The sequence below is a fragment of the Artemia sp. Qi Xiang Cuo genome, chromosome 18 (assembly GCF_049724085.1).
Source record: "Artemia sp. Qi Xiang Cuo chromosome 18, ASM4972408v1, whole genome shotgun sequence".
NCBI classification, from domain to species: Eukaryota; Metazoa; Arthropoda; class Branchiopoda; order Anostraca; family Artemiidae; genus Artemia; species Artemia sp. Qi Xiang Cuo.
In genome coordinates, this window is record NC_142811.1 from 23,831,957 (window position 1) to 23,897,216 (window position 65,260).

General features: G+C 37.7%; 1 protein-coding gene across 1 annotated transcript; it reads left to right on the forward strand.

Annotated features, from left to right (window-relative positions):
* Positions 1-9,300: 9,300 nt before the first annotated feature.
* LOC148941346 (uncharacterized) lies at positions 9,301-13,870 on the forward strand. The gene is made up of 2 exons (XM_089104300.1): positions 9,301-9,469; positions 12,930-13,870. The coding sequence occupies exons 1-2, from the start codon at positions 9,439-9,441 to the stop codon at positions 13,523-13,525; spliced, it is 627 nt and encodes a 208-aa protein (XP_088960426.1). The 5' UTR covers positions 9,301-9,438; the 3' UTR covers positions 13,526-13,870.
* Positions 13,871-65,260: the final 51,390 nt, after the last annotated feature.

The window sequence follows — 65,260 nt, forward strand, 5'->3', positions numbered from 1 at the left end:
GTAAAAAAATCAAATACTTAGCTAAAATTAAACTAAACCAGAACTCTAACAAAAAAACTTCTAAGCTAAAATTCTAAAATCTTAACCAAAACTAAACTAAACTAGAACTCAAATTAAAACTCTAAGCTGGAACTCTAAGGTAAAACACCAAACTCTTAACTAAAACTACTAAGACTCTAAGCTAAAAACTCTAAATTCTTAACTAAAACTAAAATAAACTAGAACTCTAACTGAAACTCAATGGTAAAACATAAAACTATTAACTAAAATTAAACTAAACTAGAACTCTAACAAAAACTCTAAGCTAAGACTCTAAGCTAAATCTCTAAACTATTAACTTAAACTAAACTAAACTAGAACTTCAATAAAAACTCTAAGCTAAAAACTCTAAACTCTTAACTAAAACTAAACTAGAAATCTAACTGAAAATCATAGGTAAAAAAATCAAACTCTTAGCTAAAATTAAACTAAACTAGAACTCTAACAAAAAAACTCTAAGCTAAAATTCTAAAATCTTAACTAAAACTAAACTAAACTAGAACTCAAATTAAAACTCTAATCTAAGACTCTAAGGTAAAACACCAAACTCTTAACTAAAACTAAAATAAAACTATAACTTAAACTCAAAGTTAAAAAAATCAAACTCTTAACTAAAATTAAACTAAACTAGAACTATAACAAAAAAACTCTAAGCTAAAATTCTAAAATCTTAACTAAAAATAAACTAAACTAGAACTAACATTAAAACTCTAAGCTAATAATATAATGTAAAACACAAAACTCTTAACTAAAAATAAACTAAAATTCTAACTGAAACTCAAAGGTAAAAAAATCAAACTCTTAACTAAAATTAAACTAAACTAGAACTCAAACAAAAAAACTTTAAGCTAAGACTAAGCTAAAACTCTAAACTCTAAAATTAAATTAATATAAACTAGAACTCTAACAAAAACTATAAGATACGACTCTAAGCTAAAATTCTAAACTCTTAACTAAAACTAAACTAAACTAGAATTTCATCAAAAACTCTAAGCTAAGACTCTAAGCTAAAAACTCTAAATTCTTAACTAAAACTAAACTAAACTAGAACTCTAACTGAAACTCAAAGGTAAAACATCAAACTCTTAACTATAACTAAACTAAACTAGAACTCTAACAAAAACTCTAAGCTAAGACTCTAAGCTAAAACTCTAAACTATTAACTAAAACTAAACTTAACTAGAACTTCAACAAAAACTCTAAGCTAAAAACTCTAAACTCTTAACTAAAACTAAACAAGAACTCTAACTGAAACTAAAAGGTAAAACATCAAACTCTTAACTAAAATTAAAGTAAACTAGAACTCTAACAAAAAGCGGCGCATCCCTGCGGCGCATCCCTGCGACGCATCCCTGCGGCGCATCCCTGTGGTGCATCCCCTGCGGCGCTTCCCCCGACCCGCGGCGCATCCCCCTGCGGCGCATCCCCATGGGGCGCATTCCGGGCCCGCGGCGCGGCGCGGGCCCGGGGGACCTTGGAGGACGGGGGGAAGGTCTCTGGGGTCCGGGGGGGGCCCTTTGAGGACCAGAGGAGGGCCTTTGAGAGTCTGAGGAGGGCGTGTGGGGGGCTGGGGCTCTTGGGGAGCTGGGGGGACCTTTGCGGTCCGAGCGCTTCCTTCGGGGTTGGGGTGGGGGATCGGAACCCTTTGGGGTTGGACCTCACGACACTGTTCAAATGAAACTTGTGTATTATAACGACCACAGAGTTTCACCCTCAAATTCTCTTCTATAATCTTCTTTTAGAATGTCTCTAACTGTTTCGCCGAAATAATTCCATAACCTGTCTAAAACAGTTTCGCCCAAATAATCCCTAAACGTAATTTCAGCGTGTTCCTTTTGTTTTTGGCATCTCTGCGCTAACGCATTTCAAATTAATAAGAAACCTGATTCCCGCGCTAAAACAATTCATCGCTAAGATGTTTCTTGGAGAACTGTTTCCATGGCGTTTGGTTATTAATATCTTTGGAGTTCGACCAAAAGAGTTGTTTCCGAGGCAAAGACATTAATGACTTGGATCTATTTCTGGAGAAGTGTTGACAGTACCTATCAGACATTATTAAACTTTGCCTGGAAACAATTTGATTAATGACTGACAGCACAGGTGTTCTAAATTCCCAATCGATTACGCAATCAATTTCCCAGGGGATTCCATGCCCATATTTGGTGCCCCGTCAGCATTAAAAATGCTGACAGGACCACGTGGTTCATGGTTTTCTCAGTGAGAAAGTTCCTGTTTTTTCAAATTCTCACTGACAAAAACCATAAAAACATACAAAAATGTGAGAAAGTTCCTGTTTTTCAAATTCTCACTGACAAAATCCATAAAAACATCAAATAAATTGATCAACACACATAACCATCCATGAAAACAGACATAAATGTGAGAAAATTCCTGTTTTTCCAAGTGAGAAAATTCCTTATTTTTCATTCTCAGTGAGAAAACCATAAACCACGTGGTTCTGTTCGGATTCAATAAGGCCCTACTACTTATATTTTCATCGTATTTTGCTTAATTTCATTAGCATTAACCAAACTTCACTTCTCGATTGTGTATTAAATAACCGACAAGTACTGCATTGCAAACAATCTTATTATACTTCTTTTTTACCCTCATCTCAATTTAAGACATATAATTAGGGTATCTAAACTACTTATTTATAATTATAAAACTATCGTCTAGTATTCTTACCATAAATTGAAAAATAAGTTCTAAAATGAGTCAAAATTATCCTAAAATCGCACTGGCGCTTCATCTATGTATCGCTTCATCTAATCGAGTTCATATCTATTTCGGTAACTCATCTTTATAAATTATGCTGGCAGTGTAATAAGATTACACTGATGCTCGAATGTGGCACTATGAGGGGCAATTTGAAAAAAATACAAACGTTCATAGGAGTCAACATTAGCTTCCACAAGAGTCATTATTCGTCTATACGAATTTAAGTTTATCTACGGTATTATATTTTAGTTCCTTGTGGCATTGCCTCATCCAGGCTTATCTATGCATTCAATCGAGATTATCCCTACTTCAGCAGTTTCCTTAATAACACTTTTTTAAGAGGGGCTAACCAGTTCTTTAACCCTTACCGTTTAGGTAACGTCACTTTTTGTTACAAAATGGGGGCACAAACATGGTGTTATAACAGCGCATTTACAAGACACATAGAATTAATATTAGCTAGTACAGTCAAAATACGATTAGACCTTCAACAAATTGCAACAAAAATGATTTGAATACCACTCAATAGAGAAAAACGAGCTTATTAACGTACCCAAAATTTGCATCATTACCCCGAGGCGAAATGGATAAAATTTGTTCTTAAAGTACGGAAGAGGGGGCAAAAGCTAAAAAATTTATTGCGTGGCGGAAAATGGAAAGTGATGTCTTCTATGGGGCAATTGAGGTCATAGAAAACGAAAATGAAGGTAAAAAGGGTCATCACCAGTATCACAGGAATATTTGAAAATTCCCCCTTAGAGTTTGAACTGAGAGGGATTAAGTCTGGAAATCAACGAAATATCCTATTTTAGTGAACAAGGAGTCCTTTGTAGGGTTTTCTTGACTGTAGATACCGAAAATAGAAAAGAAAAAGACTTCTAACCTGCAAAACACCCGCAATTGAAACATCACGGAATATAAACTACATGTGTCTTCTGTTCATTCGACCACCTTTTGCTGAAACCCTAAGAAAGGTCTTTTTTTAAGAATGAATAGACGGAACTAAGGCATAGGAAACAACTTAATCCAATACCTTTCTCAAGAGAAAAAAAAACCAAGACTTCAAGATATAAAAGGTATGGCCCATTTAATAATGTAGCAAAATCGATTAATATAAAGATTAGAGAATGAACTAGATAACTTTGGTTTCAATTATTTTCACTTTGTCAAACATTAAAAGAGAAAGCTTCGGAAAATCATTGGCAGTAAAGACAATGTCATCATCTTCAGGTTACAAGATATTCTGGCAGAAGATCCCTCTGCATGACTTACAAGCTATAGAGCAATCCAGACGCAACTTGAGCATCTTTCTGGGTCACAGTTATTCGGCTTACAGGAGTAATTCACAACTTTCAGAAGCTGCAATGGAGCCGGAGATAAATTAGTCATCGTAGGAACCAAGACTGTTTCTTTGCACCTAAGCTCCCACTGAAGAGGGCCTTATGAGACTGCTATTTTCACTCCAGTTTTGGACCTGATGATAGACACGCAACGAGTGAAACATCGCAGATACACTTGTGGGTGGCAAGTTTTGAGGATACACATATCTTGAGGATATCGAGATCTTCTTTTGGAAGATACGATAGCGAGCTGAATATAGGTCCTCATTCCTCTTGTATGCATAGATGTACAGTAAAGCACGTTCTCCAGCACTGACTATCTTCTCCTTTGTGCTCGCCTTTAAGAAAACTGGAGAACTTCTTCGGAACGCCTCGTTTTCCTTAAATATGCCTATAACCTTTCCTTCTCCAACACCATGTATATGGAAGTGGTGTTGAAGCCAAGTAGTGCATGGCGAAAAAGTATGAAATTGCAGAACTAGCATTCCCAAGCTAGTTTTCGGCATTTGTGTGTCCCATGCATTGCTTATACCGCCTTGTTTCGCTTCTGGAGAATAATATATCCTGGTGGAATCGCAATTGCCATGACACAATAAAAGAACGAGCAAGTCAGTATCATCACTAACTAGCACAGTAGGAAGAAGACCAGACTTCTCAATAGCAGTTTAAACGATCTTCCCATCCGCGTCGCCTTCTTTATCATAACCTGATAAAGTTTCACATAAATTTTCACCGAGGACGTGGATGAGGCTCGCCTTATTGTTTTTATTAGATAGAAGTCTGTAAGTATTTTAATTTCATTTGAATGAATTGTTCTCTGTCCACTTCGTTTGGAGTACCAGTCCTGATTGAACTTCCTTGAAGTAATGATATTTGGGCTGTTTTAAAACATTTTTTAAAAAAACTTTTCAGTCTTAATTACCGAATTTTGATGTGAGTTTTGTTTTTATTGTTTTTTTCTTAGTGTGTTTTGTTTAGGGCGGCCCTTTGATATAGGGTCGAAATATTCATTTAAAGTTGCGTTCCACTGTCTTGTATGAAAATTTCCCTGTTGTTTCTACTTATTTGTTTATGATGAAAAGGCAGTGTGGTCTTTGTCGCTATTTGCATCCATTATTATAAACTCCGTTCCTTTAATATGCAGATTTGGAGTGCTAAAAATATGATCATATTTCCGGGCAAAGCACGAGTTAATGCTTTCCCCGTCAATAAATGAGGTACTGTTTGTTCAGCATAAACGATTTCAAGAATTTCTTTCCGACTTGATTCTTGCATGATATTTCATATGCAGTCGAGAAAGCTCACGAGACGATGGAATCCTCCTAGTTTCATGACAATCTTTTTCACTATGCTTCCCGGTTTAATTTACTTTCTATCATTTTATAGACATATACCACAGATGCTAGTTAAACATTACGATATGCACGAATTCGTGTTTCTCCCCTTGCTTGGCCACAAACATCAAGGCAGAATAAAAGCAGGACTCACTACTCGAAGGAAGATCGATATCGGGTAGAAACAAAGCGCCTGCTTTTGCAGATGGTCCCCGAAATATTGCTTGCATGAAGCCATTCCATGCAGGCCATGGAAATTTTAGGTACCAATAAGTGATCCACAACAATTCAAGCTGACGATAAGGACCGAACTTTGAGATTCGCAGAAGACTCTCGTTTTTTATAGTTGAAAGAACTGCGTCGTTTCTGTTGTAATTCAACTGTATAATTGCAGAGCATCGGTAAATATCAGTTCCTACTATTTATAGGCTTGGAAAACTAAAATTCAGGCTGGAGTTACTGCTGCAATGATTGTTAAGGCATGGAAAGTGCCCTTGCCATCTAAAGCGCAAATATCATGATGCGCTTTATCAGCCACATGATGGACAAACTTGTTTCTACTGAATTGGGTTTCTGCTTGTTGGTGGCATGCTGTAAACTTTTTGAACTTTTGCACTTCAGTGTATGAGGAACAGAAACCTTGTTCATTAGACTATCAATAACAAAACGTGACTTCAGAGGGTGGTCTAGTTGCAAAGGAAGGCCGAGCTACAAAGGTAAAAGTAGAGCGCGGTGACGTGCTACTTGGACAACAGTACGTAAAATCGATAAAATCTTCATTGAAATAATCTTTCTAGCAAAAAGCGTCTGAAGAAACAGTTCCAAGGTTTCTGGTATATACTTATGCAACTTTCCTTCAGAGGAGATATCTTCGAGGATTGTATAGGTCTCTTTTTGCGAGGGAGCTTCTTGATATCACTCTTAATTAGTTCAGCGGCTGCAAGAATTTTTCTCAGTTTTAGTTCTTCGTTGGGTCCTTTCTTCTCAGTGTCAAAGCATTCATGAAGGATGCGAGAAGTCATCTTACTAGAAGTAACTACGTCGGATTTTCTGTCAATATTGGCAATAACAAGCTCATCCCTCAAGTGTTCTTGCAGCGTTTTCTTTAAAAATGTCTCATGCTTTTCTGCATCGTCGGGTTTTTCAGGTGTCTTCTTTTTAATAACATGGACGTCACTGGAAAACTTCGAGGGTGCTTTACGATACGTTCGAAAAGCAGCTGAGCACGACACGTGATATACAGCATCAAGGGACATAGAGGTCTGCAAATGAACGGTTTTTACCACAGGTCGTTTCTTTCTTTGCAGACAGAAAGCAGTATTTCACGAGTTTCTTTTCTTCTGATCCTTTTCTCGCCGATGAGGCTTATGGTGTCATAGCTATCTACGCTTTTAAAGTATATTTTACAGACGGCAGATTCCATCTGAAAAAGGTTCATCTAAAATGACGCTTGTTGTGCCATAGCTATCTACGCTTTTAAAGCTTATTGGACAGAGGGCGGATTCCATCTAAAAAAATTCAACTTCAGAAATAGAAATAATTCTGTTATCGACAAAGACTCTTATCTTTTTCTGGGAATAGTCGTAAAATAACAAATAAAGTTAAAATAATAAATAACAAGTAGTAAAGTTCCTCCAGCTATAAAAGATCCAGCTCTTCTACCATGACCGAACAGAAATAAGAAGAGTGATGGACAAGGAATCATCGTGCAAAAGAAATATCGTCATAAGAGAAAAAGAAATGGAAAAAAATGGAAATAGAGAATAGCTTTAAAAAAAGAATATGGTAGAAGGTCCTTAAATAAAGGTTGAAGGAGAAAATTCTAAACTGCTATCCTTTCTAAAAGCCAGAATATAATTTGTACTTTACTGAAAAAATTATTTTTAAATGTTTTCATTTTTATAGCTTTAAGAAATCAAAAATTAATTTAGATTTTAAGGAATAAACATCAGCATATGTATATTAAACAGACAATGCTCATTTTTTTCAGTAAAGTATAAATTCTGGCTTTTAGAAAGCATTGGGGCTTAGAACCCAACTCATATTAATTTCTGCTCGCTTTGAGTTTGACTCTGTTATTTATTTTAATTTCTGTTTGTTTTTGGTTTCATTTATTTATTGATACCGTTCTGTGGTAGTTGTATGCTAGGTAGATTATTTGATTCTATTTTTGTTCATTTTTGGTATAATCGAGTTCTTTACTTTTTTTTGAAAAACCTATCTTGTGGGAAAAGTTTTTTTTAAGTAATATATTACGTGAGATAATCCCTCTCACTTCAAACACTAAAGATGAAGTCCAAAATATCCCTTTTATACTGGTGATGGACCATTATTACATTGATTTTCTTGATCTACGGCCCCAATTACCCCATAGAAGACGTCTTTTTCTATGCGTTATCGCATAATGAGCTTTTAGCCTTTTGCCCCTGTGAATTTGTCCCATTTCACCCAAGAGTAGTGATGCCGATTTTGGATATGCTAATAAGCGTGTTTTTCTCTATCAAATGGTATAAAAATCATTTTTATTGCACTTTGTTGAAGTTCTACCCCTTCTTTGTCGTATTTTTATTGTGCAAAGCTTTCTAATGAGCCCATATTCATCTCTCCATGTATCTTTACGATGAACCCTGGAAAAAAAAGAATAAAAAAAGAGAAATATCAATCCTACCCATGTAAACATGTTATTTTCCTGGATTTCCAAATTCTGAGACACTAAATATCTTTTGAAGGGTTTTGACACATGGTTTTAGAAATATTTCAATGGTGTACTTTTATTTTGATTTAATGTCACATTTGATGGATATCGGGCTCTTTTTCGGAATTCTCAAAATTTTGATTTCTAAATTTATAATAACTGCTTGGATAAAGTTTGCCATTTCACAAATCAGTGCTAGTTGTGTTTTTTCGCAGTTGGAAGTTTGACAACGTTTCCTATAAATTTCGATTACTATTGGGCAAGATTCGCTCTTTACTAGGGTGCTTATACTGTTGCAACGATAGCTTAAAACTGTAACAAAAACAACTACAAGATACTAGCTCTTCCTGGCTGCGAACTAGTATTTCTAGGATAGAGGAGTTTTGCCAGGGGTGGAGGGATGGGGTTTGAAATGTACAAATTAATGTTTAGGTCACCTTTTTTCATTAGGAAAACCCTTAGGACCGATTTCATGAAAAGAAAGTTCTCTCTTCGTATACCCCCTGCGTTAGGGTTGTAAAATTTGTGTTCCCCCTGGTTATTTACTCATTGGTAAGAAGGTTTCTCAATGTCACCCACCAATCCACCTATACTCTCAAGTGTTTCTAAAGCTAAAAGTAAATTACTTCTTAATACTTTTATTGTCCATCAGGCTATACAGCAATGGAGGCTTCAATATACATATAAAAAAAAACAAGTCCAGTTTATATAATTTCCAAATATTAGTACCCCGAGTCAGCCGACACTCAGCTGAAATTGAATATTTCTCAGTAAATTCATGAATCAGGTTGCAATTCATAAAACTAATGCCCGTTATTAAGCCAGTTATTAAAAGACTCTAAAAATTGTTGATTTATTTAATGCAGTGGCGAACTTTACTCTTGCTTGATTTTATTGGTTACCATGCTCTATGTTTTAGTGGAAAGACGGTCTGATCATATTTTATCATTCTTTACGGATTCTGTAAAATTACAACTACAATTAATCTTAGTAATTAATCTTAGTCACTTAAGTCTTAAGTCACTTTGCAGTATTTAATTTTAAAGTTACTTTCCTGGACTTTGTTCACTTTCATACCCAGCTTTTCATTTGCACTTTTGGTAGTGTTAACTTTGTTTTTGGAAATTCCACTCTCATTTAGGCGGTTATGATTCAAGCGTTATTAAGAGTCTAATAATTTATTAAATCTAATTGCAGGCATATTCCAACTATCTTCACAAAAAGTGGAACTATTAAGCTTAGAAGTGACTAGGAAAGTGTTTTTAGAAATTAGAAATCCGCCAAACTGTTTGGATCATTTTTAAGCCAGATGGGCTCAGTTTCGTACCAAGTTATGCCAAGTAAGTGTGCCTTTAACTTCCTGTCTATCAGAAAAAAATCTGTCGAATTTGTCATAATTTTCTTGAAACAGGCCATCATTTATGCATTAAAATAGAGAGGTCTAAATTTAGAGACCTTTTTTCATCATAATTCCTTTTAATACATACATTTTTTAGAAGGGGAAAATTACTTAAAAAGGTTTTTTTTTTAATTCACTTATACCGAAGAAAAATCAAAACTTCGCAAAACCTTTCATGGGTTACAGACTTTTCCTGTAAAGCGTAAGATTGTAAACAATTAAAAGGCGATCCTAGGATTTAGTAAGAAGTCATTCTTGCCTAAGAAGAGCTTAAGGGTTAACTCTTGTTCAAAATTTAAGTACCAGAGGATTAATTTCCAACCCCAGGGTCATTCAGCGGGTAGAGACTCTTGGGCTTCTGTAAACTCAGTAAATTTTAAATTTGAAGATAAATATAGTTCAAAAATGTGATATACGGATGTGTATGTAGGTCAAGTATTTAAGCTTGCAAACTTGCCCCTCCCCCCATAACGCTTCCTGAAAGTTTTGATTCGATTCCCCAAGCAATTCCCAAGGTATCGCAGATAACATATTCTGCAAAATCCGGTAATTTAAAAATTTAGGTCCGTTGCCCTTAGGGCTGTGCTGGTCATATTGACCCGTAGTCTAACTTATAAGGCTTTTTAACATTTTTGAATAAAAGGACTATCTCAAATATTGGTCTGATACAAGAGGGGCAAAAAAGGGCTTGGAAGGGGGGCTGGTTGCCCTCGATTCATCTTAGTTCCTTAAAAGGGAACTAGGACTTTTAATTTCCGATCTAATAATCCATCCCGAATATCCGCGACGGTGCCTTCCATAAGGAGGGTTCAGAAAAAATAACACATTGAAGGCTCATGTCTCTTTACTAAGGCAAATTTGAGCATTGCTTATGATTTGAAGAAACTTGTTTTTTTACTTAAGTAGTTCATTAAAGCGCAAATTAAACTTTAGGCTAAAGAGCATAAACTTTAGTGTTGATGAGCGGTTGTGACCTTACATCATGAATAATTTCTTTTCCTTTTAAGTTTACACCGCTCTTTACTTCAAATTAAAAGCAATTTGTTTAAAGAAAATATTTAACGATGGCTGCAGGAATGGCCGCAATCTAGTAACACGTAACGGCTCACAGTAAGTGAAATTTAAGTGTAGACATTCCATGTGAATTCTGACAAAAATTTGCCTCCATTTTCTGAGATTCTATTAAATTTAATATATGTCAAAATGCAGGACAGTATTAGAGCCCTTAAATCGTACTGTTTTGTACAAAATACTGACATTAATACTCGCCCAAGAGTATTGGCCCATATCCAGAAACTGTAAATCCTGGACCGAGATACAGGCTGACAAAGACAGCTACTTGGGCATATACATGCCCATTCGAGTGTTATTTTGCCAAAATATTAAAAGTTGCTCTATGATTGGAAAGTATTGAGATAAACTTATGTTAGTTTAATTTAACAGATATTGTTTTCCTGAATTATATTAAATATATTTGTGGTAACTAGTCCTAGTTTGTGTTACAATATTTGAAGCTTTTTGCTACGTAAAACAGCAATCACAAAAAACCATATTTTTTAGTTTTGATCCCCATCACACAGTATCAATATCATACCAGCTAGATAAAGTTTAGCTTTTGAGTTTTCGATTTTTGACTCCAACTTCCGAGTTTTGTGCCATTTCGTAAGTGAGATTTTTAGTAAAGTGATGATACTGCTCTATACCTGGAAAGGTTCCAGATAATTCGATACCTTTTTTTATTTGACAGGTATAACTACTGCTACCATTACTAACAACTGACTGAAGCACCACGGTGCCTGAGGCCAAAACAGCTAAGCATGCTCCTCCTCCACCCCAATATATTTAAAGCCTCCCTCTTTACACCCTTCCAAGAAGTTTTAATTTCACTTAAACTTTGTGACTTCCTCCCACCCAATTCGGGGACGACCTGATTTTAGTTTGGCCCTAGATGGCTGGCAGGAATTACGATCTTGGACAGTCTGTCATCTTTCATCCACAGAACGTGTCCTAGACATCTCAACCTTTCTCTAAGTATAGCCCTAGAAAGCAGGATATACCCACATTTCTCCTACTGCTGGAAATTATTAGATTCTATTTGAGGGAAAGCCTCTAATAAATTCTCCTCCGTCTTTCGGACCACTCGCGTTTCAGAACCATACTTGACCACTGTCCTCACTGTAGCTTTCAAGATTCTAATCTTGGTTCGCAGACTAATCTTCCAAACTTTTTTTCAACTGTTATATCAACTTTTGGCATCGTCGTTGCATCCATCACCTTTAGAATAAGCCAGTCAGATAAGCATTAAGTTTCTGAAGAAACTGGTATTCTCTGTTTGGAAATATGTCCTCAAGTCCTTCTACTCTCTTATTTCACAAAAATCTTTGGACTACTGAAATTTTACAAATTGTCCTTTTTTTTATGTCAGTTATAAGTATTTACATTTTGTCTCACTATTTATCAGTATCATATCGTAATTATCAGTATCAGTATCAGTTCTCATTGTATTAATCGAGAATCGGTCTCAATTTTCTATATTTCAAGTTTATGAACACCATTACATATGAAGAAAAGAAAAAAAAACATAAACACGCATACAAATTCATCTTTAACTGTCAATGTTAAGGTAAACACAATATATTAATAAGCAACCCCTAAAAATAAGCTTTAAAATAATCGTCTATAAAAACTCTTAGAAAAAAAACCATTCATTTTAAATAAAACGTTGGCATGATCAAGAACGAAATTGCCACCCCATAGCACTATGTCTTTGGAAACTGAGAGACTATATACATATTGATTGGTATAAAATCATTGGTTTTCCCAAACATTTTACCGTATGGCGTTTTGTCTGTATTCGGGCTAATTTTAGCGGCACATACTGGCCCAAATTGGCATTTTTTCGTAGGATAGCCTCTTTTGTTAATAAAAAAAAAGACTAAAACTGAAAATTTTCTCTTGAATGGGTGCTCCTTCAATCCACTAAAACCGTTGGTACAGAATGTTCGTCTTTTGAAACGAAAACACTTATCTGTAACAATCCTCAAACAAAAACTGAAATTCTGTTTGATAGAAGACTCGCACTTCTGCTTCAAGGTTATCAGAGAAGCTGATGTTAAAGTCGTAATTTTCATTAAGATTGTAACCCTGACAAGTTGGTTTCCTCCTTTTTTTGTATAATGATTCAAATACTCTCATACTAATCTAATCTTCATAGGTAATAGCAAGTAAAACTAATTATATATATTTCGAGGTACTGTTTCAATTACATGTATATATTGTTTTGGCGCTTCGTTTTTAGACATCTGTTGACTGTGGACGAGCATAGGTCCTTAGTTAGTGTTCATCACCGTGAACTGTCTAGTTTGGTATATTTATATTCTTATACGTTCTATCGGTTTCAGGTTCAGGAAATAGTGCTGGAAAAAGGATGCTGAATGGCATGATTTTTCGACTTTTTCCACTTCTGTTCCTAGTCGGATCAGTCGCATTTCTCGTATTTGCTGACCCATTGAATTTATTTAGTAAAGAGGCTCAGGTGGTCACTATATCCCCTGTCACATTGCTTGAAGAGCAGCTCACTAATTCAATAGAGAATATGCGTAATCAGTTTCAAAGCGAGCTCAACGCCAAAGTAGCTCCAATAAAAGATGACATGTCAGTACTGGAGCAGAAACTGGTAGAAAAATTAGCACAGAGTATTGACGAAGCAGAGAAAAGGATAGTTGAGAACACAAAAGATAGTGAAGAAATAAAGAAACTGGTTCAAGATGAAGTTAAAAATCAGCTGACAGATTTGGTGAAAACAGTCGATCAGATTAAAGAGCAGCTTAAGAAAATTGAAGAAAAAGTGACAAATTATTCAGCGACTGAGATTGCTGGTAAAGATGAAGAAGATGAAAAGGCTAAAGAAGAAACAGTCGAAGCTGAAAAGCTAGAAGAAGAACAACAAGAAAGAACAGCCGAAGAAGAGAAGCAAGAAGGAGATGCTTCTCAGTAGTCATTAAATCTCGTACCGTCTATTGAGTTGATGATTCTGATTTCAAGAACTAAGAAAAGTCGTATGTTGTCAAACTGGCACTTTTCTGTTAAGTTTCTTATAACTTTTTTCTGCTAAAACGTGGGCAATATTCGTATCCATTAATTAGGAATTTGTTACAAATTAAAAAAGTTCGCTTGTATTTGCTAATTAAAGTGTTTAAGTGGCTAGTTTTTCCGTATTATCATCTGTGTGGAGGATTGTGATATGGGTGGATAGTCTGTAAAAAATTAAATCAATGTTAGATTTCATATTGTATTTAAGATTTTATGACTGTGTTTAATAAACCTTGCTTTCATAGAATAATGGCTGATTTGTTTATAGCTCATTCTCATTTTTCATATGTAATTCAGGTGGGAGTTACGATTGTAAAGTTACTCTGTGTAAAGAGAAAGGGAAAAAAGGAGTCTAACCTTCTCTAAGTTTTGACCTAAGTCTAGCTGCTCAGTATTAGACAGGAGCTGAATGAAAGTTGGCTTTCATTCATGTAAAGAGAAATTTCATGTAAAGAGATTCATGTAAAGAGATTTCATGTAAAGAGAAAGGGAAAAAAGGAGTCTAACCTTCTCTAAGTTTTGACCTAAGTCTAGCTGCTCAGTATTAGACAGGAGCTGAATGAAAGTTGGCTTTCATTCATGTAAAGAGAAATTTCATGTAAAGAGATTCATGTAAAGAGATTTCATGTAAAGAGAAAGGGAAAAAAGGAGTCTAACCTTCTCTAAGTTTTGACCTAAGTCTAGCTGCTCAGTATTAGACAGGAGCTGAATGAAAGTTGGCTTTCATTCATGTAAAGAGAAATTTCATGTAAAGAGATTCATGTAAAGAGATTTCATGTAAAGAGAAAGGGAAAAAAGGAGTCTAACCTTCTCTAAGTTTTGACCTAAGTCTAGCTGCTCAGTATTAGACAGGAGCTGAATGAAAGTTGGCTTTCATTCATGTAAAGAGAAATTTCATGTAAAGAGATTCATGTAAAGAGATTTCATGTAAAGAGAAAGGGAAAAAAGGAGTCTAACCTTCTCTAAGTTTTGACCTAAGTCTAGCTGCTCAGTATTAGACAGGAGCTGAATGAAAGTTGGCTTTGAAAATCAAACATATGAATAGAAATACAACAGTGTAACGCTCAGCTTGTTTATCTTTAGGGCAGAATACTTTCTGTCTGAAATAAAAACTAATGTCTATTATACCGTAGCAAACTGTCATTTTATGTACTATCTTTTTTTTTCTGGCTCGTCATATTAACATAAATTTGTGTCCCCGCCCTCAGGGCTGTGCATATCATGTTGCCCATGTGTAAAAATTTTTATGCATTTCAGAAATTTCAATTAAAATGACTATCTGGAAATTCTGGTACGGAGCTGTGTGGGGCTTCACGGACACAAGAAGGTGGCTGGGTCTTCCATTTTATGAAGACCACTAAATCTTAGGATTCTTTAGCCCTCTCTCAAATGACCCTGACAATAACTTACGAACTCTTGCCCTTCAAATAACCATAACAACCAAAAAGATGGGAGTGTTGCACTTTGTTGATATCATTGTCATACCAAGATCGGTAATTTTACGTTTGAGGTTTGGAACTAACATCTGTAAGTCCCTGGGATAAGGGGGGCCTAATGCAAAAAAGGATAAGATGGAAGCTTGGGCTAGAAAATGGACAAAAAAAAACATTATTTTTATCAGCTTGGAACAAATCTGGAAGTCCTTGGGCCAAGCCCTCCCCCCCCATGCACAAAAAATTGGTTGCAGTCACAGGCAATTGGATTTGTTTTTTGTTTTTTTTTTTAGTTCGGAATGATATCAATATTCGTAACTGTTCAGGACCCCAATGAATAAAAAAAAATTATTCGCTCAAAAATGGGGCCAGAAAAAATGTTAAAAAATGCTTTTCTTCTAAACACATGAAATTTAAATTTATAAGTCCTTGACCCAGGTGGACCTTAACTTAATAAGGCCTACCTATTGTAGGTGGACCTATTAAGGTGGACCTATTGTCCACCTATAAAGGTGGACCTATTGTAATAAGGCCTAAAAGTAAGGCCTGGAAATGAGTCTAAGAGAAGTTTTCTCTAGTCTCTGTTTTCTTCATCTGTCCCATTTTTGACGGATAAGGTTTATTTGAATAACTCTGAAGCAAAGAAAATCTTTATATCATGGTATAACCATAATTGTGCTTGCTCCCAGTTGTCCTGAATTCATTCCTTCCATTAACTTTTTACGCTATTTTGTAATTACCGTCCCAGGCCTTTAAACTACCTAATTCCTGTTTCATCAGTATTCCATATTTAATCAAAGCTAAATTGATAGCTTCTAGTATAGGCTCTAAGTTATAACAAGTATCTGTATTGTGTTTATTAAATTTCTTATTTTGACTAATACTTCAACTTCTGTAGCTACGACAAGAAATTCAGGGATGGTGGTGCATAAACTTGGCTAGTCAGTACGTTCACTATTTTTTTACTATCTCTTATTTGTTTATTATTATTTTGTTCACTATTATTTGTTTACTATTATTGTTTATTATTGTTTTATTATTATTATTTACTATGTGTTTCTTATTATTTGTTTACTATCTCTTTTCTGAGATATTGTGTAATTTATTAGTAGTAGCGAAAATTCCTAGCTAAACTCCGTGATTCAGAAGAACAGAAATTTCATTAATACCAGATTTTCAACAGTCGGCTCGGCCAACCTTAAAGTATATGTATCACAAGATTTTTTGATTAGTGATCATCCCCACTTAGAACTGTCTTGCTCTATTCCAGCGTCTTTGACGGGGGATCAGGGGGAGGAAACGATTTACCAAGAAGCCTTGGAATAAAATTGACTTAGGGTTATATCATACTAATTTTAACTATATGTTGAATAAAATTAAAGTACCATATCGCCATCTGTGTCCTACATTTCGGGGGGACGCCCTGGATGTAGATTACTACCTTGCAGAAATATTACATTCTCTAAAGATTGCTGCTGCAAATATTGTGGTCCCAACCGTATCTGTAAAAACTAATACGCGTAAATGGGGATGGTCTAATTTCCCTGAGTTAAATGAAGCTAAACTCTGTCATCGCTTTTGGTATAAAATATGGAAGGACTGTGATAGACCTTGTTCAGGTGTAGTTTTTGATTTAGTTAAATAGACAAAGTATAATTTTCAGAAAGTTGTGAAAAATTGGAAAAAATGTCAATTTGATAATCACTCACAGTTAATACAGAATAATCCGCAGCTTTTGTGTAAAGAGATTAAAAAACATACACGTTCCACTTCAACTATGTCAAATAATATTACCACCACTGAATGGCATTCTCACTTTTCGCCAATATTTGCTTGTGACCCACCACCAATTGACACAAATTTTCATGCTATACAGCAGAAACAACTGTCAAAGCTGAATCCTCATAAAAATTACATTACTATTACACTCTCTATGTTATTTAATCACATTTGTCTTCTGAAAATAGGGAAAGCCCCTGGGGTAGATGGTCTGCAAGTGGAACATTTACAGTACGGTGCACGTGTATTGTTCGAACACCTAGCTTTGTTATTCGATATGATTTTGTCCCAACTGTAAGTCACTATGTGAAGGACTAGTCACGTGTGTCCCTAATAAGAATAATGACCCAATGGTATGCAATTCATATAGACCTATAACTATATGCCGTATTCTTAGCAAGTTACTGGAAAAAATAATGTGCCCTTTTTCTGCGAGAAAAGTGTGATTTTGGAGACCATCAATTTGGTTTCCGGAAAGGATTAGGAGTGCAAAATGGGCATTCTGTGTTTTTGTCTATAATGAAACGACATAAGATGATGAAAAAAGTCTCTGCGTATGCGCAGTTGACATATCTAAAGCTTGTGACTCCATTTTGCGTTCACAATCATGCGTTTGCAATTGGTTCCAGAATTCAATAGTCCGGATCCGTTCTCGTGATGGATTGACAAACTTTATTCCTGTGAAGTGAGGGGTAAAGCAAGACTCAGTCTTAAGTACTTTAATGTTCAACAACGTACTTAGAACATCGACAAGAAATATCCCACCATATATTATTGATAGTCATATTGATATTAGTCACCTGTTGTATGCAGACGACATGCTTCTTCTCACTGAAAACATGTCCTCAAGGCAAAGAGCTGTTGAGGTTCTTCAGGCTAGGCTATCTAAGATTGGCATTGCTATTGAACCGTCGAAAACTGAGTTCATGATTGTAAGCCCATGTGAGAAGGCGCAATCAGAGTCCCTTAAAATATCCTCGATCTCTGTTCCTAGATCCGACTCTATAATGTATTTGGGCGCCCCTTTTGCTTCTTCGATAAGAGCAACATGTGCTCTTGTTTTCAAGGAGCTAGAAAATAAACTCCGTAAATCATATGGTATGTTGGCAAAAATTTAAGGGCAATTTGGTAAATATACGCCGGGAAAGCTTTACAACTCAATGTTTGCACCGTATGTGTTTTTATGCTTCCGTTTTGGAATCTGTTTTCTATAACTGATAAAAAGCAAATTAGGGGCCAATTTTGCCGGTATACTAAGTATTTTATTGGTATCCCTCTGTGTTTTCGGAACACGTACATTAGTAAAAAACACCATGTTTTCGATATATGTGTTAAAAGGATGAATTATCGGTTCGTTTTGAAGACCGATGTAAGAAAACATCTGACTTTCCGCATAGCCATTTATTATATACGGTTGGGTAGCCTGATAGATTCTGTGTTTTAGTGCTGATTTAAGTTTCTGCTTGTGTGCCTATTTTCGTTAGACATATTGGTCACTTTACTGTATAATCGTTAATTATTTGTGTGTATTTTCCCTTTGTTTGTACTCCTCTGGTGCATTTTTGTAATGTATCGAAAGAGGGCAGAAACACATTATTATTAGCCTACTATATCGTAAAATATGTTTGTTGATTTTCTATATTCGCAAACTCTTTGTATTGCGTAGGTTTAAAATTCAATTGAAGCTTTTGATATTTTCTCTGAACGTTCGCATCTGAGCTTTTTCCCTTTATTTATCGAGGAAACAATTTATACTGAAAAGGCTTTGAGCTCTCCCAAGATTAACCTAGATTTAATTTCTATTGCAAATCTTCAATAATCTTTCAAGGAAGTTTTAGCTTATTCCGTACGTCTTTTGTAGTATCATAACATTTTTCTACTATGATAAAACTCAGGCTGGGGAAGCTAGTAACACCCACAATTTGCCCTTAAGTCTGTCAAATCTCTAACAGTCTACCAAGGTCTACCATTTCAAACTTACTTCATTTTAGCGTTTTTTTATACGTAAACAAAAATATACACTCACGGAATATTAAGTTAAATAATGATTAAAGTAAACGTGTTACATAATTTTACCTACCTAAATTTTCCTTTTCATAGTTATTATTTGAACACACTTGGTAAATTTTACTTCATGACCCAAAAAATAAAACATTGCTATAGCTGAAAATTATGTAAGACAGTGTATTTGAACCTATATAATACGCTAAAACAAGGCATACTTTCATCCACACGAACTAATTAGGTGCTGCATCCCATCTGCTTGGACAGCCTATTTGAACCCGAATCCTCCTTGGCACAAGTAGCCACGGTTTCCCTACTAAATTGGCAATTAACTTCTTAATTGACACGATAATTTTAACAACAAAGGCACCTTAAAATTTAATTATAAGTATGCTATCTCCAGTGGTGTCTTTGGGGGGTGGCAAGGGAGGGCAATTGCTCCCCCCTAATATTATGGAAAACTATAATTTATTAAGTAGCTTTAAAACTGTTATTCGTTTTAAGTGTCAAATTTGCTGTTTACCTTGAGCAGATAATTTTTTTTTATATTAATCCATGCTCGTTTTTAACATAGGGAAAACGAGAAAAATAGGGGTCCATTACGCTTCATAATATGTTCCACATTATTATTTTTACAAATGCACTGCCTTTGAAACCTTATCATCAAGTAAAAATGTGAGCCTAGTTAATGGCAAAATTGAAAAATGTTCTATGCTTTCTGTTTCACTACATTTGCTCAGGTCAATTTCTTCCTTTAATATATAAGGTGCTTTTACTTCCTAAAATGTATCAGTTCAAAATTAAATTCTCTTGTTTAAAATTTCCAAAAGTGAAAATGAATACACCTACTACATCTGCAAACAGGATAAAAATATAATTACTGAAGAATAAGAAGATAAATATACAGTGGAAATAATTTCCTGAATGAAAAAGAATTCACTGAAAAAGAAAATAAGACTTAGTGCTTTTTATAATGGTATTCGTACTATCAAACAGTTCGTGGTAACGAACTGTAAGTAAGAAGCGACTCGGCTCAATAGTAACCGAAACTCCAAAAAACAAAATTTTGATGCCAATAGATTTGTAAAATAAATCAGATTTTTATGCTGATTTCAAATATATAACTTTTATAAAGTTTAGTCTTACCCATCAAAATTTACGCGCCTGAGAAAATTTGACTTATTTTCAAAAATAGGGGGACACACCCCCTAAAAGTTATGGAGCTTTAATGAAAATCAAACCATCAGTTTCGGTGTATTAGAGAACACTAGTGTAGAGGGTCCAAGCTCCTATCTGCAAAAATGTGGAATTTTGAATTTTTTGTCAGAAGAAAGATCAGGGATGCGTGTTTATTTTTTTTTTTTTTTTTTATCTCCCCATGGGTGATCGTATCGATACAGTAGTCCTTGAATATTGTAAGAGAGCTCATTTGAACGGAAATTAAAAGTTCAAGTGCCCTTTTTAAGTGACCAAAAAAATTGGAGGGCAACTTGGCCCCCTCCCGCGCTCATTTTTTCCCAAAGTCACCCAATTAAAATTTTGAGATAGCCATTTTGTTCAGAATACTCGGAAATCTAATAAATATGTATTTTAGGGTGACTTAATCTCCCACAGTTCCCAAGGGAAGGGCTGCAAGTTATGAACTTTGCCCATTGTTTACATATTGTATTGGTTATTGGGATGTATACAGACATTATCAGGAAGGATTTTTTTCTGGTGTGGGGGAGGGGGATGGAGGAGGGGGTTAATCGGAAGAATCTTTCCGTGGAGGATGTTTCCTTGGGGTAAGGGACATTTCTATGAAGGGGCGCCGGATTTCCCAGCATTATTTTAAAAAACGATCAGAAATTAAATTAAAAAAAACAAGTTTTTTCAACTGAAAGTAATAAGCAACATTAGAACTTGAAACGAACAGAAATTATTACGTATATGAGGAGGTTCACCCCCGAGTCAATACCTCGCTCTTTACGCTACAGTTTTTTTTAGTGCTTTCAAAAGAGCTATCTATTCTAATTAAACGGCCTTTGTGATTCAGGGGTTTGTGATTTAAATTTTGTTTTAACTTTAGCGTAAAGAGCGTGGTATTGACTAAGGAGAGAACCCCCTCATATACGTAATAATATATACGTAATAAAAAAAAAACAAGCGATACGGCTCAATAGTAATCGAAACTTTTTAAAAACAGAATTTTGATGTCAATAAATGTATGAAAAGAATGGGCTTATAATGCTGATTCTAAATATATAAATTTTATTAACTTTACCCATTGTTTACATTGGTTATTGGGAAGTATACAGGTTTTTTCAGGAGGAATTTCTTCTAGTGGGGGGTTGGGGTCAGAGGAACGGGTTACGGGGGAGGGTCTTTCCATGGAGGATATTTCCTTGTGGGAAGGGACTTTCCCATGAAGGGGGCGCCAGATTTCCCAGCATTATTTAAAAAACGAGCAGAAATTAAATAAAAAAAGCAAGTTTTTTCAACTGAAAGTAATAAGCAACATTAGAACTTGAAACGAACAGAAATTATTACGTATATGAGGAGGGTCACCCCCGAGTCAATACCTCGCTCTTTACGCTACAGTTTTTTGTTAGTGCTTTCAAAAGAGCTATCTATTCTAATTAAACGGTCTTTGTGATTCAGGGGTTTGTGATTTAAATTTTTTTTTAACTTTAGCGTAAAGAGCGTGGTATTGACTAAGGGGAGAACCCCCTCATATACGTAATAACATATACGTAATAAAAAAAAAACAATAAAAAAAACAAGCGATACGGCTAAATAGTAATCGAAACTTTTAAAAAAGGAATTGTGATGTCAATAAATGTATCAAAAGAATGGGCTTATAATGCTGATTCTAAATATATAAATTTTATTAACTTTACCCATTGTTTACATTTGTTATTGGGAAGTATACAGGTGTTTTCAGGAGGAAATTTTTTGTAGTGGGGGGTCGGAGTAAGGGTTACGGGGGAGGATGTTTCCATGGAGGATATTTCTTTGGGGGAAGGAAAATTTCCATGAAGGGGGCGCCAGATTTCCCAGCATTATTAAAAAAACGAACAGAAATTAAATAAAAAAACGACTTTTTTTAACTGAAAATAAGGAGCAACATTAAAAAACGAACAGAAATTATTACGTATATGAGAGGGTTCACCCCCTAGTCAATACCTCGCTCTTTACGCTAAAATTTTTTAGTACTTTCAAAAGAGCTATCTATTCTAATTACCCGGCCTTTGTGATTTAGGGGTTTGTGATTCGAACAAATTCGAACTTTAGCGTAAAGAGCGAGGTATTGACTAGGGAGCGAACTCCCTAATATACGTAATAAAAACATGCGAACATAGAAATTCGTTACGTAAGTTACGTCAGAACAAAATTTCGATAAAGCCAATTAGCTAAAAAAAAGGAAAATTAATATGCGAATTTTGTTTTAATTATTCATGTACGGTGAGCCAAAATCAAAGCTGCATTAATTCAAAAGCGTTCAGAAATTAACTAAAAAAAACAAGTTTTTTTTTAACCGAAAGTAAGGAGCGACATTAAAGCTTAAAACGAACAGGAATTATTCCGTATATGAAAGGGTCTGTCCCCTCCTCAACCTCTCGCTCTTTACGCTAAAGTTTGACTTTCTCACGACTCTAGTTTTTATAACAAGAAAAAACTTCAGCGTAAAGAGCGAGGCGTTGAGGAGGGGACAGCCCCTTTCATATACGGAATAATTTCTGTTCCTTTTAAGTTTTAATGTCGCTCCTTACTTTCAGTTAAAAAAAACTTTTTTTTTTAGTTAATAAATAGATAGGTCAAATCGATTGTCATTTGGTTGAGGAATTTGGTAGAGGGGGATCTGCTCCAGGAATCACTTAATTGTTTTAACTTTTATTTCCGGTATTTAATTGAAACTCTGATTCTCTTATTTGTCATTGGAATGCCTAATAAGCGCTGATAAAGTCCTATTCCTTATTTTCCGTATTCACATACTAACCTATAAATGTAGAACTGCCCTCTATGCTTATGCATATTCCATGCTGACTTCTTGCTATTTTTACATTTCTAAATACTTCTTTTAATAAGCTCCAAAAAAAGAATTGACGTCACTATGTTAAAAATGATGATTTAAACTTTTCACAGTTGCCTAAATCACAGCACTATTTGTTGGACATTTATCTTAGTATCAACCTGCTGTACGAAATGTCTTCTGAGAACAGAACGAAGTGAATTGAAAAAAAGTATATATATTTTTCTCACAATTCAGAAATTTTGTGTGCACGTATAAGCGGCACCAACCCATTTTCTTTTTCCATTGTTATCAGTTTTATTACACAGCACTAGGAGACCGAGCTTTGCTTGTGAAGGGAATTATAGACGTAAAAACAATTTTCAGTGTAACCCCCTCTGTTAATACACACCCCCCATACCATGATTTAAAGAAAAAAACTTTTGTGTAATTTTCATAGAATTCGTTTTTTTTACAAAGATACAAAGGGGAAGATAATTTTTAAACTCTAGGAGTCAATTTTTTCTTCTAATTGGCATTCCTGGATATTTCTAATTGATTTAATTCTTCTGCCGCAATGATGCCAAGGATCGGTCAGATAATCTGGATATTTTTTGTCAAACAATGCCCAACCGATAAGTTAATAATTCTAATTTTATTTTTCGAATACTTTCAAATTTGAAATACAGTCGCTATTTAAATGTGGAGAATATGTCACAACATAATGTAGCACTATCTGTGGTAATACTTTGACTTATCCTATGTCTTTACTTAAAGAGCGCTATTGCGCTGCCTATAATTTTTGTTTCGGCTTTATGTGGCCTGCTGATATCAATGTTTTTTATTAATATAAATCAGCGAACCCAAAAACAAATCAATTTAATAAAAAATCATTATTCAATATATCATATTTCAATAAATCTCGTATATTAACAGTTTAGTACAATAAATTTAATCTTACAGAGTCGAAATCCATTCGAAATTACGAGCAAATGAATAGCGTGATACACGGGGCTATTAAAATAGAGCTTGGTTCAATTATGAGATTGAGCATCTTGCGCTAGGCGCGGGGGCAGTGGAGGGGGGATATGTACTGCAGCATTAGTGGTGAATCTGGCTGGAAAAAAGCCGAGTGTATACCACGACGTTAATCTTCGCCCATCCAAAAACTTGTTTACACTATACTACTGTCGTCTGCAGCAGCTCATTGCTAACTGTTTTAGTAAAATCCAAGCACCAGCACTTATATGTATGATTGTTTAATGTGTGTTTATTGTTTATAATGTATTGCGCAATGCTTTTAAACACAATAAGTAGCGTGTTTGTTAAATAGTTACTCTTCTTCACTAGCGCTTGAATAGCACTTACTTCAACAGCACCCCTCTTACCCCCCCCCCCCCAATAAAAATACTTTAGCTACGCCTCAGGCTATTTCCCATGCTCTGGATTAGCTTAGATGAAACAGCCTATACATCTCGGCATATTTGGTAAATGCAAAGAAATGTCATTAAACTTTTTAGTCCGAACTGGGAGTGTCGATCTTCGTTTCACGGCCCTTAAGGGCCATGCCTTTGGGGGGTTGAGTTCCCGCCATCCTGTACACTCTCTCACCTTTCTTGTTTGCTTTCCCCAGGTTTCGTTGGTTACCCATTTAAAGCTGGGTCAACCCTTGTTAAATTTAGAGAGTTGCACCACTGATCCCTGTCCCAAACCAAATAATTGGCAACACTAGGACTCGGGCCCCTAGGGAAAATAAAATTAAAAGTCCAGGGCGGACTCAGCTACCGTTCTTGAATATGTTACAGTCAATGTAATGCTACAACTGCTAACAACTCACTGCAATACCAAGCCGCCTGAGGCCAATACAGCTGCATATGCTCCTTCTTTATCCCAATCTATTCAATCAACTCACGCCTCCATCTTTAAATCCTTCCAAGAAGTTCCCATTTCCCTCAAATATTTCCTTACGACATTAACTCACCCCATTCGGGGACGATCTGCTTTTCATTTAGTACTAGATGGTTTGCCGACAAGGACAATCTTTGGCAATCTGTAATCCTTCATCTGCAGAAGGGATCCCAACCACTTCATCCTTTCTCTCGTTATAGTCTTAGAAAACGGGATTGAAACATATTTTTTATACAGTTTACTGTTTGAGCTCCGGTCAGTCATTCGGGAACCCAGAACAATCCGTAGGCAATTTCTCTGGAAAACATCTAGCAGGTCCTCCTCCATTTTTCGGAGCACTGACGCTTCAGGACAATACTTGACAGCTCATTTGTGACCCCCCTCACACAGTATCAATGTGATAAAGATAGATAAAGTTTAACTTTTGAGTTTACGATTTTTGACTCCAACTTTTGAGTTTTTTTTTGCCAATTCTTATTTGTGATTTTTAATTAAGTGCTGAAATTTGCCTGGAAAGGTTCAAGATAATTCCTTACCTTTTTTATTTGATAGGTATTACTATTGCTACCACTACTAACAACTCACTGGAGTACCAAACCGTCTGAGACCAAAACAGCAACACACGCTCCTTCCCCATCCCAGTCTATTTAAAGCCTCTCTCTTTAAACCCTTTTAAAAGCTCCAGTATTCCTTAAACTTTGCCACTTCCTCCCACCCAATTCGGGGACGACATGCTTTCCGTTTGGCCCTAGATGGTTGGCCGAAAATGGCAGGATCTTTGGCAATATGTCTTCTTTCATCGACAAAGCGTGTCCTAGACATCTTTAACCTTTCCCTCATTATTGTCCTAGAAAGCAGGACAGACCCACTTTATTCGTACTGAAGAAAATTATTAGGTTTTGTTTGATGGAAAGTATCTAATAAATTCTCCTCCATCTTTTGGAGCACCCACGTTTCAGAGCCATACTTGACCCTTGTCATCACTGTAGCTTCCAATATTCTAATCTTGGTTCGCAGACTTATCTTCCTATTATTCAAAATTTTTTTCAGCTGTGAAAAATACCCTGAGCCTCGGCTATTCTACTTAATAACATCTTCACTCCACCCACCTTCCTCAATAATAATACTACCTAGGCAAGTAAAGCTGACTAATTGATCCATCTTCTCGTTACCCAACATCACCACTTCCCCTTCACTTACTCCTAGTCTTGGCTAAATTGTCTAATTTAACAGTAATTTTCAAACATATTCTTGCACCTTAAACTCGTAAAAATGTTCATCTAGGATGCTTAAATCATCAGCAAAATCTAAGTCTATGGGAGTTTTATTTTCCCAATTGATATGTTCTCTCATTGCCTTTGCTCTGCTCCTTAGAACAAAGTCCGTCAAAATGATCCATATAAAAGGAGCAGCCCTGCTTAACTCCTTATTTAATACGAAACAAGCTACTAACCTCACTTTCTACCTTAACCGCTGCACTGTTATTTTCATATATAGCACTGATAATTTTAATATTTAATCTGTTATACCATGCAAGGATAGAATCTTCGCTAGAGCTCTTCTAGCAGCTAAATCTGGCACTTACTCATAATCGAAAAACTGAGAACTAAAGGGGTTTGATGACTCGGGCGTTTCACAATTATTAATATAAGAGTGAAAATTTGGTAGACGCATCCTGTAGCCTTCCTAAAACCAAACTATCCTTCTCCAAAAACCCAATCTACAGCATCTCTAAGTCTAAAAAGTACTATCATACTAAGTAAATTGCTTCCTCCAGAAACCAGGCTAATGCCTCTACAATTACCACACTCACTCTTATAACCTCTCTTATGAAGGGGGTTTAATTAGGGTATTCCTAAAATCGCTAGGTATTTCAATTTTCAAAAATAGTATTCATAATCTTCAGTAGCTTACCTCTAACCTCACAACCACCATATGTACAAAATTCCTTTACCACACTATCATCGTCCTGGGCCTTATCATTTACTAATTCTTTTAAGACATTCACTAATTCATCCTCCGCAAAATATATCTCCCTTCGCATCCAAAGTCTCGCAAACTTTTTCATTATTTTCTATATCTTCTCTAACTATCAGGGCTTAGCATATTCTCAAAATATTGTATCCATCTCTCTTTAAGTTTTTCTTCATCACTAATTGTGGCCTCGTTCCTATCTTTAACTGGGACAAGTCCAGATTGATCTTCTGCACTGTCAAATTTTAAACTCTCCAGTTTAAGATTCATTTGTTCCTGGAAAGTTTATCTAAGATTCTCACCCTGGAGTCTAACGTCATAGCTTCCCATATGGTAATTGCCCTTCCTAAATTTCATTTTCAAATTAACCCTAGACACTACTAGATGTTGATTCAGTCTCTGACCTGTTAAGACATATTTATTCTTTTCCAGTCAACCCCAGCCTCTCCCAATTACTCCCCCTCGTTTTCGATCGGGCAATGACCTGGCGAACATTGTGATGGAAATTCGATCATCCCCTCTAGCTCCAAACATTCCAAGTAATAATGACTATCTCGAAGTCAACAAATCTAATGCCTCCTGCCAGACTGAAACTACTACTTGTGGCAATTGTTGTTCTAATCCCCTATCGGATTTATCACTCCTTTCCCTTATAGCAATGAGAGATAAATTAGAATTAATAAGCAAGGAAATATCTGCAATTATAGACCTTATGTCGCGTCTAAATGAAATCCCTCCAAAGTCATCTGATGTTAATAGAATCAAAATCAGGAAATTATCATTAATAAATCCTACCTGGATAAATATTCAATTGTTTCCTGTAACAAAGAGGTGATGACACAAACTTTTATTTTTCAAAAGTTCAGTTACCTTGGGGATAACATAATTAAGAGTTCATCTGACCCAGAGAACATGAAATTGAATACTAATGAATGCGAACTAAAGGTCAAGTCAATTAAGATACGCGGTCATAAACTGACTATTCATAAGGGTGTATGAGTAGAGATGCCTTATTGAGTCCGGAACGAACTCCTTATATGGGCATAGAATACGGAACGAACTCCTAATATGGGCATAGCCTCCCTAGGGAGAACATGTGGCTAATGGGGTCAATGACCTCTTTTTCCAATGTGTCAACAACAACCACATCGACCTTGACATTCGCTGAGAGCGTGCACTTACAACAACAACAACATCGACCTTGGAACACCTGTGCTGTCGACCTCAATTCACCTATCGTGAATCAATAATTCCCCTTAGAAACAACAAATTAATTCCCCTTTCTTGACAGATCAATCAACCAATGACATCATCTGTCAGACTTTAAAAATTTTCGCATAGAAACGATTCTCCGGGAATAGATCCATGTCATTAATGTCTTTGCCTCGGAAACAACGCTTTTGGTCGAACTCCAAAGGATATTAATAGCCAAAGGCCATGGAAACAATTCTCCAAGAAACATCTTAGCGATGAATTGTTTTAGCACGGGAATCAGGTTTCTTATTAATTTGAAATGCATTAGCGCAGAGATGCCAACAACAACAGGAACACGCTGAATTACGTTTAGGGATTATTTGGGCGAAACTGTTTTAGACAGGTTATGGAAGTATTTCGGCGAAACAGTTAGAGACATTTTAAAAGATGATTTTTGAAGAGATTTTAGAAGAGAATTTAATGGTGAAACTCTGTGGTCGTTATAATACACAAGTTTCATTTGAACAGTGCTGTGAGGTCCTCTAGCCCAACCCCAAAGGGTTCCAATCCTCCTACCCCAACCCCGAAGGAAGCCCCCGGTCCTCAAAGGCCCCCCAAGCTCCCAAAGGGCCACCGGCGCCCCCAAAGGCCCACCCAGACCCCCAAAGGCCATCCCCGGGCCCCCCAAAGGCCCATCGAGCTCCCAAAGGACCAACGGGGTCCCAAAGGCCCTCCACCGGTCCCCAAATGTCCCCCAGGCCCCCAACTGCCCCCCGGACCCCCAAAGGCCCTCCCTGTGCCCCAAAGGCCCTCCCTGTGCCCCAAAGTCCCTCCCCCGGCCCCCAAAGGTCCCCCGGACCAGAGAAGCGCTGCCGGGATGCGCCGTGGGCCAGGAAAGTGCCGCAGGATGTGCCGCAGGGATGCGCCGCGGGTCAGGAAAGCGCCGCAGGGGATGCGCCGCAGGGAGGCACCGCAAGAAAGCGCCGCAGGATGCGCCGCAGGGATGCGCCGCAAAAAAAAGTAAACTAAAAAGTAAAAATTTCGAAATGTTATCCCCCAAACGCCCTCCTCGGACCCCCAAAGGCCCTCCCCCGGTCCCCAAAGGTCCCCCCGAGCTCCCAAAGGACCACCGGCCCTCAAGGGACCCACAGACCCTCAAAGGCTCTCCCCGAGCACCCGTCTTTCGTTGATGTGTGTTGTCTGAAACCTATGATTTGGGATGAGTAGTTTGCTATTTCAGGCTTTTATGAGCTAGGTTTCTTAGCCTTTCGTTGGTGTGTGTTGACAGAAACGTATGATATGGGATATTTAGTTTGCTATTTTTTACTTTTGTGAGTTGGATTTCTTAGTCTTTAATAGTTGTGTGGTGTCTGAAACCTATGATTTGGGATGTGTAGTTTGCTATTTTCGACTTTTCTGAGCTGGATTTCTTAGCCTTCCATAGGTATGCGTTGTCAGAAAATTGTGATTTGGGATGTATAGTTTGCTATTTCAGGCTTTTCTGAGCTAAGGTTTTCTAGTATTTCGTAGGTGAATGTTGTCTGAAACCAATAGTTTGGGATGAGTACTTTACTATTTTTGACTTTTACGAGATAGGTTTCTTAGTCTTTCGTTGGTGTGTGTTGACTGAAACCGATGATTTGGGATATGTACTTTGCTATTTTTGGCTTTTCTGAGTTGGATTTCTTAGTCTTTCATAGGTGTGTGTTGTCTGAAACCTATAGTTTGGGATGACTAGTTTGCTATTTTTGACTTTTCTGAGCTAGGTTTCTTAGCCGTTCATAGGTGAGTGTTGTCTGAAACCTATGATTTGGGATATGTAATTTGCTATTTCCGACTTTTCATAACCTGATTTCTTAGTCTTTCGTAGGTGTGTGGTGTCTGAAACCTATGATCTGGGATGTGTTGTATGCTATTTTTTTGACTTTTCTGAGCTAGACTTCTTAGGCATTCGTAGGTGTGTGTTGACTGAAACCTATGATTTGGGGTGGTAATTTGCTATTTTTTACTTTTCTGAGCTAGATTTCTTAGCCTATCATATGTGTGTCCTTTTCAGAAAATTATGATTTGGGAGGTGTAGTTTGCTTTTTGGACTTTTCAGAGCTAGGATTCTTAGTCACTAATAGGTGCTTGTTGTCTGAAACTTCGAGTTTGGGATGAGTAGTTGGCTATTTCAGACTTTTCTGAGCTAAGGTTTCTTAGTATTTCGTAGGTGAATGCTGTCTGAAACTTATGATTTGGGATATGTAAATTACTATTTCGGGCTTTTCTGAGTTGGATTTCTTAGTCTTTCATAGGTGTGTAGTGTCTGAAACCTATGATTTGGGATGTGTAGTTTGCTATTTTCGACTTTTCTGAGCTAGGTTTCTTAGACTTTCATAGGTATGTGTTGTCAGAACATTATGATTTGGGATGTATAGTTTGCTATTTCAGGCTTTTCTGAGCTAAGGTTTTCTAGTATTTCGTAGGTGAATGTTGTCTGAAACCAATAGTTTGGGATGAGTAGTGTGCTATTTTTGACTTTTCTGAGCTAAGTTTCTTAGTCTTTCATTGATGTGTGTTGTCTGAAACCTATGATTTGAGATGTGTAGTTTGCTATTTTTGACTTTTCTGAGCTGGATTTCTAAGTCTTTTCATAGGTGAGTGTTGTCTGAAACCTATGATTTGGGATGGGTGGATTGCTACTTTTGACTTTTCTGAGCTGGATTTATTAGACTTTCATAGTTGTTTTTTGTCTGTAACAAATATTTTGGGATGACTAGTTTGCTATTTTTGACTTTTCTGACCTAGGTTTCTTAGCCGTTCAATGGTGAGTGTTGTCTGAAACCTATGATTTGGGATATGTAATTTGCTATTTCTGAATTTTCATAACCAGACTTCTTAGTCTTTCGTAGGTGTGTGATGTCTGAAACCTATGATTTGGGGGTGTGTGGGTTGCTATTTTTTTACTTTTCTGAGCAGGATTTCATAGCCATTCGTAGGTGTGTGTTGGCTGAAACCTATGATTTGGGATGGTTAATTTGCTATTTTTGACTTTTCTGAGCTAGATTTCTTAGCCTTTCATAGGTGTGTCCTTTCAGAAAATTATGATTTGGGAGGTATAGTTTGCTTTTTGGACTTTTCAGAGCTAGGATTCTTAGTCACTCATAGGTGTTTGTTGTCTGAAACTTCGAGTTTGGGATGAGTAGTCGGCTATTTCAGACTTTTCTGAGCTAAGGTTTCTTAGTATTTCATAGGTGAATGCTGTCTGAAACTTATGATTTGGGATATAGTATTTCGTAGGTGAATGCTGTCTGAAACTTATGATATGGGATATGTAAATTACTATTTTGGGCTTTTCTGAGTTGTATTTCTTAGTCTTTCATAGGTGTGTTTTGTCTGAAACCTATGATTTGGGATGTGTAGTTTGATATTTTCGACTTTTCTGAGCTAGGTTTCTTAGCCTTTCATAGGTATGTGTTGTCAGAAAATTATGATTTGGGATGTGTAGTTTGCTATTTCAGGCTTTTCTGAGCTAAGGTTTTCTAGTATTTCGTGGGTGAATGTTGTCTGAAACAAGTAGCTTGGGATGAGTAGTTTGCTATTTTTGACCTTTCTGAGCTAGGTTTCTTAGTCTTTCGTTGGTGTATGTTGACTGAAACCTATGATTTGGGATACGTAGTTTGCTATTTTTGAATTTTATGAGATGGATTGATTAGCATTTCATAGGTGTTTGTTGAATGAAAACTATGATTGGGATGAGTGGTTTGATATTTTTGTCTTTTCTGAGCTAGATTTCTTAGCCGTTCATAGGTGTGTGTTGTCTGAAATTTATGATTTTGGATGTGTAGTTTGCTATTTGAACTTTTCAGAGCTATGATTCTTAGTCAGTCATAGGCGTTTGTTGTCTGGAACGTCTAGTTTGGGATGAGTAGTTTCGCTATTTCAGGCTTTTCTGAGCTAAGGTTTCTTAGTCTTTCATAGGTGAATGATGTCTGAAACCTATGATTTGGGATATGTAAATTACTATTTCGGGCTTTTCTGAGTGGGATTTCTTAGTTTTTCATAGGTGTGTGTTGTCTGAAACCTATGATTTGGGATGGGTGGATTGCTACTTTTGACTTTTCTGAGCTGAATTTCTTAGCCTTTCATAGGTGTTTGTTGTCTGAAACCTATAGTTTGGGATGACTAGTTTACTATTTTTGACTTCTCTGAGCTAGTTTTCTTAGCCGTTCATAGGTGAGTGTTGTCTGAAACCCATGATTTGGGATATGTAAATTACTATTTCGGGCTTTTCTAAGCTAGATTTCTTAGTCTTTCGTTGGTGTGTGTTCTCTGAAACCTATGATTTGTGATGAATGGATTGCTACTTTTGACTTTTCTGAGCTGTATTTCTTAGCCTTTCATAGGTGTTTGTTGCCTGAAACATATAGTCTGGGATGACTAGTTTGCTATTTTTGACTTTTATGAGCTAGATTTCTTAGCCTTTCATTGGTGTGTCCTTTCAGAAAATTATGATTTGGGATATGTAAATTACTATTTCGGGCTTGTCTGAGTTGGATTTCTTAGTCTTTCATAGGTATTTGTTGTCTGAAACCTATGATTTGGGATGTGTGGGTTGCTATTTTTTGACTTTTCCGAGCTGGATTTCTTAGCCGTTCATAGGTGAGTGCTGTCTGAAACTTATGATTTGGGATGGTTAATTTTCTATTTCCGGCTTTTATTAGCTAGGTTTCATAGCCTTTAATAGGTGTATGTTGTCAGAAAATTACGATTTGGGATGTGTAGTTTGCTATTTGAACTTTTCAGAGCTAGGATTCTTAGTCCATCATAGGTGTTTGTTGTCTGAAACCAATAGTTTGGGATGACTAGTTTGCTATTTCAGACTTTTCTGAGCTAGATTTCTTAGCCGCTCATAGGAGTGTGTTGTCTGAAACTTATGATTTGGGATATGTAAATTACGTTTTCGGGCTTTTCTGAGTCGGATACTTCTAAATTTTTCCACACACGAAAACTTACACACACACACTTCAAAACTTACACACACAAAAGCTTAGACACACAAAAACTTACAAACACACACACAAAAAAACTTACACCCGCACGAAAAAGCTTACACCCACACGAAAAAAACTTACATGCACACAAAAACTTAAATTTACACAAAATCTTACACACACACTAAAAATTACAAACTCGAAAAACAAATTACACACACACAAAAAAAAAATAGCACACACACACGAAAACTAACGCCCAACTACACACACACACACACATAAATAAAAAATAATACCAAATCAAATAGACAACTTCAATGAAAATAAAAACAAAAATTCAAGCAAGAACTTACAAACACTCACAAAATCTAACACTCACACACAAAAACTTACACACACACACTAAAACTAACACACACACACGAAAACTTACACACACACACACACACAAAAACTTACACACACACATGAAAGCTTACACACACACACACGAAAACTAACACATACACACAAAAACTTACACACACACACACACACACACAAAAAATTACACATGCACACTAAAACTTACATGCACACAAAAACTTACATGCACACAAAAACTTATACACAAACACACACACACACACACACAAAACTCACACACACACACACACACACACGCGAAAACTTACACACACACGCAAAAACTTACAAACACACAAAAAATGACACACACGAACACACACACACACACAAACAAACTAACATAATCACACGAAAACTAACATGCACACAAAAACTAACATGCACACAAAAACTTACACACACACACACACACACAAAAACTCACACACACACACACACACGAAAACTTAAACACACACGCCAAAACTTACACACACAAAAACTTACACACACACACACACACACACATACACAAACAAAACCTTACACATGATCAAAACAAAAAACTCAAACGCACAATCAAAAACAATATCTAACACACACACACACAAAAAAATAATTCACAAACCAACAAGAAAAAACACACACAAACGAAAAAAAATAAAACAACAAAAACTTAAACAACAAAACCCACACACACACAAACAAAAAAACACACACACACAAACAAAAACTTACACACACACACACACAAACACACACACTGACAAACACACACACAAAAACTTACACCCACACACAAAAGCTTAGACAAACAAAAACTTACACACACACACACAAAAACTTACACCCAAACTCAAAAACTTACATGCACACAAAAACTTACATGCACACAAAAACTTACACACACACACAAAAACTTACTCCCACGCACACACACATAAACACACACAAAAACATACACACACACAAAAACTTACACACACACACACACACACACACACACTAGCACAAGTCAATTAAAAAAAAAAATCACACACACACTTACACACACACACACACACACAAACACACGAAAACTAACACACACACACTACAGAACTTACACACACACAATCTAATACACACAAAAACTTACACACACACACAAAAACTTACACCCACACTCAAAAACTTACATTCACACAAAAACTTACATGCACACAAAAACTTACACACACAAAAACTTACTCACACTCACAAAAACTTACACACACACACAAAAACTTACACACACACACACTAAAACTTACGCACACACACGAAAACTTACACACACACACGCCAAAACTCACACACACACAAAAAATTATACACACTTACCATATCACAGTTACAATGTATTAATTTTTCAAATTTCATTTTGAATTTCTGTCGTGAAATGCAAGAGTTGGAATATTTCAGTAGTGACTTGTTGTGCTTTACCTTCTCATAGTTACATTCTCTTGATTTTTCGAAGTTCATTTTGAATTTCTGTCATGAAATGCAAGAGTTGGAAAATTGGGGTCTTAGTCCACCAACCCGAATGGTGGAAATCCACTAGCTCAGAATTGGGGTCCCGGTCCACCAGCCTGAAAGGTGTAAATTAACTAGCTCAGAATCGGGGTCTTAGTCCACCAGCATGAATGGTGGAAATTCACTAGCTCAGAATTGGGGTCTTAGTCCACCAGCCTGAATGATGAAAATCCACTCGCTCAATATTGGGGTTTCAGTCCACCAGTCTGAATGGTGGACATTCACTGTTTAAGTTAGGTTATGTTAACTTATCATGAGCGCTCATGATAAGTTAACCTAATCTTTTCCGGCGAGTATGGTTAGGTTAGGCTAGATTAAGTTAGGTTAGGTTAAGTTAGGTTAGGTTAGCCCATGTACGCTTCACTTAGGTTAGCTTAGGTTAGGTGAGAGACAGGCAAAAAGTTAGGTGTATGATTCGGTTAGGTTTGATTAAGTTAGGTTAGGATAGGCTAGGTTAGCCTACGTACGCGCGCGTACGTCGGCTAACCTAGCCTAACCTAACTTAACCTATCCTAACTTAATCTAACCTAACCTAACCTAATCATACACCTAACTTTTTGCCTGTCTCTTTGTGTAAGTTTTTGTGTGCATGTAAGTTTTCGTGTGCATGTGTAAGTGTGTGTGTGTGTGTGTGTGTGTGTAAGTGTGTTTGGGTGTGTATTTTTTTGTGTGTGTTTATGTTTTTGTGCGTGTGTGTTAGTTTTTGTGTGTGTGTGTAAGTTTTTGTGTGCATGTAAGTTTTTGTGTGCATGTTAGTTTTTGCTTGTGTGTGTTAGTTTTTGTGTGTGTGTGTGTTAGTTTTTGTGTGTCTTAGCTTTTGTGTGTGTGTTTTAGTTTTTGTGTGTGTTTTTGTGTGTGTGTGTGTGTTTGTGTGTGTGTGTGTAAGTGTTTGTGTGTGTGTGTGTGTGTGTGTTTGTGTGTGTGTGTGTGTGTAATTTTTTGTGCGTGTGTGTGTGAGTTTTTTGTTGTGTTCATGTGTAATTTTTTTTTTTTGTGTTTGTGTGTGTGTAAGTTTTTGTGTGTGTAAGTTTTGGAGTGTTTGTGTAATTTTTAGTGTGTGTGTGTGTGTTTGTTTGTGTTTGTGTGTGTGTGTATGTGTGTAAGTTTTTGTGTGCATGTAAGTTTTTGTGTGCATGTAAGTTTTCGTGTGCATGTGTAAGTTTGTGTGTGAGTGTGTGTGTGTGTGTGTGTCATTTTTTGTGTTTTTGTAAGTTTTGGCGTGTGTGTGTAAGTTTTGGTGTGTGTGTGTGTGTGTTTGTGAGTTTTGTGTGTGTGTGTGTGTGTGTGTGTGTGTAATTTTTTGTGTGCATTTATTTTTTTTTGTGTATGTAAGTTTTAGTGTGATTGTGTGAGTTTTTGTTTGTGTGTGTGTGTGTAAGTTTTAGTGTGTGTGTAAGTTTTTGATTGTGAGTGTCAGTTTTCGTGTGTGTGTGTGTAAGTTTTGTTGTGTGTGTGTGTAAGTTTTTGTGTGTGTGTGTGTGTGTAAGTTTTCGAGTGTGTGAGTAATTTTTAGAGTGTGTGTTTAAGTTTTTGTGTGTGAGTGTAAGATTTTGTGAGTGTGTGTAAGTTTTTGTGTGCATGTAAGTTTTTATGTGCATGTAAGTTTTAGTGTTCATTTGTATGTATTTTGTATGTTTGTTTGTGTGTGTGTGTCTGTGTGCGTAAGTTGTCGTGGGTGTTTGTAAGTTTTTGTGTGTGTGCGTGTAATTTTTTTTGAGTGTGTGTAATTTTTAGTGTGTGTGTAATTTTTTGTTTAAATGTAAGTTTTTGTGTGCATTTAAGTTTGTGCGTGTGGGTGTAAGTTTTTGCGTGTGGGTGTAAGTTTTTGTGTGTGTGTGTGTGTAAGTTTTTGTGTGTCTAAGCTTTTGTGTGTGTAAGTTTTGACGTGTGTGTGTGTAAGTTTTCGTGTGTGGAAAAATTTAGAAGTGTCCAACTCAGAAAAGCCCGAAAACGTAATCTACATATCCCAAATCATAAGTTTCAGACAACACACTCCTATGAGCGGCTAAGAAATCTAGCTCAGAAAAGTCTGAAATAGCAAACTAGTCATCCCAAACTATTGGTTTCAGACAACAAACACCTATGATGGACTAAGAATCCTAGCTCTGAAAAGTTCAAATAGCAAACTACACATTCCCAAATCGTAATTTTCTGACAACATACACCTATTAAAGGCTATGAAACCTAGCTAATAAAAGCCAGAAATAGAAAATTAACCATCCCAAATCATAAGGTTTCAGACAGCACTCACCTATGAATGGCTAAGAAATCCAGCTCGGAAAAGTAAAAAAATAGCAACCCACACATCCCAAATCATAGGTTTCAGACAACACATACCTATGAAAGACTAAGAAATCCAACTCAGAAAAGCCCGAAATAGTAATTTACATATCCCAAATCATAATTTTCTGAAAGGACACACCTATGAAAGGCTAAGAAATCTAGCTCAGAAAAGTCAAAAATAGGAAACTAGTCATCCCAAACTATAGGTTTCAGACAACAAACACCTATGAAAGGCTAAGAAATGCAGCTATGAAAAGTCAAAAATAGAAAACCATCCATCACAAATCTTAGGTTTCAGACAACACACACCAACGAAAGACTAAGAAATATAGCTCAGAAAAGCCCGAGATAGTAATTTACACAACCCAAATCATAGGTTTCAGACATCACTCACCTATGAAAGGCTAAGAAACCTAGCTCAGAAAAATCAAAAATAGCACACTACTCATCCAAAACTATATGTTTCAGACAACAAACACCTATTAAAGTATAAGAATTTAAGATCATAAAATTAAAAATTAGCAATCCACCCATCCCAAATCATAGGTTTCAGACAACACACACCTATGAAAGACTAAGAAATCCCACTCAGAAAAGCCCGAAATAGTAATTTACACATCCCAAATCATAGGTTTCAGACATCATTCACCTATGAAAGACTAAGAAACCTTAGCTCAGAAAAGCCTGAAATAGCGAAACTACTCATCCCAAACTAGAAGTTTCAGACAACAAACGCCTATGACGGACTAAGAATCATAGCTCTGAAAAGTTCAAATAGCAAACTACCCATCCCAAATCATAAGTTTCAGACAACACACACCTATGAAAGGCTAAGAAATCTAGCTCAGAAAAGACAAAAATAGCAAACCACTCATCCCAATCATAGGTTTCAGTCAACACACACCTATGAAAGGCTAATAAATCCAGCTCAGAAAATTCAAAAATAGCAAACTACATATACCAAATCATAGGTTTCAGTAAACACACACCAACGAAAGACTAAGAAACCTAGCTCAGAAAAGTCAAAAATAGCAAACTACTCATCCCAAAATATAGGTTTCAGACAACATTCACCTATGAAATACTAGAAAACCTTAGCTCAGAAAAGCCTGAAATAGCAAACTACACATCCCAAATTATAATGTTCTGACAACACATACCTATGAAAGGCTAAGAAACCTAGCTCAGAAAAGTCGAAAATAGCAAACTACACATCCCAAATCATAGGTTTCACACATCACACACCTATGAAAGACTAAGAAATCCAACTCAGAAAAGCCCGAAATAGTAATTTACATATCCCATATCATAAGTTTCAGACAGCATTCACCTACAAAATACTATATCCCAAATCATAAGTTTCAGACAGCATTCACCTACGAAATACTAAGAAACCTTAGCTCAGAAAAGTCTGAAATAGCCAACTACTCATCCCAAACTCGAAGTTTCAGACAACAAACACCTATGAGTGACTAAGAATCCTAGCTCTGAAAAGTCCAAAAAGCAAACTATACCTCCCAAATCATAATTTTCTGAAAGGACACACCTATGAAAGGCTAAGAAATCTAGCTCAGAAAAGTCAAAAATAGCAAATTAACCATCCCAAATAATAGGTTTCAGTCAACACACATCTACGAATGGCTATGAAATCCTGCTCAGAAAAGTAAAAAAATAGCAACCCACACACCCCCAAATCATAGGTTTCAGACATCACACACCTACGAAAGACTAAGAAATCCGGTTATGAAAAGTCAGAAATAGCAAATTACATCTCCCAAATCATAGGTTTCAGACAACACTCACCTATGAACGGCTAAGAAACCTAGCTCATAAAATTCAAAAATATCAAACTAGTCATCCCAAACAATAGGTTTCAGACAAAAAACACCTATGAAAGGCTAAGAAATCCAGCTCAGAAAAGTCAAAAGTAGCAATCCACCCATCCCAAATCATAGGTTTCAGACAACACACACCTATGAAAAGACTAAGAAATCCAGCTCAGAAAAGTCAAAAATAGCAAACTACATATCCCAAATCATAGGTTTCAGTCAACACACACCAACGAAAGACTAAGAAACCTAGCTCAGAAAAGTCAAAAATAGCAAACTATTCATCCCAAACTATTGGTTTCAGACAACATTCACCTACGAAATACTAGGAAACCTTAGCTCAGAAAAGCCTGAAATAGCAAACTACACATCCCAAATCATAATGTTCTGACAGCACATACCTATGAAAGGCTAAGAAACCTAGCTCAGAAAAGTCAAAAATAGCAAACTACACATCCCAAATCATAGGTTTCAGACACTACACACCTATGAAAGACTAAGAAATCCAACTCAGAAAAGCCCAAAATAGTAATTTACATATCCCAAATCATAAGTTTCAGACAGCATTCACCTACGAAATACTAAGAAACCTTAGCTCAGAAAAGTCTGAGATAGCCAACTACTCATCCCAAACTCGAAGTTTCAGACAACAAACACCTATGAGTGACTAAGAATCCTAGCTCTGAAAAGTCCAAAAAGCAAACTACACCTCCCAAATCATAATTTTCTGAAAGGACACACATATGATAGGCTAAGAAATCTAGCTCAGAAAAGTCAAAAATAGCAAATTAACACCCCCAAATGATAGGTTTCAGTCAACACACACCTACGAATGGCTAAGAAATCCAGCTCAGAAAAGTCAAAAAAATAGCAACCCACACATCCCAAATCATAGGTTTCAGACACCACACACCTACGAAAGACTAAGAAATCAGGTTATGAAAAGTCGGAAATATCAAATTACATATCCCAAATCATAGGTTTCAGACAACACTCACCTATGAATGGCTAAGAAACCTAGCTCAGAAAAGTCAAAAATAGCAAACTAGTCATCCCAAACTATAGGTTTCAGACAACAAACACCTATGAAAGACTAAGAAATCCAGCTCAGAAAAGTCAAAAAATAGCAAACTACATATCCCAAATCATCGGTTTCAGTCAACACACACCAACGAAAGACTAAGAAACCTAGCTCAGAAAAGTCAAAAATAGCAAACTACTCATCCCAAACTATTGGTTTCAGACAACATTCACCTACGAAATACTAGAAAACCTTAGCTCAGAAAAGCCTGAAATAGCAAACTATACATCCCAAATCATAATTTTCTGACAACGCATACCTATGAAAGGCTAAGAAATCCAGCTCAGAAAAGTCGAAAATAGCAAACTACACATCCCAAATCATAGGTTTCAGACACCACACACCTATGAAAGACTAAGAAATCCAACTCAGAAAAGTCAAAAATAGCAAACTACATATCCCAAATCATAAGTTTCAGTCAACACACACCAACGAAAGGCTAAGAAACCTAGCTCATAATAGCCTGAAATAGCAAACTACTCATCCCAAACTATTGATTTCAGACAACATTCACCTAGGAAATACTAGGAAACCGTAGCTCAGAAAAGCCTGAAGTAGCAAACTACACATCCCAAATCATAGGTTTCAGACAACACATATCAACGAAAGACGGGTGGTCGGGGAGAGCCTTTGAGGGTCTGTGGGTCCCTTGACGGCCGGTGGTCCGTGGGGAGCTCGGGGGAACCTTTGGGGACCGGGGGAGGGCCTTTGGGGGTCTGAGGAGGGCGTTTGGGGGATAACATTTCGAAATTTTTACTTTTTAGTTGACTTTTTTTTTTGCGGCGCATCCTGCGGCGCTTTTCTGCGGTGCCTCCCTGCGGCGCATCCCCTGCGGCGCTTTCCTGACCCGCAGCGCATCCCTGCGGCACATCCTGCGGTGCTTTCCTGGCCCACGGCGCATCCCGGCGGCGCTTCTCTGGTCCGGGGGACCTTTGGGGGCCAGGGGAGGGCTTTTGGGGCACAGGGAGGGCCTTTGGGGCACAGGGAGAGCCTTTGGGGGTCTGGGGGGGCAGTTGGGGGCCTGGGGGACATTTGGGGACCTATGGAGGGCCTTTGGGACCCCGTTGGTTCTTTGGGAGCTCGATGGGCCTTTGGGGGGCCCGGGGATGGCCTTTGGGGGTCTGGGTGGGCCTTTGGGGGCGCCAGTGGCCCTTTGGGAGCTTGGGGGCCTTTGAGGACCGGCTGCTTCCTTCGGGGTTGGGGTAGGAGGATTGGAACCCTTTGGGGTTGGGTTAGAGGACCTCACAACACTGTTCAAATGAAACTTGTGTATTATAACGACCACAGAGTTTCACCATTAAATTCTCTTCTAAAATCTCTTCAAAAATCATCTTTTAAAATGTCTCTAACTGTTTCGCCGAAATAGTTCCATAACCTGTCTAAAACAGTTTCGCCCAAATAATCCCTAAACGTAATTCAGCGTGTTCCTTTTGTTTTTGTCATCTCTGCGCTAATGCATTTCAAATTAATAAGAAACCTGATTCCCGCGCTAAAACATTTCATCGCTAAGATGTTTCTTGGAGAATTGTTTCCATGGCGTTTGGCTATTAATATTCTTTGGAGTTCGACCAAAAGAGTTGTTTCCGAGGCAAAGACATTAATGACATGGATCTATTCCTGGAGAATCGTTTCTATGTGAAAATTTTTAAAGTCTGACAGATGATGTCATTGGTTGATTGATCTGTCAAGAAAGGGCAATTAATTAATTGTTTCTAAGGGGAATTATTGATTCACGATAGGTGAATTGAGGTCGACAGCACAGGTGTTCCAAGGTCGATGTTGTTGTTGTTGTAAGTGCACGCTCTCAGCGAATGTCAAGGTCGATGTTTTTGTTGTTGACACATTGGAAAAAGAGGTCATTGACCCCATTAACCACGTGTTCTCCCTAGGGAGGCTATGCCCATATTAGGAGTTCGTTCCGTATTCTATGTCCATATAAGGAGTTCGTTCCGGACTCAATAAGGCATCTCTACTTGTATGCAAATTTGCCTGGAATGATATTTTCAAAAAAAGGCAAAAAATGTAAATATCTGCATGTTTGCAAGAGTTTTAATGTTGGGGATGAGTGTAAGGTCTCTGACTGCCAACTATTACACCAGAAAGTTTGTTTTAAGTTTGGAAGTGGTCATTGTTTTGGTTGTGACCGGATTCATTTGAATCATGGCTATGACGCATTCAAAAAACTCTTTTCTTTTCAACTCTTTCAAAAAACTCGTCAAAAAAAAAACTTTTTTGACGCATTCAAAAAACATGGTCTGCAACTGAAGAGTTTTGCTCCATTCCAAATTATGACTCCCATTTTAAGCCCAGGATAGACAAAGATGGTATCGCTCTATCTCATGGTGGAGGAGCGGTTTTTTTTTGTTGGTGTACCGTTCCTAATCGGATTCTTTCATTTTCTTAAATATTGAACAATTCCAAAACTGAAGTTCTATGGCTATGGACCCGACCTACAAAACCTCCCAACAGAAGTATCTTGCATGATTTTTGTATTATTTATTACCCTCCTCGTAGTGGATTTAAGAAGGAGCTGACGGCATATCTGCAACTTTATACTGACAGAATTCGCTGCAAGTATCCTTATGCTGCAATTATATTATGTGGTGATTTTAATGAGCTAGACCAAAAGTGGCTTAGCTCTGCTCTTAGCCTTGATCAAGTGGTCAAGTCGCCTACATGTGGTGATAGAACCCTAGACTTAATTTTTACCAACATTGAAGATTACTACTGTGTCCCCAAAATATCCCCTTCATTAGGGGCAAGTGACCATCTAAGCATCTTTTGGACATCTTTATCTTCCTTTCCACCTAAGCAATTGATCAGTAACTCTTATAGACCCATAACTGACGAGAAGGTCGCCCATTTCAAATTAAAACTTAGTTCCAAATCTTGGGCCAATATCCTATGTCTTACCACTGGTAATGAAATGGCTTCTGTTTTCAGCGGAACTTTTCCAGTTATATTGTGACACCTTTCCAGTGAAAAATGTCACTCGCAAATCTAACTGCAAACCGTGGATAAATAAAAAAAATTTGTGCCTAATAAATGAACGTGATAAACTCTTTAAGGAAGGATTTTTCCAAGAATCTCGAAAACTTAGAAACATCGTCGTTAGCTAATCCGTAAAGCAAGAAAGGAGCATGGTGCGCACATGCTCAATAAGTTATTGTATTTGGACCCTAAGAAATTCCACAAAAGTGTCCAAGATCTCATGGGAAAGGTCTCTTCAAAGTTTTTCTTACTGGACAGTAATGGTGACCCATGGGTGCGGATGTCATAAATGATCATTTTGCTTCCATTTGTAAAATTCACCCGCCACTCCAACATATGCCGGCCAATAGTGCAGTGAGTGACATTCCTGTGATTGAAATTCATCAGACTCAACGTAAACTCGAAACTCTTGACACAAATAAGTCAGTATACCCAGGTGATATCCCTACCAAACTGATTGTGGAATGTGTCCAGTATTTAAGTGTACCTCTAACTGCTATTTTTAACCAATGTTTTATAGATGGTATTTTTCCAGTGGGTTTTAAACGAGCTATTATATCTCCTATACCAAAAACTAAGACCCCAAAAGTTCCCTCTAACTTAAGACCAATATCAAAAACCTCAATTTTCTCTAAAATGTTAGAAAGTTTTATTTACCATTTCCTTTTTGACGATATTCATGACAAAATGAACCCAAATCAGTTTGGCTTTAGGCCGAATCATAGCATTCATTTATATACTTGACACTATTTTCAAACATCTTGAGTTGAATAGTTCCTACGTTGAGGCTGTTTTTGCTGATATTAGCAAAGCCTTCGACAATTTGGATCATCAGACAGTCATAGATAATGCAAGGGCTTTACTACTACTGCTACTGACAACTCACCGCAGCATCTAGCCGCCTGAGGCCAACAAAGCTACGCACGCTCCTCCTCCATCCCAATCTATTCAAAGCCTCCCTTTTTACGCCCGCCCATGAAGTTCCCATTTCCTTTAAATCTTTCTTTATGGCGTTCTCCCACCCGAAACGGGGACGACCTGCTTTCCGTTTAGCCATAGACGGTTGGCCGAAAAGAACAATCTTCGGCAATCTGTCATCCTTCATCCGCACAACGTGCCCTAGCCACCTCAACCTTTCTTTCATTATAGCCCTAGAGAGCGGTATTGAACCACATCTTTCGTACCCAGAACAATCCTTAAGCAATTTCTCTGGAAAACATCTAGCAAATCTTCATCCGCTTTTCGGAGCGCCCATGCTTCAGAGCCATATTTGACCACTGTCATCACTGTAGCTTCTAATATTCTAATCTTGGTTTGCAGACGTATCTTCGTATTCTTCGAAACTTTTTCTTAACTGTGAAAAAACACCCTGAGCCATGGTTTTTCTACTTTTGACGTCTTCACTGCTCCTATCATCTTTACTGATAATAGAACCAAGATAAGTGAAACTGCCTAACTGATCAATCTTTTCATTACCCAACCTCACCTTTTCATCTTCACTTATTCCTAGCCTTAGTGACTTAAGTCTTCTTAACATTATTTTTTAAACCTATTCTAGCACCCTGAACTCGCAAAACCTCTAAAAATTCATTCATTTTCCTCACACTTTCATCTAGGATGCTTAAATCATCAGCATAATCTAGCTCCAGGAGACTTTTTCCTCCCCATTTGATTCCGTGGTTTCGCATTGCCTTTCCTGTGCTCCTTAAGACAAAGTCCATCAAAATAATTCATATAAAGGGGGATAGAACACAACCCTGCTTAACTCCTGATTTGATACAAAACCCGCTGCTAACCTCATTTCCTACTTTAACCACAGCAGTGTTATTCTCGTACATAGCACTAATCACTTTAATGTAATTGTCTGGTATACCATACAAGGATAAAACCTTTGCTAAAGCTCTTCTATCAATAGAATCGAACGCTTGCTCATAATATCTAAAACTAAGGACCAAAGGTGTTTGAAAAGTCAGGCACTTCTCAATTATTAACCTAAGGGTAAAAATTTGGTCGACACATCCTCTGCCTTTTCTAAAATCTCACTGTTCTTCTCTGAAAACTTTGTCTATGGCATCTCTCTGTCTAAAAAGTACCATATTACTAAGTAATTTACTACCTACAGACCAGTAATTAGACCAGACTAATCCCTCGATAATTACCACCTCACTTTTATCATCTTTCTTATAAAGTGGCTTAATTAAGGTTTTCCTAAAATCGGTAGGTACTTCCCCTTTTAAAAAACCATATTCATAATCTTCAGTAACTTATTTCTAACCTCAGAACTACCATATTTAAGAAACTCATTTACCACCCTATCAACACCTGGAGCCTTATTATTTTTTAGTTTTTTTTAGTACTGTCGCTAATTCCTCCTCACACAACAAGTATTCCTTCATATCCAATGTATCACAAACTTTTTCATTTTTCTCTATATCTCTTATTTCAATTCAATCTCGGTTAAGCAAATTCTCAAAATGTTCTGCCCATCTCTCTTTAGTTTATTCCTTATCACTAATTGCGGCCCCATTTCTATTTTTAACTGGGGCAAGTCCGCATTAATTACTCTTTCTCAATTTGTTAACATGCCAGTACAATATTCTACTATTATGCCGTCTAGCTGCATCTTCCAGATCCTCGGCAATTTTATCCATGGCCTCTACTTCACACCTCCTTAGTTCATATTTTAATGCTTTCTCCACTTTCTTTACATTCCTTTTGTTTTCATATGATCTATCACTAAGGTAATTCTTGTACAAGTCAGTAAAAGGTAGTAGAAGGTAATCACGTGATGGTAAGACAGCAAACCTTCTTGATTGTGTTATTGTAAACCGAAGACTGGCAGGATCAATACAAGATACTAGGGTATATAGGAGTGCCTTTATTGATGTTAAGAGTATAGATCACCATCTAGTAGTGTCAAGGGTTAATTTAAAGCTGAAATATCGGAAGGGTAACTACCTCCCGGGAAGTTATGCAGGATAAGAATTTGAGAGAAACTTTCCAGGAGCAGTTGAATACTAAACTTAAGAGTTTAAAATTTGATGATGTTGAAGATGGTTGGAATAATTTTAGGAAAATAATTTGTGAAGTTGCTGAAGGTGTCTTAGGGAAGAAAGCTAGAACTGCAGCTAAGAATATTAGTGAAAAAGCTTTGTGCTTGATAGAAAGGAGAAAGGACTTGAGTAGAAGGGCCTTATTGACTCCGAACGGGGCACCATATATGGGCATAGAGTCATTAGGGAGAACACGTGGTTAATGGGGTCAATGACCTAAATTTCCAAGGTCGATGTTGTTGTTGTTGTAAGTGCACGCTCTCAGCGAATGTTATGCCGTCCAGGAATTTGGAACACCTGTGCTGTCGACCTCAATTCACCTATCGTGAATCAATAATTCCCCTTAGAAACAACAAATTAATTCCCCTTTCTTGACAGATCAATCAACCAATGACATCATCTGTCAGACTTTAAAAATTTTCGCCTAGAAACTATTATCCAGGAATAGATCCAAGTCATTAATGTCATTGCCTCGGAAACAACTCTTTTGGTCGAACTCCAAAGGATATTAATAACCAAAGGCCATGGAAACAATTCTCCAAGAAACTTCTTAGCGATGAATTGTTTTAGCGTGGGAATCAGGTTTCTTATTAATTTGAAATGCATTAGCGCAGAGATGCCAAAAACAAAAGGAACACGCTGAAATTACGTATAGGGATTATTTGGGCGAAACTGTTTTAGACAGGTTATGGAACTATTTCGGCGAAACAGTTAGAGATATTTTAAAAGAAGATTTTTGAAGAGATTTTGGAAGAGGATTTGAGGGTGAAACTCTGTGGTCGTTATAATACACAAGTTTCATTTGAATAGTGTTGTGAGGTCCTCTAACCCAACCCCAAAGGGTTCCGATCCCCACCACCCCAACCCCGAAGGAAGCGCTCGGTCCTCAAAGGCCCCCCAAACTCCCCAAGAGCCCCACCCCCCCCAACGCCCGCCGCAGACCCCCAAAGGCCATCCCCGGGCCCCCCAAAGGCCCATCGAGCTCCCAAAGGACCAACGGGGTCCCAAAGGCCCTCCACCGGTCCCCAAATGTCCCCCCGGCCCCCAACTGCCCCCCCGGCCCCCCAACGGCCCGCCCTGTGCCCCAAAGGCCCGCCCTGGGCCCCCAACGGCCCGTCCCCGGCCCCCAACGGTCCCCCGGACCCGAGAAGCGCCGTCGGGAAGCACCGCGGGCCAGGAAAGCGCCGCAGGATGTTCCGCAGGGATGCGCCGCGGGTCAGGAAAGCGCCGCAGGGGATGCGCCGCAGGGAGGCACCGCAGGGAGGCACCGCAGGATGCGCCGCAGGGATGCGCCACAAAAAAAGTAAACTAAACACTGAAAATTTCGAAAGGGGATCCCCCACACGCCCTTCTCGGACTCACCGAGGACCTCTCCCGAGCGTAAAAGTCCCACTGGGCCCTGATAGAAACCCCTGCCCTCCAAGGGTCTTCCGCACCACCCCCCGTCCGCCCCTCGTACCCCAAATTCCACTGGGCTCCCAAAGGCCCACCCCCGGTCCCCAAAGGTCCCCCGGGCTCCCAAAAGACCACACAAACCACAAGGGCCCCCGGATCCCCAAACGCCCTCCCTGGGCCCCCAAAGGTCCTCCCCCGGTCCCCATACATGCACACAAAAACTTACACACACAAAAACTTACACACACACACAAAAACTTACACACACACAAACGAAAACTTACACACACACACGAAAACTTAAACACACACGCCAAAACTAACACACACACACACAAAAACTTACACACACACACACACACAAAAACTAACACATGCACACGAAAACTTACATGCAGACAAAAACTTACATTCACACAAAAAATTACACACAAACACACACAAAACTAACACACACACACACACTCTAAAAAACACACAAACACGCAAAAAATAAAACAAACAAAAAAAATTACACACACACACACACACACACACACACAAAAACTAAAAAAAGAACACAAAAAAAACTCACACACACACACACACAAAAACTTACACACACACACACACACACAAAACTTACACACACACACACGAAAACTCACACACACACGCCAAAACTTACAAACACAAAAACATACACACACACACACACAAACACACACAACTTACACACACACACACAAAACTAACATACACACACAAAAAATAACAAACCCACAAACAATAAAAAAAAAAAAAACAAACACAAAAAAAATAACATATATCCCTAAAAGAATAAAATTCTAATAATATCACACTAACACAAAAACTTAGACAAAAACTAAAAAACTAAAAATAACACTAAAACTTACATGCGCACAAAAACTTACACACACACAAAAACTTACACACACGCACAAAAACTTACACACACACACAAAACTTACACACACACACACATGAAAACCTACACACACACGCCAAAACTTACACACACACGCCAAAACTTACACACACAAACACAAACACACACACACACACACACACACACAAACTTACACATGCAAACGATAACTTACAGGCACACAAAAACTTACATGCACAAAAAAAATTACACAATCAAACAGACACAAAAAAATTACACAAACACACACACGAAAACTAAAACACACACTAAAAAACTTACACACACACACAAACTAACAAACACATACATACACAAAAACTTACACATGAACACAAAAAAACACACACACACACGCACAAAAACTTGCACACACACACACACACACAAAACATACACACACACACACCAAAACTAACACACACACCCCAAAACTAACACACACAAAGACACACACACACACACACACACACAAACTTACACACACACACACAAAGCACACACACACACACACACACACACACAAACTTACACAAACACACAAAAACTTATATCCACACGCAATAGCAGACACACAAAGACTTACACACACACACACAAAAACTTACACCCACACGCAAAGCTTACATACACACAAAAACTTACATTCACACAAAAACTTACAAACATACACAAACTTGCACAAACTCACACAAAATTACACACACACACACAAAAACTTACACACACACACACGAACTAATACACACACACGCAAAAAAATAAACACACACACAAAAACTTTAACACACACACAAACACACAAACAAAAACTTACACAAGCAGACGAACACATACAAGCACACACAAACTGATACACACACACACAAGACTTACACACACACGTCAAAACTTACACACACAAAGCTTAGACACACAAAAACTTACACACACACACACACAAAACTTACACCACACACGCAAAAACTTACACACACACACACACAAAACTTACACACACACAAAACTTACACACACACACACACACACAAACTTACACCCACACGCACAAAACTTACACACACACACACACAAAACTTACACACACACGCACAAACTTACACACACACACACACAAAACTTACACACACACACGAAAACTTACGCACACACAAGAACTTACACACACGCACAAAAACTTACACACACACACAAACTTACACACACACACACACGAAGACTTACGCACACACACGAAGACTACACACACACACACGCCAAAACTTACAAACACACAAAAACTTACACACACACACACACACACAAACACACACATGCACACGAAAACTTACATGCACATAAAAACTTACACGCACACAAAAACTTACACACACGCGCGAAAACTTACACGCACACACAAAGACTTACACACACACACGAAAACTTACACACACACACGAAAACTTACACACACACGCAAAACTTACACACACACACACACACACACACACACACACACACACACACACACACACACACACACACACTACACACACACACACACACACACACACACACACACACACACACACACACACACACACACACACACACACACACACACACACACACACACACACACACACACACACACACACACACACACACACACACACACACACACACACACACACACACACACACACACACACACACACACACAACACACACACACACACACACACACACACACACACACACACACACACACACACACACATACACACACACACATACTCACACAAACAAAAATACTCAAAGACATACAAAAACACATACACACACTCACACACTAACAGAAACTCACACAAACACACCCATAAACACACATACACACACACACACACACATACATACACACACACATACACACACACTTACACACACACACACAAAAACTTACACCCACACACAAAAGCTTATACACACAAAAACTTACACACACACACACAAAAACTTACACCCACATGCAAAAACTTACATGCACACAAAAACTTACATGCACACAAAAACTTACACACACACACACACAAAACTTACACACACGAACAAAAACATACAAACACCCCAAAAAACATACAAAAAAACACAAAAGTACACACACACACACACACAAAAACTTAAACTTGAACATGAAAAAATACAAGCAAACACAAAATAAAACACAAACACACACACGAACACTTACACACACACACGTCAAAACTTACACACAAAAAATCTTAGACACACAAAAACTTACACACACACACATACAAAAACTTACACCCACACACAAAAACTTACACCCACACGCAAAAACTTACATGCACACAAAAACTTACATGTACACAAAAGCTTAGACACACACAAAAACTTACACACACACACATACATACAAAAAACTTACACATGCACACGAAAACTTACATGCACATAAAAACTTACATGCACACAAAAACTTACACACACGCACAAAATCTTACACGCACACACAAAAACTTACACGCACACACGAAAACTTACACACATACACGAAAACTTACACACACACACGAAAACTTACACACACACACATGAAAACTTACACACACACACATGAAAACTTACACACACACGAAAACTTACACACACACACACCAAAACTTACACACACACAAAAACTTACACACACACACACAAAAACTTACACATACACACTAAAATTTACATTCACAAAAAAACTTACATGCACACAAAAAATTACACACACACACACACACACACACACAAAACTTACACACACACACACACAAACACGAAAACTTACAAACAAACGAAAAAAATAACACACACAAAAAACCTTATACACACACACACAAAAAAACTTACACATGCACACGAAAACTAAAATGCACACAAAAACTAACACACACACACACACAAAAACACAAAAATCAAAAAAACACACAAGAAAACTTACACATGCACACGAAAACTTACACACACACAAAAACTTACACACACACACACACACACACACACACACACACAAAAACTTACACATGAACAAAACAAACTCCTGCACAACTCCTGCCATTTACCCGTGCCCCAGCCATTTAAACATTTGCCTCTCAATTACTTGGACTATCTTTCTTGGCTTTTCTCTGTCTACCATTACCCAGCCCAGTCTTGATGCAACCTATTGCCCAAAACACTTGATAAATTCAATTCAAAATCACTAGGTTAGCATACGTACGCGCGGGTACGTAGGCTAACCTAGCCTAACCTAACTTAACCTAACCTAATTTAATCTAACCTAACCTAACCTAATCATACACCTAACTTTTTGCCTGTCTCTCACCTAACCTAAGCTAACATCAGTGAAGCGTCCAGGGGCAACCCTAACCGAACTGAACCTACCCTACCTTAATCGAGCCTAACCGAAACAGACGCGCCGGAAAAAGTTAGGTTAGCTTATCATGAGCGCTCATGATAAGTTAACCTAACCTAACTTAAACAGTGAATTTCCACCATTCAGACTGGTAGACTGAGACCCCAATAGTGAGCCAGTGGATTTCCACCATTCAGGCTGGTGGACTAGGACCCCAATTCTGAGCTAGTGAATTTCCACCATTCAGGCTGGTGGACTGGGACCCCAATACTGAGCTAGTGGATTTCCACCATTCGGGCTGGTGGACTAAGACCCCAATTTTCCAACTCTTGCATTTCAAGACAGAAATTCAAAATGAACTTCGAAAAATCAAGAGAATGTAACTGTGAGAAGGTAAAGCACAACAAGTCACTACTGAAATATTCCAACTCTTGCATTTCACGACAGAAATTCAAAATGAAATTTGAAAAATTAAGACAATGTAACTGTGATGTGGTAAGTGTGTAAGTTTTTGTGTGTGTGTAAGTTTTGGCGTGTGTGTGTGCAAGTTTTCGTGTGTGTGCGTAAGTTTTCGTGTGTGTGTGTGTAAGTTTGTGTGTGTGTGTGTGTGTAATTTTTTGTGAGTGTGTGTAAGTTTTTGTGTGTGTAATTTTTTGTGTGAATGTAAGTTTTTGTGTGAATGTAAGTGTTTGAGTGTGTGTGTAAGTTTGTGTGTGTGTGTGTTTTAGTTTTTGTGTGTCTAAGCTTTTGTGTGTGTAAGTTTTGACGTGTATGTGTGTAAGTTTTCGTGTGTGTGTGTTTGTGTAAGTTTTTGTGTGCATGTAAGTTTTGTGTGCATGTAAGTTTTTGCATGTGGGTGTAAGTTTTTGTGTGTGTGTGTATGTTTTTGTGTGTCTAATGTTTTGTGTGTGGGTGTAAGTTTTTGTGTGTGTTTGTAAGTTTGTGTGTGTAAGTTTTTTTTGTGTGTGTGTGTGTATTTTTGTGTGTGTGTGTGTGTGTGTGTAAGTTTTTGTGTGTGTTAGTTTTTGCGTGTGTGTGTGTGTTTTAGTGTGTGTGTGTGTTTGTTTTGTGTGTGTGTGTGTGTGTGTTTGTAATTTTTTATGAGTGTGTGTGTGTGTTTTTGTTGTTTTCATTTGTAATTTTTTTTTTTTTGTGTGTTTGTTTGTGTTTGTGTGTGTGTGGGTGTGTGTGTATGTTTTTGTGTGTGTGTTAGTTTTTGAGTGATCGTTTTAGTTTGTGTGTGTGTGTGTGTGTGAGTTTTGTGTGTGTGTGTGTGTAAGTTTTTGTGTGCATGTAAGTTTTCGTGTGCATGTGTAAGTTTTTTTGTGTGTGTGTGTGTGTGTGTGTATTTTTTTGTGTGTGTGCAATTTTTGGCGTGTTTATGTAATTTTTCGTGTGTGTGTGTGTGTGTGTGCATGTTTTGTGTGTGTGTGTGTGTGTATTTTTTTTTTTTAATGTTAGTTTTTGTGTGCTTTTAAGTTTTCTTGTTAATGTGTAATTTTGTTTGTGTGTGTGTGTGTAAGTTTTTGTGTGTGTGTGTGTGCAAGTTTTGGTGTGTGTGTGTAAGTTTTCGTGTGTGTGTAAGTTTTCATGTGTGTGTGTGTAAGTTTTCATGTGTGTGTGTGTAAGTTTTCGTGTGTGTGCGTAAGTTTTCGTGTGTGTGTGTAAGTTTTCGTGTGTGCGTGTAAGTTTTTGTGTGTGCGTGTAAGATTTTGTGCGTGTGTGTAAGTTTTTGTGTGCATGTAAGTTTTTATGTGCATGTAAGTTTTCGTGTGCATGTGTTATTTTTGTGTGTGTTTGTGTTTGTGTGTGTATGTGTGCATAAGTTTTCGTGTGTGTGTGTTAGTTTTTGTGTGTGTGTGTGTAATAGTTTGTGCGTGTGTGTAATTGTTTTAGTGTGTTTCAGTATGTTTTTTAATGTAATTTATATTGTTAAATGTAGAATTATAGTTATTGGTAAATCTTTATCGAGCGTGTGTAAGTTTGTGTGTGTGTGTGTGTGTAATTTTGTTTGTTTCCAAGATTTTTCTTTTTTAATTTTTTTCGTGTGTGTGTGTAAGTTTTCATGTGTGTGTGTGTGTGTGTAATTTTTTGTGTGAATTTTATTTTTATTGTTCTTGGGAAATTTTTTGTGTGTGTGTGTGTGTAATTTTTTGTGTGTGTGTAATTTTTTTTGTGTGTGTGTTAGTTTTTTTGCGTGTTTGTAAGTTTTGTGTGTGTGTAAGTTTTTGTGTGCATGTAAGTTTTTGTGTGCATGTAAGTTTTTGCGTGTGGGTGTAAGTTTTTGTGTGTGTGTGTGTAAGTTTTTGTGTGTCTTAGTTTTTTTGTGTGTGGTTAAGTTTTTGTGTGTGTGTAAGTTTTTGTGTGTGTGTACGTTTTTGTGTGTGTGTGTGTGTGTGTGTGTGTGTGTGTGTGATAGAGAGTGTTAGAGAGTTAGTGTGTGTGAGATAGTTAGTGAAATTGATTGTGTGTGTGTGTAAGTGTTTGTGTGTGTGTATGTATTGGCGGGTGTGTGTAAGTTTTCGTGTGTGTGTGTGTGTTTTCGTGTGTGTGTGTAAGTTTTTGTGTGTGCGTGTAAGTTTTTGCGCGTGTGTGTAAGTTTTTGTGTGCATGTAAGTTTTTATGTGCATTTAAGTTTTCGTGTGAATGTGTAAGTTTTTGTGTGTGTGTGAGTGTGTAAGTTTTTGTGTGGGTCTAATTTTTGGCGTGTGTGTGTGTGTATGTTTTAGTGTGTGTGAGTTAGTTTTCGTGTGTGTGTGTGTGTGTAATTTTTTGTGTGTGTAAGTTTTTATGAGTGTTTGTAAGTTTTTGTGTGTGAGTATGTTTTCGTGTGTATGTGTAAGTTTTTGTGTGTGTGTGTGTGTGTAATTTTTTGCGTTTGTGTGTTAGTTTTTGTGTGTGTTTGTGTGTGTAATTGTGTTTTTGTGTATTTTTTTGTGTGTGTGTGTGTATGTTTTGTCGTGTGTGTTTTAGTTTTTGTGTGTGTGTGTGTGTGTAAGTTTTTGTGTGTATAAGATTTTGTGTGTGTAAGTATTGACGTGTGTGTGTAAGTTTTAGTGTGTGTGTGTATAAGTTTTTGTGTGAATGTAAGTTTTAGTGTGCATGTGTAAGTTTTTGTGTGTGTGTGTGTGTGTGTGTGTGTGTGTGTTGTGTGTGTGTGTGTGTAAGTTTTGGGGTGTGTGTGTAAGTTTTAGTGTGTGTGTGTGTAAGTTTTTGTGTGTGTGTGTGTAAGTGTGTGTGTGTGTGTTAGTTTTTGTTTGTGTGTAAGTTTGTGTGTGCATGTTAGTTTTTGTGTGCTTGTTAGTTTTTTCGTGTGGGTGTAAGTTTGTGTGTGTGGGTGTAAGTTTTTGTGTTTCTAATATTTTTAAAGTGTAGATATGTTTTTTTTTGTATTGTGTCATTTTGTGTGTTTGTGTGTGTGTGTAAGTTTTTGTGTGTGTAAGTTTGTGTGTGTGTGTGTGTGTGTAAGTTTTTGTGTGTGTGTGTGTGTTTTTTTTTGTGTGTGTAAGTTTTGTCGTGTGTGTGTAAGTTTTCGTGTGTGTGTGTGTAATTTTTGTGTGTGTAAGTTTTTGTGCGCGTTTGTTTGTGTTTTTTTGTGTTCAATTTTTATTTTTTTTGTATTTTTGTGTGTGTGTTTTTTTTTTTGTGTGTGTTTTTTTTTTCGTGAGTTTGAAAGTTTTCGTGTGTGTGTGTGTGTGTGTGTAAGTTTGTGTGTGTGTGTGTGTGTGTGTGTGTAAGTTTTTGTGTGCATGTAAGTTTTTGTGTGCATGTAATTTTTCGTGTGCATGTGTAAGTTTTTTTGTGTGTGTGTGTGTGTAAGTTTGTGTATGTGTGTGTGTGTGCAAGTTTTGGCGTGTGTGTGTATGTTTTGGTGTGTGTGTGTCTTTTTGTGTTGGTGTTCTTTTTTTTGTTTGTTTGTTTTTTTTTTTTTTAGTTTGTGTGTTAGTTTTGGTGTTTGTGTGTGTATGTTTTGTGTGTGTGTGTGTGTGTAAGTTTTCGTGAGTGTGTGTGTGAGTTTTTTTTTGTGTTCATGTGTAAGTTTTTGTGTGTGTGTGTGTGTGTGTGTGTTTTAGTTTTTGTGTTCATGTAAGTTTTTGTGTGTGTGTGTGTGTTTTAGTGTGTTTGTGTGTGTGAGTTTTGTGTGTGTGTGTGTGTGTGTGTGTGTGTGTATGTTTTTGTGTGCTTTTAAGTTTTTGTGTGCATGTAAGTTTTCGTGTGCATGTGTAAGTTTTTGTGCGTGTGTGTAAGTTTTTGTGTGTGTAAGTTTTGGCGTGTGTGTGTAAGTTTTCGTGTGTGTGTGTGTAATTTTTGTTTGTGTGTTTTTGTGCAATTTTTTTTTAGTGTGTGTGTGTGTTTTTTTTGTGTTCATGTTTAAGTTTTTGTATGTGTGTGTGTGTGTGTATGTTTTTGTGTGTGTGTAAGTTTTTGAGTGTGTGTGTAAGTTTTCGTGTGTGTGTGTGTAAGTTTTGTGTGTATGTGTGTGTGTAAGTTTTTGTGTGCATGTAAGTTTTCGTGTGGTTGTGTAAGTTTTTGTGTGTGTGTGTGTGTGTGTGTAAGTTTTTGTGTGTGTGTGTGTATGTTTTTGTGTGTGTTTTTTATTTTTTGCGTGTTTTTGTTTTTTTACATTAGTTTTTTTTTTTAAGATTTTTTTTTTTTTTTTATTTTTTTTTTATTTTTTTTAAGTATTTTTGTGTGTTTAAGTTTTTGTTTTAATTTTAGTTTTTTTGTTCTTTTTAGTTTTTGAGTGTGTTTCTTAGTTTTTGTGTGTGTGTGTGTGTAAGTTTTTGTGTGTGTCAGCTTTTGTGTGTGTATGTAAGTTTTTTTTGTTTGTGTGTATGTTTGTGTGTGTGTGTGTGTGTGTGTAATTTTTGGTGTGTTTATGATATTTTTGTGTTTGTTTGTTTTTGTTTTTGTTTGTGTTTGTGTTTGTTTTTGTGTTAGTTTTTGTGTGTGTAAGTTTTGGCGTGTGTGTGTCAGTTTTCGTGTGTGTGTGTGTGTGTAAGTTTTGTGTGTGTGTGTGAGTTTTTTTTGTGTTCATGTGTAAGTTTTTTTTTGTGTGTGTGTGTGTAATTTTTTGTGTGTGTGTAATTTTTTGAGTGTGTGTGTGAGTTTTCGTGTGTGTGTGTGTGTGTGTAAGTTTTGTGTGTGTGTGTGTGTAAGTTTTTGTGTGAATTTAAGTTTTTGTCTGCATGTAAGTTTTCGTGTGCATGTGTAATTTTTTGTGTGGGTGTGTGTAATTTTTTGTGTGTGTGTGTGTGTAAGTTTTCGTGTGTGTGTGTAAGTTTTCGTGTGTGTGTGTAAGTTTTTGTTTGTGTGTGTGTAAGTTTTTGTGCGTGTGTGTAAGTTTTTGTGTGTGTGTAAGTTTTTGTGTGCATGTATGGGGACCGGGGGAGGACCTTTGGGGGCCCATGGAGGGCGTTTGGGGATCCGGGGGCCCTTGAGGATTGAGTGGTCTTTTGGGAGCCCGGGGGACCATTGGGGACCGGGGGAGGGCCTTTGGGAGCCCAGTGGACCTTTGGGGACCGGGGGAGGACCTTTGGGTGTCCGGGGGACCCTTGGGGGCCGGTTGGCTCTTTGGGAGCCCGGGGGACCTTTGAGGACCAGGGGAGGGCCTTTGGAGGTCTGAGGAGGGCGTTTGAGGGATAACATTTCGAAATTTTTACTTTTTAGTTTACTTTTTTTTTGCGGCGCATCCCTGCGGCGCATCCTGCGGCGCTTTCCTGTGGCGCCCCCCTGTTGCGCATCCCCTGCGGCGCTTTCCTGACCCGCGGCGCATCCCCTGCGGCACATCCTGCGGCGCTTTCCTGGCCCACGGCGCATCCCGGCGGCGCTTCTCTGGTCCGGGGGACCTTTGGGGGCCAGGGGAGGGCCTTTGGGGGCACAGGGAGGGCCTTTGGGGCACAGGGGGGGCCTTGGGGGGTCCGGGGGACAGTTGGGGGCCTGGGGGACATTTGGGGACCGGTGGAGGGCCTTTGGGACCCCGTTGGTCCTTTGGGAGCTCGATGGGTCTTTGGGGGGGCCCGGAGATGGCCTTTTGGGGTCTGAGGAGGGCGTTTGGGGGGCTGGGGCTCTTTGGGAGCTTGGGGGACCTTTGAGGACCGAGCGCTTCCTTCGGGGTTGGGGTGGTGGGGATCGGAACCCTTTGGGGTTGGGGTAGAGGACCTCACAACACTGTTCAAATGAAACTTGTGTATTATAACGACCACAGAGTTTCACCCTCAAATCCTCTTCCAAAATCTCTTCAAAAATCTTCTTTTAAAATGTCTCTAACTGTTTCGCCGAAATAGTTCCATAACCTGTCTAAAACAGTTTCGCCCAAATAATCCCTATACGTAATTTCAGCGTGTTCCTTTTGTTTTTGGCATCTCTGCGCTAATGCATTTCAAATTAATAAGAAACCTGATTCCCACGCTAAAACAATTCATCGCTAAGATGTTTCTTGGAGAATTGTTTCCATGGCCTTTGGTTATTAATATCCTTTGGAGTTCGACCAAAAGAGTTGTTTCCGAGGCAATGACATTAATGACTTGGATCTATTCCTGGAGAATCGTTTCTAGGCGAAAATTTTTAAAGTCTGACAGATGATGTCATTGGTTGATTGATCTGTCAAGAAAGGGGAATTAATTTGTTGTTTCTAAGGGGAATTATTGATTCACGATAGGTGAATTGAGGTCGACAGCACAGGTGTTCCAAATTCCTGGACGGCATAACATTCGCTGAGAGCGTGCACTTACAACAACAACAACATCGACCTTGGAAATTTAGGTCATTGACCCCATTAACCAAGTGTTCTCCCTGATGACTCTATGCCCATATATGGTGCCCCGTTCGGAGTCAATAAGGCCCTTCTACTGACTTGTACAAGAATTACCTTAGTGATAGACCATATGAAAACAAAAGGAATGTAAAGAAAGTGGAGAAAGCATTAAATATGAACTAAGGAGGTGTGAAGTAGAGGCCATGGATAAAATTGCCGAGGATCTGGAAGATGCAGCTAGATGGTATAATAATAAAATATTGTACTAGCATGTTAACAAATTGAGAGAGAGTAGTCAATGCGGACTTGGCCCAGTTTAAGATAGGAATGGGGCCGCAATTAGTGATAAGGAAAAAACTAAAGAGAGATGGGCCGAATATTTTGAGAATTTGCTTAACCGAGATAGAATTGAAGGAAGAGATATAGAGAAAAATGAAAAAGTTTGTGATACTTTGGATATGAAGGAAGATTTGTTTTGTGAGGAGGAATTAGCGACAGCAAAAAAAGAACTAAAAAATAATAAGGCTCCAGGTGTTGATAGGGTTGTAAATGAGTTTCTTAAATATGGTGGCTCTGAGGTTAGAAATAAGTTACTGAAGATTGTGAATATGATTTTTGAAAAAGGGGAAGTACCTACCGATTTTAGGAAAACCTTAATTAAGCCACTTTATAAGAAAGGTGATAAAAGTGAGCGTGGTAATTATCGAGGCATTAGTCTGGTCTCTGTAGGTAGTAAATCACTTAGGAATATGATACTTTTTAGACTGAGAGATGCCGTAGACAAAGTTTTAATAGAAGTACAGTGCGGTTTTAAAAAAGGTAGAGGGTGTGTCGACCAAATTTTCACTCTTAGGTTAATAATTGAGAAGTGCCTGAGTTGTCAAACATCTTTGGTCCTCAGTTTTATAGATTATGAGCAAGCGTTCGATTCAGATGATAGAAGAGTTTTAGTAAAGGTTTTATCCTTGTATGGTATACCAGACAAATACATTAAAGTAATTAGTACAATGTACGAGAATAACACTTCTGTGGTTAAGGTAGGAAATGAGGTTAGCAGCTGGTTTTGTATTAAAGCAGGAGTTAAGCAGGGTTGTGTTCTATCCCCCTTTATATGAATTATTTTGATGGACTTTGTCTTAAGGAGAACAGGAAAGGCAATGGGAGAGCACGAAATCAAATGGGGAGGAAAAAGTCTCCTGGAGCTAGATTATGCTGATGATTTAAGCATCCTAGATGAAAGTGGGAGCAAAATGAATGAATTTTTAGAGGTTTTGCGAGTTCAGGGTGCTAGAATAGGTTTAAAAAATAATGTTAAAAAGACTAAGTCACTAAGGCTAGGAATAAGTGAAGATGAAAAGGTGAAGTTGGGTAATGAAAAGATTGATCAGTTGGACAGCTTCACTTATCTTGGTTGTATTATTAGTAAAGATGATTGGAGCAATGAAGACGTCGAAAGTACAATAGCCAAGGCTCAGGGTGTTTCTTCACAGCTGAAAACAGTTTGAAAGACGAGGGAGATAAATCTCCAAACCAAGATTAGAATATTGAAAGCTACAGTGATGATAGTGGTCAAATATGGCTCTGAAGCATGGGCGCTCCGAAAAGCGGGCTAAGATTTGCTAGATGTTTTCCAGAGATATTGCTTAAGGATTTTCTGGGTGAAAAATGTGATTCAATACTGCTTTCTAGGGCTATAATGAAAGAAAGGTTGAGGTGACTATGGCACGTTGTGCGGATGAAGGATGACAGATTGCCAAAGATTGTTCTTTTCGGCCAACCGTCTAGGGCTAAACGGAAAGCAGGTCGTCCTCGTCAGGGGTGGGAGGACGTCATAAAGAAAGATTTAAAGGAAATGAGAATTTCATGGGCGGGCGTAAAAAGGGAGGCTTTGAATAGATTTGAATGGAGGAGGAGCGTGCGTAGCTTTGTTGGCCTCAGGCGGCTTGGTTCTGCGGTGAGTTGTTAGTAGTAGTAGTAGTAAAGCCCTTGCATTATCTATGACTGTCTGATGATCCAAATTGTCGAAGGCTTTGCTAATATCAGCAAAAACAGCCTCAACGTAGGAACTATTCAACTCAAGATGTTTGAAAATAGTGTCAAGTATATAAATGAATGCTATGATTCGGCCTAAAGCCAAACTGATTTGGGTTCATTTTGTCATGAATATCGTCAAAAAGGAAATGGTAAATAAAACTTTCTAACATTTTAGAGAAAATTGAGGTTTTTGATATTGGTCTTAAGTTAGAGAGAACTTTTTGGGTCTTAGTTTTTGGTATAGGAGATATAATAGCTCGTTTAAAACACACTGGAAAAATACCATCTATAAAACATTGGTTAAAAATAGCAGTTAGAGGTACACTTAAATACTGGACACATTCCACAATCAGTTTGGTAGGGATATCACCTGGGTATACTGACTTATTTGTGTCAAGAGTTTGGAGTTTACGTTGAGTCTGGTGAATTTCAATCACAGGAATGTCACTCACTGCATTGTTGGCCGGCATATGCTGGAGTGGCGGGTGAATTTTACAAATGGAAGCAAAATGATCATTTATGACATCCGCACCCATGGGTCACCATTACTGTCCACTAAGAAAAACTTTGAAGAGACCTTTCCCATGAGATCTTGGACACTTTTGTGGAATTTCTTAGGGTCCAAATACAATAACTTATTGAGCATGTGCGCACCATGCTCCTTTCATGATTTACAGATTAGCTAACAATAATGTTTCGATGTTTTTGAAATTCTTAGAAAAATTATTCCTGAAAGAGTTTATCATATGTATTTTTTATGCACAAATTTTTTGTCATTTATCCACGGGCTGCATTTAGATTTGCGAGTAACATTTTTCACTGGAAAGGTGCCACAATGTAACTGGAAAAGTTACGCTGAAAACAGAAGCCATTTCATTACCAGTGGTAAGACATAGGATATTGGCCCAAGATTTGGAACTAAGTTTTAATTTGAAATGGGCGACCTTCTCGTCAGTAATGGGTCTATAAGAGTTACTGATCAATTGCTTAGGTGGAAAGGAAGATAAAGATGTCCAAAAGATGCATAGATGGTCACTTGCCCCTAATGGAAGGGATATTTTGGGGACACAGTAGTAATCTTCAATGTTGGTAAAAATTAAGTCTAGGGTTCTATCACCGCGTGTAGGCGACTTGATCACTTGATCAAGGCTAAGAGCAGAGCTAAGCCACTTTCGGTCTAGCTCATTAAAATCACCACATAATATAATTGCAGCATAGGGATAGTTGCAGCGAATTCTGTCACTATAAAGTTGCAGATATGCCGTCAGCTCCTTCTTAAATCCACTACGAGGAGGTAATAAATAATACAAAAATCATGCCAGATACTTCTTTTGGGAGGTTTTGGGTCTGGTCCAAAGCCATAGAACTTCAGTTTTGGAGTTGTTCACTATTTCAGAAAATGAAAGAATCTGATTAGGAACGGTAGACCGACAAAGAATAGCTGCTCCTCCACCACGAGATAGAGCGATACCATCTTTGTCTATCCTGGGCTTAAAATGGGAGTCATAATTTGGAATGGAGCAAAACTCTTCAGTTGCAGACCATGTTTTTTGAATGCGTCAAAAAAGTTTTTTTTTTGACGAGTTTTTTGAAAGAGTTGAAAAGAAAAGAGTTTTTTGAATGCGTCATAGCCATGATTCAAATGAATCCGGTCACAACCAAAACAATGACCACTTCCAAACTTAAAACAAACTTTCTGGTGTAATAGTTGGCAGTCAGAGACCTTACACTCAACCCCAACATTAAAACTCTTGCAAACATGCAGATATTTACATTTTTTGCCTTTTTTGCAAATATCATTCCAGGCAAATTTGCATACACCCTTATGAATAGTCAGTTTATGACCGCGTATCTTAATTGACTTGACCTTTAGTTCGCATTCATTAGTATTCAATTTCATGTTCTCTGGGTCAGATGAACTCTTAATTATGTTATCCCCAAGGTAACTGAACTTTTGAAAAATAAAAGTTTGTGTCATCACCTCTTTGTTACAGGAAACAATTGAATATTTATCCAGGTAGGATTTATTAATGATAATTTCCTGATTTTGATCCTATTAACATCAGATGACTTTGGAGGGATTTCATTTAGACGCGACATAAGGTCTATGATTGCAGATATTTCTTTGCTTATTAATTCTAATTTATCTCTCATGGCTATAAGGGAAAGGAGTGATAAGTCCGATAGGGGATTAGAACAAAAAGTGCCACAGTAGTAGTGCCACAAGTAGTAGTTTCAGTCTGGCACGAGGCATTAGATTTGTTGACTTCGAGATGGTCATTATTACTTGGAAGGTTTGGAGCTAGAGGGGATGATAGAATTTCCATCACAATATTCGCTAGATCATTGCCCGATAGAAAACGAGGGGGAGTAATTGGGAGAGGCTGGGGTTGACTGGAAAAGAATAAATATGTCTTAACAGGTCAGAGACTGAATCAACATCTAGTAGTGTCTAGGGTTAATTTGAAAATGAAATTTAGGAAGGGCAATTACCATATGGGAAGCTATGACGTTAGACTCCAGGGTGAGAATCTTAGATAAACTTTCCAGGAACAAATGAATCTTAAACTGGAGAGTTTAAAATTTGACAGTGCAGAAGATCAATCTGGACTTGTCCCAGTTAAAGATAGGAACGAGGCCACAATTAGTGATGAAGAAAAACTTAAAGAGAGATGGATACAATATTTTGAGAATATGCTAAGCCCTGATAGTTAGAGAAGATATAGAAAATAATGAAAAAGTTTGCGAGACTTTGGATGCGAAGGGAGATATATTTTGCGGAGGATGAATTAGTGAATGTCTTAAAAGAATTAGTAAATGATAAGGCCCAGGATGATGATAGTGTGGTAAAGGAATTTTGTACATATGGTGGTTGTGAGGTTAGAGGTAAGCTACTGAAGATTATGAATACTATTTTTGAAAATTGAAATACCTAGCGATTTTAGGAATACCCTAATTAAACCCCCCTTCATAAGAGAGGTTATAAGAGTGAGTGTGGTAATTGTAGAGGCATTAGCCTGGTTTCTGGAGGAAGCAATTTACTTAGTATGATAGTACTTTTTAGACTTAGAGATGCTGTAGATTGGGTTTTTGGAGAAGGATAGTTTGGTTTTAGGAAGGCTACAGGATGCGTCTACCAAATTTTCACTCTTATATTAATAATTGTGAAACGCCCGAGTCATCAAACCCCTTTAGTTCTCAGTTTTTCGATTATGAGTAAGTGCCAGATTTAGCTGCTAGAAGAGCTCTAGCGAAGATTCTATCCTTGCATGGTATAACAGATTAAATATTAAAATTATCAGTGCTATATATGAAAATAACAGTGCAGCGGTTAAGGTAGAAAGTGAGGTTAGTAGCTTGTTTCGTATTAAATAAGGAGTTAAGCAGGGCTGCTCCTTTTATATGGATCATTTTGACGGACTTTGTTCTAAGGAGCACAGCAAAGGCAATGAGAGAACATATCAATTGGGAAAATAAAACTCCCATAGACTTAGATTTTGCTGATGATTTAAGCATCCTAGATGAACATTTTTACGAGTTTAAGGTGCAAGAATATGTTTGAAAATTACTGTTAAATTAGACAATGTAGCCAAGACTAGGAGTAAGTGAAGGGGAAGTGGTGATGTTGGGTAACGAGAAGATGGATCAATTAGTCAGCTTTACTTGCCTAGGTAGTATTATTATTGAGGAAGGTGGGTGGAGTGAAGATGTTATTAAGTAGAATAGCCAAGGCCCAGGGTATTTTTCACAGCTGAAAAAAGTTTTGAATAATAGGAAGATAAGTCTGCGAACCAAGATTAGAATATTGGAAGCTACAGTGATGACAAGGGTCAAGTATGGCTCTGAAACGTGGGTGCTCCAAAAGATGGAGGAGAATTTATTAGATACTTTCCATCAAACAAAACCTAATAATTTTCTTCAGTACGAATAAAGTGGGTCTGTCCTGCTTTCTAGGACAATAATGAGGGAAAGGTTAAAGATGTCTAGGACACGCTTTGTCGATGAAAGAAGACATATTACCAAAGATCCTGCCATTTTCGGCCAACCATCTAGGGCCAAACGGAAAGCATGTCGTCCCCGAATTGGGTGGGAGGAAGTGGCAAAGTTTAAGGAATACTGGAGCTTTTAAAAGGGTTTAAAGAGAGAGGCTTTAAATAGACTGGGATGGGGAAGGAGCGTGTTAGATAAATTAGCTAGGAAGAGGTTTTTCAGCCCAAAAACACCCGCCAAAACATACCAAGCCCAGAAGAATTACCCATTAGTCAGAATCCCGGGCGAATGCTGTGTCGTTTACTAGGCTATAATTTCCTCGAGGGGTGCCACTCCTCAAGTAGGAATAGAGTTGCCCGCAAGGTTCCCAGTCTTGCATGTACCCCGAAAGGGTCGAAGCAGCCCTTTGCAGAGGCCTTTGTCCATAGATCTGTACCTTATGTCGTGCTGCAGTTGTCTTCCTATAGAAGATCCCCCCACAATGGTATTCTTCATCACCATGCAATTTAACCCATTACTGGGAGAAGGTTTGTGATTCCTGGGACTTGTGGACAAACCATTGGATCCTGTTGAATGTACATTTGAGGGACTTTCATTCTTCTCCACCTGTATTTATGATCCCGGGTGAGGGTGCCCCTGTTTCTGTTATGGACCCCCAGGGACAAAGTCTCCCCTTGGTCCGTGCCTCCTGTGGCGGTACCCTAC

What these genes read in the sequence shown, in the direction of transcription:
- LOC148941346 (XM_089104300.1), top strand. Translation starts at nt 9,439, where the DNA reads ATGGGCTCAGTTTCGTACCAAGTTATGCCAA. An exon ending in TTCGTACCAAGTTATGCCAA is followed by an intron (nt 9,470 to 12,929) that starts GTAAGTGTGCCT and finishes TATCGGTTTCAG; the next exon opens with GTTCAGGAAATAGTGCTGGA.